Source organism: Felis catus, chromosome B4 (genome assembly GCF_018350175.1).
Source record: "Felis catus isolate Fca126 chromosome B4, F.catus_Fca126_mat1.0, whole genome shotgun sequence".
Taxonomy (NCBI): domain Eukaryota; kingdom Metazoa; phylum Chordata; class Mammalia; order Carnivora; family Felidae; genus Felis; species Felis catus.
In genome coordinates, this window is record NC_058374.1 from 44,952,130 (window position 1) to 45,024,218 (window position 72,089).

Below are 72,089 nucleotides of genomic sequence, written 5' to 3' on the forward strand. Positions count from 1 at the left end.
CCCAGCATATGCCACTTCTACACTCTGCTTCTCCTGCCTAAGCCCCTGCTGAAACTTGTCATTCTAGGGTCTGTGTCTCTGTTATATTCCCTTCACCAACCAGAGCCACAGTTGTGTGTCCCTGAGACCCTGGTACAGTTTGCATAGAGTATCTGCCCATGTCTCTATCCTGGACCCCAGTGCCCCAGCCACAGCAAACGAACTTGTGCGCCATGACCCAGGCACAATGGTAGGTCCATCGGTGCCTAATCTTGGACAACGGCTCCAACACTGCTTTGAGGCCTCTGAGGTCAATGTGTCACATCAGACACCAAAAAGGATCCTTTCAGCAAGATCTTCTTCTCACGATTAAGACAAGAGAGAATAGGATGCTATTTTTTTTCAATTTTTTAATATTGATCTATTATTGAGAGAGAGAGACAGAAAGACAGAGTGAGAGTGGGAGAGGGGCCGAGAGAGAAGGAGATAGAATCTGAAGCAGGCTCCAGTCTCTGAGCTGTCAGCACAGAGCCTGATGCAGGGCTCCCACTCACGAACCGTGAGATCATGACCTGAGCTGAAGTCAGACGCCTAACCAACTTAGCCACCCACGTACCCCTGGGATGATATTTTTAAAGTGAGCAAAGAGGGGCGCCTGGGTGGCTCAGTCGGTTAAGTGGCCGACTTCAGCCCAGGTCACGATCTCGCGGTCCGTGAGTTCGAGCCCCGCGTCGGGCTCTGGGGTGATGGCTCAGAGCCCGGGGCTTGCTTCCGATTCTGTGTCTCCCTCTCTCTCTGCCCCTCCCCCGTTCATGCTCTGTCTCTCTCTGTCTCAAAAATAAATAAAGGTTAAAATTTTGTTTTAAAAAATAAAGTGAGCAAAGGGAAAGAAAAAAACCCAAAAACCTGTCAACCAGAAATACCTTACTCAGGCAGCATGATCTCCAATAGCCAAATTATAGAAAGAGCCCAAATGCCCATCATCCCATGAATGGATAAAGATATGGTATTTTTCAGAGTTAAAAATACCATAGTAGTAGGGGGGACCTTGGGCTTGTCTCATGCCTCAAGCACAGCTAGATCAACATCAAATCACTCTGAAGGCCTCGGAAATTGATCACAAGGCAATCGATAAGACAACAAGCTGCACAATTCAAGGTAGAGAATGTGGCAGGTACGCGAAGCAGGGGAACTGGGGGGAGAGAAAATCAGCGTTGCTGCAGAGGGTCAGAGCCCTTTACACAGAGAAGAGTAAGAGAGAAGGAGGGAGAGAGCAATGCATTGGGTTCATCTAAGAAAAGCACTCTCCCCAAACCACTGGTAGGAGAATTATGAGGAACTGACTCTTCCAAGTTTTTGCGAAGAGTTAAGCTGAAATTTTGAGTTTTTGGAAGTCTGTGCCATTTGCCGGAGTAGGGTCGGGGCCCGGGGGTGGCATTGCTCCTGGGTAGAAGAAAAGGAGGCCCGGAATGTACCGTGAACAGGGTGGGGTGGCCATCCCTTGGGTTGCACGGGGAGACTTATCCTCTCCAAGGATAAAAGACCCAGCTGGCGCCTCTGAGTGGGCATTCAACAGCAGGGCACAGAGGTACAGGAAAAGGACGGGTGAAGTGGTCGCAGCTTCTTTCCTGTGCCTCACCATAAACTCCAGGCGCCTGCCCAGCCATGCAACTGCTTTTCGGGAACAGACCGGCGCCAGGGGCAGTGCTGTGAGGTTCTCCCCTGGAGGAGGGGAATGGGTTCTATGCCCTGCCGCATCCTTTAAGATCTGGAGTTTTGAACCCCAGTCATACACCAAAGATAAAACACGGGAGAACTGTGGCACCACAGTGTGTGGAAGGACTGGGCACAGAAGGGTCGAGGGCAGGGATCTGACAGAAGCCTGGGACACGGGAGGGGAGATGGTTTGCTTGCCCGTGAGGGCTGTCTGAACAGTGGCTCCGCTAGCCGGGGATGACAGAGCTGGGTGATGCCTTTTTCCCCCACCCACCAGCATGGCCAAACTTCAGACAGCAATCCAGCATCTCCAGGAGAGGCTAGCACCCTTACACCAAACCCACCCCCTGCACCCTACAGGGACATCTTTAGGAGGACAGGTCTGACTGTAAGCCAGAGCAGTTGACCTCTTCCCTAGGGGTTTCGGTGGACCCCCTAACCCAAGCGCACTTTACCGAGTAATTCTCCTGGCTTATTATGAGTACATATAAAACTTTGGGCATCTTATTATGCATGTATTTAGATATGTATTTGGGGAGAAAATTGGGAGGGGTTCTACATCAGAAATACATTAGGCAGCTCCTCTCTGACTTTTCTCCATTCTCCATGGTAAGAGATGCGTAGGTGTGGATGCGCCAACATTGAAAGGAAAAGGGCACTTGAGCCTCTTCTTTCCCTGTAGGTTCCCCAAATCTAGCAGCTGAACAGGTTTGCTCGCCAAGCCTTGACAATGTTTTTCAAAATTTCTTCAATTCCCAACGAGACAGTGTGAGGTGTTGGTAGTGGGTGAGGAGACTGGGCTTTTGGCCAACGAGACAGAACAGGAAATGCAACCTGATTTCAAAAATGGAAACACATGTCCCCCCAAAATTACTCATTTAGTGTCCATAGATGAAGTCTATGAAATTTCTCAAAAACCATTTCTTGGATGTTTTATTATTTATATTTGAGAGAAAGAGAGACAGAGCACAAGCAGGGAAGGGGCAGAGAAAGAGGGAGACACAGAATCCAAAGCAGGCTCCGGGCTCTGAGCTGTCAGCACAGAGCCTGACGCGGGCCTCGAACTCACGAACCATGAGATCATGACCTGTGCCGAAGCCGGACGCCCAACCGGCTGAGACACCCAGGTGCCCTTCTCAAAAACCATTTTCAAACTGGAAATATCTTTGATATATATGATCAAACTCCTAAGTCAGATTATATTTCTAATACCCAGCTAAACAAATATATTGTAACAATAGAGCTTTGGATGAATGGAAGGAAGAAGACAGTTTTAGAGGTTGGGTTTTCTTAGAAATCGGCCTTTATGAAATATTTGGAAAAGCAAAATATAAAGGGATCACATATAGGAAGAACCTCTTGTGGCTTGGCTATATTTTAAGGATATTTAGGCATTATGTAATTTATTCCTCAGCCCTTGGCGTTGGCTACATATACAGTTATCATGTCACAGGTGATGGAACTGAAGCATCAAGTTTTTAAGTAAAAATGACCAAGATTTAGTGAATACTTAGGTGTCAAAAGGTGCTTTTCAAATAATCTTCAAGCAACTCTATGAATAAGATACTATTTGCGTCATATTTTATGGGAGAGGCAAGCGCGACAGATCAGTTTTCTGACTCACACGACTAAGAGTGTGCATTCAGAATTACATTGAAATGACCTGGTTTCATTGCTGATGTTTTTAAACTTTATACCTTACTGCTTATTCCACATTTGTAAGTTGATCAAGGCCCCTGGTGAAAGCATCTGCATGCTGATGTTTCCCGTTATATAGAACCACCTTACAAGAATTTTTGGTACAGAGGAAAGAAAAATCTAGATGGAAGTTAGGAACGTTCTATTTTTTTTTTTTTATTTCTCATGTTTATTTTTTACAAACAAAGATATCTATCTCATGAAACACAATGAGAAAAATATTCCTATGGTTATTATGGTAAATTGGGTTGTTTTTCAGTGAACTTACGTTTCCTCTAACTGACCACTTTGAAAACAGTATACTTTGCAGACAATTAATGACAGGTTTGACCATAGGGCTCGTTTTCACAATATAGTGTGAGTGGGAAAGTGATACCTTCTGAGCTCAGAGTGCAGGCATTAAGAAGCACATTTCTGCTGGCCCCTCTGACAGCTGCTAATCTCTGCTCTAAAAGGTCGTATACCACGTAGCCCACTGTTCTAAGAATAAACAATACAAAAGGATCTGAGCTGCATCTGTGGTTTGCAGTCAAGTCCATGCAACCCAAGCTCATCAACTAAAACGCAGCCAAACCACAAATGGGTGAACGAGACATAAAGGCTTATTTTTAGATGCCAATGAAATTTGGGTTGTTTGTAACACAAGTTTAGCAATTAGTACATCTGCCACTTACCTATTATATGAAGTTAACTTTGAATATCCATCTATTTCCTCTGTATGAACATGGGAAATAAATATAAAGAATGTGTCTATATTCAAGAGATCAAAGCATATGAAATGCGAATTTATTTTGCGACTTTGAGTTTTATCTCTCTTCCTCTTGTCACTGAATTACAGCAGAAAAATCTCTGAATCACGATCAAATTACTAAAGTTTGTCCTGTGATCTGGCAACAATTAGCTGTTTTACCCACACAAATATCTGTACATTTTTAATTCTTGTTTTCTTCACCATTTACCATTTTATTTTTCATGCCAAAGTATGTATGTATGTATTTATTTATTTATTTATTTATTTATTTACTGGGAGAATGGAAACAAAGCAAGGGCAGAGAGAGGGGGACAGAGGATCCAAAGCGGGCTCTGTGCTGACAGCACAGAGCCCGACGCGGGGCTCAAACTCGCGAACTGTGAGATCATGACCTGAGCCGAAGTTGGACGTTCAACTGACTGAGCCACCCAGGTGCCCCTGCCAAAGTATATTTTTAAATTTGCTGGCACAGAACGACAGAGTGAGGACACAGATAATTTAATAAAACAAGATACCTTCCAAAATATCTGAAATCCTGGTGAGGAAAACAGTAGACAAGAAGAAGTACCAAAGGACACTGGTTGTTATTCCCTGAAAAAGCAACCTCTCCCCAAAAATGAATCTAATCTTTGATTAGTGCTGCACTAAAACGGATTCAGAAGGTACAGCTTGGTTCCATTCTCTGAGGAAGTGGGCAGATCTGAATGGCTCTTAGACGGCAACCCTGGGATTGTTGCATGATACCCCGAGTGCCTGGTTATCAATTTAGTACTCTCAGCTCCAAATCTATCCCTCAGTGGTCTTTTCTCAGATAACGGTGCAAGATCCTACCAATTTTCTCTCTTGTCATCTCACAGGAGGTTGACTTCTGTTGGTAAAGGGCCATCGAGAGACACTGCAGCAGAAAGGGCTCTTCTTCCTGGTTCCTTGGTGTTTTCTCTCCTTTGGCCACTACGGCTTAGTTGCCAGCTGCCTGTTTGCAGGAAGTCCTGTGTATTCAGCCTCCACGAGTGTCTGTGGCCCGTGCCAGTTAAAGTCTCCTCTTCCAGCCTCTACCCGCTAACACTCTGGCAGGGGGTTCTTCCTGCCGGCCAGTCTCAGACCGAGATCCTTCCTCGCCAAGTTCAGCCAGGGGACCGTGGAGCTGCTCTGCCCCGGGCCAATCCGGTGAGCATGTCGGCCATGAAGCTGTGTGCACCCACATTGTCCTCGATGACATCTAAATCCCATCTTCAGAGAGCGGACCTGGCTTCCCAGTGATCCCTCCTTTCGGTACTTTCCTTTAAGCCTAAGGTATTCTTATAACTTTGTTTCATCCCCTCATGCTAGGCTTTCCCATATAGTTAATAATTCTTTATATCAAACTTCTCCTGGTTTCTGTCTCCTACCTCAACACTGACTGATAACCTTGCCACTCTGGGTCGTTCAACCTTCACATGCAGCCCCTTTAGTGCTAGAACAAATCAATTAATTTGGAAATATGAGTGGGCTTTTTCACCCTACCAAGGGCTTTATCATAATAATGCTTGATATTATCACTTATAATGTAGATGTAATTTATTTTAATAAATAACAAAAGTTTAAGAAATGGGTGATATATTCCTGAGTATATATTTTTTATGTTAATATAAATAAAGATTTAAAAATAATTCTGCAACCCTAAGGGTAAAACCTCAGGTACTCTTTGGACCTTGGGGGATTATGATATATCAGTGAAGATTAATCCTTGGTAACAAGTAAAGCATTCTAATGAGTGATGTTGATGATGGGAGACGGCATGCATATGTGCATACTGGACGGTTATGGGAAATCTCTGTACCATTCTCTTAATCTTGCCGTGAACCCAAAACTGTTGTAAAAAATAAAATCTTAAAAAAATAACTCTAAGAAAATAATCATATGGCTTGAAGAAATGAGAAATATGCTCTTTATAGATGGTGAAGCAGCATTATATCAGATTTAGGTAGGTTGAAGTGCCTGGTGCTTACAAATATATGTTTTTATTTCTAAGCAGGATTCAATTAAAATTTTTTTGGCCTGAACGTATAAAAATGTACAATGGTGGTCCCACTCTGAAGATACTGACAACCTGAAATATAGAAAATAATATCTAATTAATCTTGGTAATACATAATTTTAAATCTTAATGAACATGCAATCCATTTGGACTAAGAGTTACGTATCTAAATCTGAATATTTTCCATATTATTTTTCTATGGAAACACTTCAACAATGGTGTTTCTAAAGTTGTTCCATTAAGGGGCGCCTGGGTGGCTCAGTCAGTTAAGCATCCGACTTCAGCTCAGGTCATGATCTCACACTCCGTGAGTTCGAGCCCCCCGTTGGGCTCTGTGCTGACAGTTCGGAGCCTGGAGCCTGCTTCAGATTCTGTGTCTCCCTCTCTCTGACCCTCCCCTGTTCACGCTCTGTCTTTCTTTGTCTCAAAAATAAATAAACATTAAAAAAAATAAATAGGGGCGCCTGGGTGGCGCAGTCGGTTAAGCGTCCGACTTCAGCCAGGTCACGATCTCGCGGTCTGTGAGTTCGAGCCCCGCATCAGGCTGTGGGCTGATGGCTCAGAGCCTGGAGCCTGTTTCTGATTCTGTGTCTCCCTCTCTCTCTGCCCCTCCCCCGTTCATGCTCTGTCTCTCTCTGTCCCAAAAATAAATAAACATTAAAAAAAATTAAATAAATAAATAAATAAATAAATAAAGTTGTTCCATTAAAGCTGTTTTTTTTTCCCCTATGACAAATTCTTTGAGGCATAAAATAAAGGAGTTGTGAAGAAACTTACGGTTTGGAAAGGAAAGTTAAGCCTTTGGGCCACAGCCATGAACTATTATTTCTTGTCTGGGAGACTCTACACCATGAAGAACGAATGAAGAAGTCCAACATATACTATGAGAAAACAAATTTTATTAGAAGTCACATCAAAGCTCTTATACTCATGTGAACTTTGTAGTAACAAGTCAAGCTCATTCTTTGTGACTTTATAGAATCTTTCAAATTGTAATACAGTGCTACGCACTGAACCCATTGTAAAGATATCTTAGTAGGACTAAGTGAAGAAGACACACTGCCATGGATAATAATTTAGGGTTCTGACAATTGCCCTGAGGTTAATAATAATAACTTGTGAAATATTTATTATTTTAAAAACTCCTGGAGATTCAAGTAAGAAGTACCTTTGTAATCTTCTTGCCTAGGACTGCTCCCATGCCTCTCCACCTACCCACCCTAGTGCAGTGATCAAAAAGAATTGTACTATTGGGGCGCCTGGGTGGTTCAGTCAGTTGAGCATCCGGCTTCAGCTCAGGTCATGTTCTCCCGGTCCATGAGTTCGAGCCCCGCGTCAGGCTCTGTGCTGACAACTCGGAGCCTGGAGCCTGCTTCTTGTTCTCTGTCTCCCTCTCTCTGCCCCTCCCCTGTTCATGCCCTGCCTCTCTCTCGCCCTCTCAAAAATAAATAAGCATTAAAAAAATTTTAATAAAAAAAAAGAATTGTACTATTTATGGGGCACCCGGGTGACTCAGTGGGTTGAGCGTCTGACTTCGCCTCAGGTCACGATCTCACGGTTCATGAGCTCGAGCCCCGCGTTGAGCTCTGTGCTGACAGCTCAGAGCCTGGAGCCTGCTTCAGATTCTGTATCTCCCTCTGACCTTTCCCTACTCGAGCTCTCTTAAAAATAAACATTTAAAAAAATTTTTTTAAAGAATTGTACTATTTACAATTTGGGAAGACTGAAAAAATCATGATGCAGTTGCCTCAAGGGCAGACATGAGTAAGAGTGGGGAAGGGGATGAAATAACCATTGCTTTTTCAGCTCAAAGTGGTGAGTTTGCTTGATAATGAATGAGGGATACTCACACTTTCCTTTATCTGAGCTCAAGTCCCCCAGTAAGTAAAATGGGAAGATATTGAAGGGAAAAGTACAACAGAAGAGATGATATTAGCTCTCTACACACTTTTAGCTGATGGGGAAAATGCTCCCACATGTAGAGGAGACCCAGATAAAAGCGAAAGCTGAGACTTGAGAATTGACAGTAAAGTTATGAGCACTCCCCTCCCACACACACCCCCCACCTCTCCCCACACACGTACACATACACCTGCACATCCATCACATGGCAGAGGGTGGAAGCCTTACTGATTTGCAGTATTTGAACACAACCTTTAAAAAATTAGTGGTTGACATCTAAGCTGCAAAATCACAAGGGCAATCCCTAGGAAAATAGGCTGTAAGTAAATAAATAAATAAACAAAAAAAAAAACCAAACGATAAGAATTAGGAAAAACTGATTTTGCAGTAAAAGCTATGCAAGCTCCAAAAATAAGAAATCTAAGAAAAATGAAATACAATGCATGTTTACTAAACTACATTATCAGAAATGTGTACCTAAAAAACTTTTAAAACACGCAAAGAAACCGGAAAATGTCTTCCATACTAAAGTCAATAGAAACTTTTCCTGGGAAAGATGTTAGAATTACTGAAAAAAAAGTATTTTAAAGTAACATTTATGAATATTTGTAAGTTATAAAGGAAATTATGTTCAAATAATTAAATGAAAATATGGCAGCAACATAACAACTAGGAAATATCAGTAGAAAAATGAAATTATGTGAAAAAAAAAACACAGAGAAATTCTGAGTTTATAAATACCTGAAATGAAAAATTCACTCAATTGGCTCTCTAGAAAATTGGAGATGCAAAAGAAAAACTTGATGAAACTGAAGAAGGGGTAACAGAATTTATTCATCCCATAGAATGAGAGAGAAAAAATAACAGAGTTCAGAGATCTTCAATAATCAGAAAACCAGCATGGGTCTGAATAAAATCAAAGGCGGATAAAAGAAGCAGAAGAAAACAAACAAACAAACAAACAAACAAACAAACAGAAAAGCAATATTAACACACAGTGAAAGAATAACTTCTTAAATAGCATTTTAAAAATATTTGTAGAACCCAGTGGCTCAGCAAACTACTAACAGAATGAGCACAAGAAAGCCACATCTCACGACATGATAATGGAATGACCATTAAGTGACCATTAAGTGTCACTTGCGAACACAGACAAAAAAGCCTGAGGGAACAGGGTGGATTATGAGGTGACTTAAGTCAGTGTGAAAATCAGGGAATGGGTGGCATATCTCCCACCTCCAGCAGACTTAAACCACATTATCTACCACAAAATCCACAGATTAGATCCAGATCTGATCTGTGTTCAGATTAGAGGGGGAATGACACCAGCAACAGAAAACAATAGGAAGCCCCAGGCCCTTCATCCCCCATGGAAACAATAACTTAAAAATACATCCAGACACAAACCCATGTGTAGTCAGGCTAATCATTTTTGATAAGGGTGAGAAGACCATTCAGTATGGAAAGGGTAGTATCGTTCACACATGGTGCCAGGAAACTGACTACCCACACACAAAAGAACGAAGGTGGATGCTTAGGTTTATGCCCCATAATAAAGTTCATTCAACATGGACTAAACATCATCGGGACACCTGGGTGGCTCAGTCAGTTTAAGCATCTGACCCCAGCTCTGGTCATGATCTCGTGGTTCATGAGTTCGAACCCACATCGGGCTCCACACTGACAGTGCAAGAGCCTGCTTGGGATTCTCTCTCCCTCTCTGCCTGCCCCTCCCCCAATTTTGTGGGCACTCTCTCTCCCACACACACAAAAGAAATAAATAAACTTTTTTAAAAAATCGGGCTAAACACAAGGCACCTGCTTGGCTCAATCGGTTAAGCATCTGACTTCAGCTCAGGTCATGATCTCACAGTTCGTGAATTTGAGCCCCATGTGGGGCTCTGTGCTGACAGCTCAGAGCCTGGAGCTCGCTTCAGATTCTGTGTCTCCTTCTCTTTTTGCCCCTCCCCTGCTCACACTCTGTCTCTCTCAAAAATAAATAAACATTAAAAAAATTTTAATAATTTTTTTAAAAATGGACTAAACACACAAACATAAGATGTAAAACTGTCAAATTCCTTGGAGAAAACATGGGGGGAAGTACATAAAATTTTATTTGGCAATGACTTCTTGGATATGACACCAAAAGCACAGACTACCAAGGAAAAGACCATTGTAGACAAATGGGCTACATCAAATTAAAACATTTCTTTGCATCAAAGGACATGATCCACAAAATGAAAGATAGAGTGGAAAAATGCTTGCAAATCATATATCAAAACAAAGATTTATATCCAAAATATATAAGGAATACAATGTCACTAATAAAAACAAAAACCCAATAACCCAAATAAGAAATGGGTAGGGGTGCCTGGGTGGCTCAGTCGGTTGGGCATCCGACTTTGGCTCAGGTAACGATCTCACGGTCCGTGAGTTCGAGCCCCGCATCGGGCTCTGGGCTGATGGCTCGGAGCCTGGAGCCTGTTTCCGATTCTGTGTCTCCCTCTCTCTCTGACCCTCCCCCGTTCATGCTCTGTCTCTCTCTGTCTCAAAAATAAATAAAACGTTAAAATTTTTTTTTAAAAGAAATGGGTAAAGGAATTGAATAGACATTAGAAAATACACAAATGGTCCAAAAGCATATGTAAAGGTGTTCAATATCACTGATTGTCAGAAAAATTCAAATCAAAACCATAATGAGATATCACCTCATACTTACTAGGATGGATACTATTTAGGAAAAAAGGAGGCGGAAAAAGAGGACCCTGGCACATTGTCATTGGGAAAGCAAATTGGTCAGTTATTATGTAAAACAGTATAAAACTCCCTCCAAAAATTAAAAATAGAATTGCCCTATGAATCAGCAATCCCACGTGTAGGAAATTTTCTAAAAGAATTGAAAACAAGATCTCGAAGAGATACCTGCACACCCATCTCACTGCAGCATTATTCACAAAAGTCAACCAGTAGAAGCAGCCCAAATGTCCACTGATGGAAGAAAGGAGAAAAAAAAAACAGTATACACAGAACGGTGTAATATTATTATTCAGCCTTAAAAAGGAAGGAAATCCTATCACATGCTACAACATGGTTGAAATTCCAGGACATCATGCTGAGTGAAATAAGCCAGTCACACACACACACAAGAATACGATTCCACTTCTAGGAAGTATCTAAAGCAGTCAAACTGATGGAAACAGCAAGTAGAATGGTGATTGCTAAGGGTTCGGGGGAAAGTAGAGAAGTTCATTCTGTCCACTGAGTATGGAGTTCCAGTTTTGCAAGGTGAAAGTTCTAGAGATCTGTTGGACAACGATGTGAATACAGTTAGCACTCATGAACTGTCTGCTTAGAGTTGGGTAAGATGCATGAAACTGTTAAAGTGTAGTGGATAAGATGTGAGACATTGTGTGATTCCAACTATATGATGTCCTGGAAAAAAAATAAATAAAACTATGGAAACAGTAAAAAGATCAGTGGTTGCCAGAGCTGAGCAAGAAGGGAAGGATTGATAATAGGTGAAGGACAGAGGATTTTTAGGGCAGTGAGCCCATATTATATAAATATGTAATGGATGATAAAAGTCTTTACACATCTCTCCAGTCTCATAAAATGTACATAATCAAGAGTAAACCTTAATTTAAACTATGGTCTTTCGGTGATAAAGATGTGTCAATGTACTTTCATCGGTTGTAGCAAGTGTAACCCTAAGGTGGGAGATATTAACAATGGGAGAGTCTATGCATGTGTAGACAGTAGGCATGTATAGAAAACCTGTGTGCCTTCTCTCAGCTTTGATATGACCCTAAAATTTCTCTCAGAAATAAAGTTTATTTTTTATATAAATGGGTAATATGGTAAATTTTCTATTATTTTTTTACCACAATTAAAAATAAAATAAAAAGCAAACAGAAAGAGGGGATCTTGAAAGCAGCAAGGAAAAAACTACTAATTTCATTTAATTATAACTAATAATATGATTAATAGAGAAGTTCTCACCAGAAACCATGAAGAATAAAAACAGGGAAGTTCAAAACCAAAGAGCTGAATGTGCTGAAGAAAACAAAAAAACAAGACACAAACCAAAACCCCTCAAAAAAAAAAAAACCCACAACAAAGCAAAACATGACAAAGAAAGCTTGTCACACAAACGTTCCAAATTCAGCAAAACAGTCTTTCAAAACAGAAGGTGCATGACGACCTAACAGAGTTTCTTAGCAGACCTGTTCTCCGTAAATGTTTTTCAAGCTAAAAGTAGATGACAAGGGATGGTGTCCACAAGAAGGAAAAAAAGATCAAAAGAAATGGTAAATATGTGGGTAAATTTAAAAGTCTCTGTGTGTGTTTGCTTCTCTCAATTTTTTAAGAGGTAAGATTATTTAAAGCCACAATTATAACCCTGTATGGTTGGGTCTATACCATATATGGATACAACCTTGTGCTGGTAATTGAGCACATCAGAGAGGAAAGAAAACCTTATTTTGTTAGCACTTGTTGATTTCTGCGGTGCACAGTCACTGCGAAAGGTTCAAGTCACCAATGTGAAATCATGAGCACGGTGTTGAAAAAGATATGCATAATTAGTGGTCAGAAACCAGTATTAGCTGGCTTCAGCACTGTTTCAGAAGTACATACAGGTTTCCGTCCCTATCTGAAAGTAGAGCGCTTTTATGAAATCATCCGTAAGCTGAAATGGCGTAAATTGAATAAGCTATTATCATTAATGCATATGTAAAATTTTCAAGCATTCCCAGACTGCCACCTTGTCCCTGTGTGCCACCCTGCCTCTGTGCCCAAGCATCCCTGAACCTCATAATCCCAGAACTTGTGTCACTGAGGCATTTGCTTCACCAGCCAGAGTCACAGTGACTATCTCTCCCCTGAGATGTAATTACAGTATCCCTCGGATATCGGCACATGCCTCCATTGTAGCCATCAGTTCCAGAGTGACAGCAAGTGAAACTGCCCAGGACCCTACACCGTGGAAGTTCCATTTGCACTTGTTCCTAGCACTATGGCTCCAATACTGCTTGGAGGGGTTTGAGTGCCAGCATGCCAAGAAGGGTCACCTCAGCCAAACCTTCTCCCATGTACAAGCCCAGAGAGGGTAGAATGTTTTCTTTTTATTCTTTCTTCTTTTTACTTGCAGTACAGCTAACATACTATAGTGTTTTATTAGTTTCAGGTATGTAATAAAGTGATTAAACATCTCTATATGTTTCTCATTGCTCATCATAAGTATAGTCTTAATCCCGTTTACTTACTTCCCTTCTGGTAAGTTCTCCATAGTGAGAGTTTGTTTTTGGTTTGTCTCTTTTTTTCCTGGTTCACATGTTTTGCTTCTTAAATTCCACATATATGTGAAATCATACGGTCTTTGTCTTTCTCTGACTGTCTTATTTCACTTTGCATTATGCTCTTTAGATGCTTCCAAGCTTTTCCAAATAACAAGATTCATTACTTTTTATGCCTGAGAAATATTCCATTGCAATAAACACATTGCAATGGTGTCTATACCTTTTCAAATTAATGTTTTTATATTCTGTGGATAAATATTCAGTAGTGGAATTACAGATCATAGGAGACTTCTATTTTTAATTTTTTAAGGAATATCAATACTGTTTCCACAGTAGGCTGCATCAGTTTTCATTCACAGTCATGCACAAGCGTTCCTTTTTCTCCACATCCTTGCCCACACTTGCTGTTTCTTGTGTTTTTTTTTTATTTTAGCCATTTTGACAGATGTGACATGATATCTCATAGTAGTTATGATTTGCATCTCCTTGATGATCGGTGCTGTCGAGCATCTTTTCATGTATCTGTTGGCCATCTGTGTTTCTTCTTCGGAGAAATGTCTGTTCATGTCTTCTACCCATACTTTAATTGGAGTATTTGGAGGGTTTTATTGGTTTTTTGCCTTTTGTTTGTTTGCTTTTTTTTTTTTTTTTGGTGTTGAGTTGTATATGTTCTTCATGTATTTTGGATACTAACCAACTCTTTGTTGGATATGTCATTTGCAAATATCTCCTCCCATATAATATGCTGTGTTTTAATTTGGTTATTTCCTTTGTTATGCAGAAGCTTTTTTATTTTGATTTAATCCAAATAGTTTACTTTGCTTCGGAAAGCATACCTACAAAAATGATGCTGTGGACAATATCAGTGAAATTACTGCCTCTGCTCTCTTCTAGGATTTTTATGGTTTCAGCTCTCACATGTAGGTCCTCAATCCATTTTGAGTTTATTTTTCTGTATGGTGCAAGAAAGTGGTCCAATTTCATTGTTTTTTTTTTTATTTTAATTTTATTTTTTATTTTTTTTTAATTTACATCCACATTAGTTAGCGTTGTTTTGCATGTAGCTGTCCAGTTTTCCCAGCACTATTTGTTTAGGAGACTTTTTCCCATTGCATATTCTTGCCTCTTTTGTCAAAGATGAATTGACCATATACTTCTGGGTTTCTTTCTGGGCTCTCTATTCTGTTCCATTGATCTCTGCATCTATTTTTGTGCCAGTATCACACTATTTTGATTATGACAGCTTTGTAGTGCATCTTGAAATTTGGAATTGTGATACCTCCAGTGATGCTCTTCTTTTTCAAGATTGCTTTGGTTATTGGGCATCTTTTGTGGTTCCATACAAATTTTAGGATCCTTTGTTCTGGTTCTGTGAAAAAATGCTGTTGGTATTTTTATATGGATTACATTAAATCTGTAGATTTCTCTGGATAGCATGCACATTTTAATAATATTTGTTCTTCCAATTCATGAGCATAGAATGACTTTCCATTTGTGTTGTCTTTCATTTCCTTCATCAATGATTTACAGTTTCAGAGTACATGTCTTTTACCTTCTTGGTTTAACTTATTCCTAGGTAATTTTTCGTGCACTTTCAAATGAGATTGTTTCCTTTTTTTAAATTTTTTTTCTATGTTTATTTATTATGGAGAGACAGAGTGAGACAGAGCATGAGCATGGGAAGGGCAGAGAGAGGAGACACAGAATTTGAAGGAGACTTGAGGCTCTGAGCTCAGAGCCGGACGCGGGGCTTGAACCCACCCACTGCAAGATCATGACCTGAGCCGAAGTTGGATGCCCAACTGACTGAGATTGCTTTCTTAATTTTTCTTTCTGCTACTTCATTGTTGGTGTATAGAAATGCAACAGATTTCTGTATATTGATTTTTGTGTCCTGCCATTTTACTGAATCCACGTATCAGGTCTAACAATTTTTTGGTGGAGTCTCATGGGTTTTCTAAATAGAGGTATGATGTCATCTGCAAATAGTTAAAATTTTACTTCTTCCTTACCAATTGGGTATCTTTTATTTCTTTGTGTTGTCTGATTGCCTTGGCTAGGATTTCCAGTACTATTTTGAATAAGATTGTGAGAGTGGGCAACCTTTTCTTATTCCTGACCTTAGGGGAAAAGCTTTTAGTTTTTCACCATTGAGGATGATGCCCGCTGTGGATTTTCATATATGGCCTTTATTATATTGAGGTATGTTCCCTGTAAACCTACTTTGTTAAGGATTTTTAACAAAAATGGATGTCGTACTTGTCAAATGGTTTTTCTCCAGCTGTTAAAGTGATGATATGGGTTTTATTTTTTCTCTTGTTGATGTAATGCATCACACTGATTGATTTACAAATACTGAATATTTGCATTCCAGCAATAAATTCCACTTGATTAGTGTGAATAATTTTTTAGTGTATTGTTGGATCCAGTTTGCTAATATTTTATTGAGGATTTTTGCATCTGGGTTCATCAGAGATAATAGGCTATAGTTCTGGGTTTTGTTTTTGTTGTTGTTGTTGTTGTTGTTGTTGTTGTTGTTGTTTTTCTAGTGTCTTTATCTGGTTTTGGTGTCAGGGTAATGCTAGCCTCATAGAATGAATCTGGAAGCTCTCCTTCCACTTCTATTTTTTAGGATGGTTAGAGAAGAATAAGCATTAACTCTTCTTTAAGTGTTTGGTAAATTCACCTGTGAAGCCATCTGGTCCTGGAAGTCTTTTGTTACTGTTCAATTTCATTGTTGGTAATCAGTCTGTTCAATTTTCTATTTCTTCATGTTCAGTTTTGGGAGGTTATATGTTTGTTTCTAGGAATTCATCCATTATTTTTAGCTTGTCCAGTTTGTTGGCATATAATGTTCTTTTACAATCCTTTGTATTTCTGTGGTGTCAGTTGTTATTTCTCCTCTTTTTTGTAATTTTATTTGATTCCTCTCTCTCTCTCTCTCTCTCTCAATGAATCTGGTTAGAAGATTATCAGTTTTTTTTTTAATCTTTTCAAAGAACCAGCTCTGGATTTCATTGATCTGTTCTATTCTTTGTTTACTTTCTATATCATTTATTTCTGCTCTAATCTTTATTATTTACATTCCTCTTCTGGCTTTTCCTTTGTTTGTGTTTCTTTTTCTAGCTCCTTAAGTGTAAGTTTCCGATGTTTATTTGTGGTTTTTCTTCTTCTTGATGTAGGCCTGTATTGCAATAAACTTTCCTGTTAAAGAGCTTTTGCTGTATCCCAAACACTTTACACTGTTGTGTTTTCAGTTTCATTCGCCTCTATTTATTTTTTTTATTTCCTCTTTGATTTCTTGGTTGTCCCATTTACTGTTTAGTAGCATGAAATTTAACTTTCATGTATTTGTGTTCATTCCATATTTTTTTCTTGTGGCCGATTTCTAATTTTATAGCATTGTGGTCAGAAAAGATGCATGGTATGACTTCAGTGTTTTTCAGTTTGCTGAGTCTTGCTTTGTGGCCTGTTCTGGAGAATGGTCCATCTGCACCTGAAAAGAATGTGTGTTCTGCTCTTTTAGGGTGGAATGTTCTGAATATATCTGTTAAATCCATCTGTTCCCAGTGTGTCATTCAAAGCCACTGTTTCCTTGTTGATATTCTGTTTGGATGATGTATGCATTGGTATAAGTGGGGTGTTAAAGTCCCTTACTATTAGTGTATTTCTATCAGTTACTTCCTTGTAGTTTGCTACTAATTTCTTTATGTATTGGGGTGCTTCCCTGTTGGTTGCATAAATATTTATAATTGTTTTATCTTTTTGTTGGATGATTATAGAGTGTGATTCTTTGTCTCTTGTTACAATCTGTTTTAAAGTCTATCTTGTCTGAAATGAGTATTGCTACCCTGGCTTTCTTTTAGCTTCCATTTGCGTGATAAATGCTTTTCCATCCTTTCACTTTCATTTTCATGTGTTTTTAGCTCTGAAGTGAGTGTCTTGAAGGCACAGATACATGGGTCTTGCTTTTTTATCCGTTCCATCACCCTGTGTCTTTTTTTTTTTTTTTAATTTTTTTTTTCAACGTTTATTTATTTTTGGGACAGAGAGAGACAGAGCATGAACGGGGGAGGGGCAGAGAGAGAGGGAGACACAGAATCGGAAACAGGCTCCAGGCGCTGAGCCATCAGCCCAGAGCCCGACGCGGGGCTCGAACTCACGGACCGCGAGATCGTGACCTGGCTGAAGTCGGACGCTCAACCGACTGCGCCACCCAGGCGCCCCTACCCTGTGTCTTTTGATGGAGCATTTAGTTCATTTACATTCAACGTACTTATTGACAGGTATGTAATCATTGCCATTTTGTTACCTATTTTATGGTTGTTTTTGCCATTCTATTCCGTTCCTTTCTTCTCTTGCTCTTTTCTCTCATGGTTTCCTAGCTTTCTTTAATGACATATTTGGATTCCTTTATCTTTATTCTTACATATCTATTACTGGTTTTTGGTTTCTGGTTACCATTAGGTTTATGTTAACATCTTCTGCATATTATAGCAGTCTATGTGATGTTGATAGTCTCTTTTGAACCCATTCTTACTGCTCTCCCACCACACATTTTAGGTGTATGGTGTCATACTTTATATCCTTTTATTTTGTGAATCCCTTGCCAGATTTTTATAGATATACTTAATTTGAGTGCTTTTGTGCTTCCTGTTTGTCTTAGTCCTCCTTGTGGTCTTACCTTTCCACTCAAAAAGTCCTTGTTAACATTTCTTGAAGGGATGGTTTAGTGGTCGTAAATTCCTTTAACTTTTGTTTATCTGGGAAACTCTATCTCTCCTTCTGTTCTGAATGATAGCCTTGTTGGAAAAAGTATTCCTCATTGCAGATTTTTTCTTTCACTCAGCACCCTACATGTATCATGCGGTTCCCTTCTGGCCAGCAAAGTTTCTGGTGAAAAAGCAGCCAATAGCCTTATGGTGTCTCTGTTGTATGTAACTGTTTTCCTTTCTCGTGATGCTTTCAAGATTCTCTCTTGATCCCTACTTTTTGTCACTTTAATTGCTATGCGTCTTGGTGTAGATCTCCTTAAGGTAACTTACTTCACCTATTATTTCTTCAAATAAATATTCTACCACCTTTTCTCTCTCTTCTCCTTCTAGGATCTCTATAAAGCAAATGTTATTACATTTGATGGTGTCTCCAAACTTCCTTGTTCTATTTTCATTTATTGTTATTTTCTTTCTCAGGGTCAGTTGGATTGCTTTCCACTACTCTGTACTCCAGGTTGCTGATGTGTTCTACTTCCTTTAGTGAACTATTTACTCCTTCGGTTTACTTTTAATTTCAGTTATTGTGTATTTTTTCTTTCTCCGTTGAGGGTCTCGACGAGGTCTTCCACTCTTTTCTCAAATTCAGTGAGTATCTTTATGGCCATTGCTTTAAATTCTCTATCAAACATACTACTTATCAATGTTTTGTTTACATATTTTGCTGTGATTTTGTCCTATTCTTTCACTGAAACATTCTTCTCTCTCCACATTTTGCCTAACTCTGTGCCCATTTCTGTGTGTTAGGAAAGGCAGCTACATCCCTACTCTTGAAAGTAGCAGCTTTATGAAGAAGAGTTCCTGTAGAGCCCTGCTATGCAATGTCACTTGTTCAGAAGAACCTGGCATTACAGGGGTGTCTCCTGTGTGTTGTGCGAGCCCCACTGTTGTGCCTGAGCTGCTATTGCTTTCACTCCAGTCATCTGCAATGATTCTCTGAGTCTGTTGGGAGCAGAGTTTGGTTCTAGTGTTATTAGTGGGAGATCCTGGGGCTTCCATGAGCTTGAGTTGAGTCAGACCAGGCATTTGCCAAAGATTCGGTAGCACAGAATGGCAGGGCATCATCCCTATGTTGTTCCATGAGAAGTTTTGTGAGCAGTGCATGCAGTCAGACTAGATATCAGACCCCAGCCCTCTACTGGGCCACATTTGGACCTGGATGTGTGGTACATTCCCTTGTCTCCCAGGGCAGGAAACCTCTGGAGTGGTGCTGGCCCCTGTTGTGGCTGCTTGCCTACTACCAGGCTTGTGGCACCACTTTGGATAGGCTCTGGCCAAGGGCATATTGAAAGGGACAGATTCAAAGGAGAATGTGAGGCAAGGAACATGGTATTAACAAGGCTTACTCAGGTCTGCTGTGGGAAGAGACCTGGGGAGGCGCTTGGCAGAATAGGTGTGTTTGCAGGGTAGCACAGAAGTAACATACGGTGTTATCAAGTTGGGTGGAGATCATCGGCAAAGCACTGATTCTCACAGGTGTCTTGGTCACTATGCTAGAGAGCAAGAGAGGGAGATGGCACCAGACAGCTCCTTTGTTCTTGGAAAAGAATATCCTAAAGATCCCTGCCCTCCAGCACACGCTCTGAGATTAGTAAATATATCTCTTTCTTGTATATCCCAGGTGTTTTTCAATTCATGTTTTTGTTGTGCTGTCTTTTTAAGGGTGAAGAATAAGTGTTCTATGCTCTCTGGGCTCTCCCAGAGCTACAACTACTCGGTTTTAAAGTTTCAGGTGTTCACATTAATCAAAGAAAGATTCAGAACAACACAGTCCTCTCAATAGGAGCAGAAAAGCATGAGACAAAAGGCAGCACTCTTCCTCGAGGAAAACTCTCAATGAAGTAAGAATAAAAAGGACATACCTCAAGGCCATAAAGGTCATATATGAGAGACCCACAGCTAATATCATCCTCAGTGGGGAAAAACCGAGAGCCTTCCCCCCAAAGTCAGGAATACAACGGGGATGTCTACTATCACCACCACTGTTCAACGTAGTGTTGGAAGTCCTAACCTCAGTGACCAGACAACAAGAAGAAATAAAAGCCATCCAAATCAGCAAGGAAGAAGTCAAACCTTCACTCTTTATAGACAACAGGATACTCTGTGTGGAAAACCCAAAGACTCAACCCAAAACCTGCAAGAACAGATTCAGGAATTCAGCAAAGTCGCAGGTTGTAAAAATCAATGCACAGAAATCAGTTGCACTTCTATACACCCTTAATGAAGCAGCAGAGAGAGAAATCAAGGAATTGATCCCATTTATAATTGCCCCGAAAACCATAAAATATCTAGGAATAAACCTAACGAAAGAGGTAAAAGATCTGTATGCTGAAAACTGTAGAAAGTTTATGAAAGAAATTGAAGAAGACACAAAGAAATGGAAAAATATTCCATGCAAATGGATTAGGAAAACAAATATTGTTAAAATGTCGATAATACCCAAAGCAATCTGCATATTCAATGCAATCCCTATCAAAATAACACCAGCATTCTTCACAGAGCTAGAACAAACAGTTCTAAAATTTGTATGGAACCACAAAAGACCCCAAGTAGCCCAAGTAATACTGAAAAAGAAAACCAAAGCTGGAGGCACCACAATTCCACACTTCAAGCTGAATTACAAAGCTGTAATTATCAAGATGGTATGGTACTGGCACAAAAACAGACACTGAGATCAATGAAACAGAATAGAGAACCCAGAAATGGACCCACAAATGTACGGCCGACTAATCTTTGACAAAGAAGGAAAGAATATCCAATGGAAAAAAGTCTCTTCAGCAAATGGTTTTGGGAAAACTGGATAACGACATGCAGAAGAATGAATCTGGACCACTTTCTTACACCATACATAAAAATAAACACAAAATAAATGAAAGAACTAAATGTAAGACAAGAAACCATCAAAACCCTAGAGGAGAAAACAGACAGCAACCTCTTTGACCTCACCCACAGCAATTTCCTACTATACATGTCCCCAGAGGCAAGGGAACCAAGAGCAAAAATGAACTATTGGGACCTCATCAAAATAAAAACTTCTGCACAGCAAAGGAAACCATCAACAAAACTAAAAGGAAACTGGTAGAATGGGAGAAAATATTTGCAAATGACATATCAGATAAAGGGCTAGTATCCAAAATTTATAAAGAACTTACCAAATTCAACACCTCCCCAAAACAAGTAATCCAGTGAAGAAATGGGCAAAAGACATGAACAGACACTTTTCCAAAGAAGACATCCATATGGCAAACAGACACATGAAAAGATACTCAACATCACTCATCATCAGGGAAATACAAATCAAAACCACAATGAGATACCACCTCACGCTTGTCAGAATGGCTAGAATTAACAACTCAGGAAACGATAGCTGTTGGCGAGTATGCAAAGAAAGGGGACCCCTTCAGCACTGCTGGTGGCAGGCACTCTGGAAAACAGTATGGAGTTTCCTCAAAAAACAAAAACAAAAACAAAAACAAAAACAAAAAATAGAGCTACGCTATGACCCCGCAATTTCACTAGTAGGTATCTATCCAAAGGATACAAAAATGCTGATATTATATATATATATATATATATATATATATATATATATATATATTTCACTAAAAGTTAACTAACTTGGATTTAAATAAAGTCTTAAAAAATAAATAAATTTCCAGGTGTTAAGCCAGGTTGATTATAAGAACTCACAAAATAAGACCCCTCTGGTTTTTGAAGCCAAATGTAATGGAAATTCATCTTCTCTGAGTGTGTTCCCCATGTCTGGGGTGCTTTGTGTGAGGGACTTTTCTTCTCCTCTCTCCACACTCATGGCATCCGTTCTTCTCATGCATGGTCCTGAGGGTCTGCCTAGCTTGTGACTGGATCTTTGGACTTTCTACGCTCTTGGATGTGTCCTCTTTTCTACATTCAGCTGTTCAGAGTCTGTTCTGTAAGTCTTTGGGTCATTTTCTAGGTTATTTACAGTTATTTGGGTGTTATCTAGTTTTGTCCATGAGATGAGGTGAGTTTAGGACCTTCTTACTCTGCCTCTTCCCCAGAATTTGGGATACTATTTTCAAAGTGATCAAAGGCAAAAAATAACTCTCAACCAAGAATACCTTACTCAGCAAAGCTATCATTCCACAATACAGTAGAGATAAAGAACTTCCCATCATCCCAGGGGATGGTGGATTGGATCAGTTTCTACTCTGGCCGTAGGTGGCAGTCACAGGATTACAGCAACATGACTCCCCTGGTGATCTGTTAAAGCCATGCATCATAAGTACTAGACCTCTATCCCACAGAAATGCTAAAGGGAATTCTTCAAACTGAAACAGCAGCCAAAAAAATCATAACATAAAAATGTATGAAAGTATGCAATCACTGGTACAGACAAAAGGAAAATGATCCTTGACAGTGGTCCAGGCAATAATGTCTAGAATATGTCACCACAAGCACAGGCACCAAAAAATAAAATAAAAAGTGAGGCTACATTGAAATAAAGAGCTTTTGCACGGCAAAGGGAACAATCAATAAGCTGAAAATACAATGTATTGAATGAGAGAATGTAATTGCAAACCATACATCTGACAAGGGGCTAATTTCCAACATATAAAAAGAACCTTTCCAACAGTATAACAAAAAAGAAACTAATCCAATTTTTAAAATGGGGAATGGATCTGAGTAGACGTTTTTCTGTAGACATATAAATGGCCAGTAGGTACATGAAAAGGTGCCCAACAAATGACTCATCGGGGAAATACAAATCAGTGAGCATAAAGTAATGAGATAATCACCTCACATCTGTTCAGATGACTTTTTTCACAAAGAGAAAAGATATTGGTAGAATGTGAAGAATGGGAAAAATTCAGGTGGGAGTGTAAATTGGTGCAGCCACAATGGAAAATAGTATAGTGGTTTTTCAAAAAATTAAAAATAGAACTATCAAATGATCTAGTAATCTCACTCTTGGTATATATTAAAAGGAACTGAAATAAGCATTTCAAAGGGATCTCTGTACAGCCATGCTCAATACAACATTACTTACAGTAGCCAAGATATGAAAACAAACGAAGTGTCTTCCAACAGATAAATGGTTATGAAGATATGATATGTATAATGACATGATATAGATATAGATTAGATAGAGATATAGATGGATATGGAAGTTAATTAAAGTCATAGAAGGAAGGAAGAAATGATAAACATATATTTAGTTGAAAGTTGATGCTAAAATATGAATAGTAGAACTCATGGTAGCCTCAAATGGAACAATACCCCAAATTCCAAGGGCATCATCAATAGAATGGATAAATACGTTGTAGCAGAATCAGACAATAGAACAGCAAGGAAGTGTCGAGAAATTACAAATTCATGCAATTATAGGGATGGGTCTCACGAGTTCAGCTTTACCTGAAAAAGCCAAATATAAAGTATACACATAGCATGATTTCATTTATATAATGTGCTCTTTAATGAAGAAAAGGACATGAAAGGGGTATTTTGCAGTGCTGGTAAAATTCATTTCCTCATTCCATGTGACAGTGACACTTGAAAATTCTGCCATCTGTTGGCATGGATGACATGTGTTTTCATCTGTATGTATATAATACTTCAGTAAAATTATAAGAGAATATTATGAAAATATGCAAATACGTTTAAAAATTCTGTCAAACATTTAAAGAAGAGTTGATGCTTATTTTTCTCAAATTATTCCAAAAAATATGAATGGAAGGAACACTTCCAAACTCATTCTATGAGGCCAGCATTACCCTGATTCTAAAACCGGACAAACACCACACCAATAAAGAGAACTATGGACTGATATCCTAGATGAACATGAATGTAAAAATTCTCAACAAACTACTAGCCTATTGAATCCAATAGAACATTAGAATAATCATTTACTATGATCAGGTGAGATGTATTCCTGGACTATAATGGTGGTACATTATTTGTAAATCAATCAATGTGATACAGCACATTAATAAAAGAAAGGCTAAGAACCTTATGATCCTTCCAATAGATGCAGAAAAAGCATTTGACAAAATACAACATCCAGCCATGATGACTCAACATAATAACCATCAACAAAGCAGGGATAGAGGGAATATGCCTCAACATAATAAAGGCCATATACAAAAAACCCACAGCTGATATTATCGTCAGTGGGGAAAAACTGGGAGCTCTTCCTCTACAGTCAGGAATAAGACAGGGATGTCCACTCTCACCATTGTTATTTAACATAGTACTGGAAGTCCTAGCCTCAGCAATCGGACAACAAAAAGAAGTAAGAAGGATCCAAATCAGCAAGAGAGAAGTCAAATTTTCACTACTTCTAGATGACATGATACCCTATACAGAAAACCCAAAAGACCCCACCAAAAAGTTGCTGGAACTAACACATGAATTCAGTAAGTTGCAGGATACAAAATCAATGTACAGAATTCTGTTGCATTTCTATACACCAAAACTAAAGCATCAGAAAGAGAAATTAAAGAATCAATCCCATATAAAATTGCACCCCAAACCATAAGACACTTAGGAATAAACATAACCAACCAGGTGAAAGCTCTGTACTTAAAAACTCTGAAACAGTAATGAAAGAAATTAGAAGGTGACACAAATAAATGAAAAAAACATTCCATGATCATGGATTGGGAAAAAAAAATATTGTTAAAATGTCTATACTGTCCAAAGCAATATACACATTTAATACAATCTTTATCAAAATACCAATAGCAGTTTTGAAAGAGGTAGACCAATCTTAAAATTTGTATGGAACCACAAAAGACCCCGAATAGCCAAATCAATCTTGAAAAAGAAAGGCAAAGCTGGAGGCATCACAATTTTGGTCTTTAAGATGTATTACAAAGCCATAGCGATGAAGACAGTATGGCATTGGCACAAAAATAGACAGATCAATAGAACAGAATAGAAAACTCAGAAATGACCCACAACTATACGATCAACTAATCTTTGATAAAGCAGGAAAAAATATCCAATGGAAAGAGGATGGTCTCGTCAACAAATGGTGTTGAGAAAACTGGACAGAAACATGCAAAAAAAAAAAAAACAGGATGAGTTTCTTACACCATATAAAAAAAAAATAAATTCAAAATGGATAGAAGGTCTAACTGTGAGACAGGAAACTATCAAAATCCTAGGGGAGAACACAGTCAATAACCTCTTTCACATCAGTCATAGCAACTTCTTATTAGATATATCTCCTGAGGCATAGGAAACAAAATCAAAAATGGACTATTGGGACTTCATCAAGATAAAAAAGCTTCTCCATAGAGAAGGAAGCAATCAACCAAACTAAAAGTCAATCTTTGGAATAAGAGAAGATATTTGCAAATTATATCTGATAAAGCCTGAGTATCCAAAATCTATAGAGAACTTATAAAACTGAACACCCAAAAAACAAATAATCAAGTGAAAAAATGGGCAGAAAACATGAATAGACGTTTTTTCACAGAAGACATACAGATGGCTAGCTAATAGACACATGAAAAAATGCTCAACATCACTCACCATCGGGGAATATTACAATGAGATATCACCTCACACCAGGTAGAACAGCTAAAATGAACCACACAGGAAACAACAAATGTTAGTGTGGATGCATAGAAAGGGGAATGCTCTAGCACTGTTGGTGGGAATGCAAACTGGTGAAGACACTCTGGAAAACAATATGGAGGTTCCTGAAAAAGTTAAAAAGATAACTACCCTACGATCCAGCAATTCCATCTCTAAGTATTTACCCAAAGGTTAAAAAATACAGATATGAAGGAATACATGCAACCCAGTGTTTATAGCAGCATTATCAACAATAGCCAAATTATGGAAAGTGCCCAAGTGTCTGTCAACTGATGAATGGATAAAGAAGAGGTGTTACATATATATAATGGAATACTACTCAGCCAAAACATAAAAAATGAATGAATTTTTGCCGTTTGTAATGATGTGGATGGAGCTAGAGAGTATTATGCTAAGTCATACTGAGAAAGACACTTACCATATACTGTATGCTTTTACGCATGTGGAATTTAAGAAACAAAACAGATGAATTTAGGGGAGAAAGAGGAGAGACAAACTAGAAAACAGACTCTTAAATAGAGAGAACAGAGTGATGATTACTGGAGGGGCGTGGCGGAGGAGATAGGTTAAATGGGTGATGGGTATTAAGGAGGGTACTTGTGATGAGCACTGCATATTGTAAGTGATGAATCACTAAATTCTACATCTGAATCTAATATTACACTATATGTTAACTAACTGAAATTTAATAAATTGCAAAAAAAATATGACTTCTCTGTTGCAGAAGACATTTGATAAAACTAATATTCTTATTTGAAAAAATAACTTTTAAAAACATAAAAATAAGAGAAAATACCACTCAAATATCTAGAGTAGTCAAGACAACAAAACAAAATTAATATATATGTATTTCTAAAAAAATAGCTTTTTAAACAGGAAATTGAAATAAAAATACATAACTAGGGGCGCCTGGGTGGCTCAGTTGGTTAAGCGTCCGACTTCGGCTGGGGTCATGATCTCACAGTTTGTGGGTTCGAGCCCCGCATCAGGCTCTGTGCTAACAGCTCAGAGCCTGGAGCCTGTTTCAGATTCTGTGTCTCCTCCTCTCTTGGCCCGCCCCCCCCCCACCTATGCTCATGCTCTGCCTCTCTCTGTCTCTCAATAATAAATAAATGTTAAAAAAATTAAAAATAATACATAACTAGATTAATGAAACAGATTAGAAGGTGAAAATTTATACCCACACATATAGGGAATGCAGATTTCAACAAAGATGTATAGTCATTCACTGGAGAAAGTATAATCTTGTCAACAAATGCTGTGGAAATAACTGACTATCAAATAATATTAATAATTACATGCGCTAAACTCCATACAAAAATGCTCCAAACTGATTGTAAACCTAAGTGTAAACTATACACTTCTTTTAGTTTTTAGATGGACTTTTTAGACAGAACTCCAGAAACATGATCCAAAGAAGAACAAATTGATGAAGTATACTTCATCAAAATAAATGACTTCTGCTTTTTGAAGACAAAGAAAAATCACAGACTTGAAGGACATAACTGCAAATCATACATCTAATAAAAGACTTGCCGCCAGGTTACGTAAAGAATTCTCAAAATGCAAATAGCAAAAATTAAATATAATCAAATATTTCATGAACTACATCACCAAGAAACATAGAAGATTGGCAAATGAGTACAGGAAAAGATGCTCAAAACTGTTTGTCTTAGGAACATTCAAATTAAAACCACCACAGACCAGACTTCCTGTTTTGGAAAAATATAGAGGATAGACTTTTCCTTATTCATCCCACTAAATATAGCTAGAACCCCTGGACATTATACATAATAAGACAACATAAGAAGATTTATAAAGGTAATGAGAAAGCTGGCAGATCCCAGCCCTGGAAAACCGAGGAATGACAGGGAGGTCAGCTCCCTGGAATTTCTCTTCACCTCACATATCCCAGACTGGTGCCTGAGAGGCCAGCAAACCACAGACACAACAGGTACACACAAAAATCCCCCCAATATTTTTTCTCTCCAGTCAAAATAACGGGGAAAAGGCATGCTGGAAAGACAGAAAAGTTGTTGATACTCACTGCATTATTCCAATCCAAAACCATTGACTATCCAATAAAAATATAACTCAGGCTTGCAGGGGAAATCAAGAGATTCTCCAATAAAGGAAAACTAAGAAAATGTACCACCACCACCAGATCCGCTCTGAAAGAACTGCTAAAGGGAATTATCTTAACAGAAGTTAAATGATAAAAGGAGTCCTGGATCATCCGGAAAGAAAGAGGGAACAAAAGAAAGAATAAAACTACCATTAGGCTTAATGGACGGACTTTCCTTCATCTCCTGTATTTTCTAAATTGCTTGATATTTGAAGCAAACTTATCAGTTGAAGCAAAATTATAACATCCATGTGATTCTCAACATAAATAGAGAAATATTTAAGACAATTCTATTGTAAATGGGACACAGCAGAGGGACATAAAGAAAAGTAAGGCTCTACATTTTACTTAAGCTGCTGTGGGTTGTGATAGACTGTGTAGTTGTGATATATGTATATATAATTTTATAAAGATATATAATAGATTACTATCTTATAAAGCATATTAGAGCTTATATACTACATATATAGCTCTCTCTATAAAAATTAAGTGTAAAGAAAAGAATCTACTTTGCTATAAATTTTGTTCCATCAATTACGTAGTGATGTAGAAAAGTATAACCTTCACTTTTATCTCGCAGCATCACAAATACAGCATCGCAAATGGATCATAAACCTTAGTTAAAAGTTAATTAATAAATCAACAAATCCTAGAAAGTCATATAGGAAATTATATTCATGAACTCTAACTAATTTCTGAAATGGGTCCCAAACAAGCACCAATGCCCAAAATGATAAATTGAATTATAGTGACATTAATAAATTTTGGTCATTAAAAGGGTAAACATGCAAGTCACAAGAGTCAAAGATCCATTTGCATCTTAAAACTCAAAAAAGAGCTCTTATCTAAAATATGACAAGGACTTCTAAAAAGGGAAAAGAAGACACCGTCTAGGAGAAATGGACAAGAGTCACACTTGAGCACTTCTCACTAACACAAAAGAAACGATCTTAATGAGTTACAGCACCAAAAATGGTACTGTTATGAAACATTCAGAGCTTATTATATTAATTTTGTCAGACTACTGTGTTTTGGATCAAGAACCCATTTGGTACAACATGTATTCACACAATAAGCTAGAAAAATGTTGGAATAATCTAATAAATTGAAATACACACATACCTGTGAAGGTGAAATTTCATTCTAATGCTTAGAGGAAAATGTGTTATGATTACTCATAAATACCATGATAGTGTTATATTTCTACATTATTATTTTATTGTGATAAATATAATATTGACATGCCTAAATATATTGTATACTATATAGTTATGCCTCATATATATTATTTTAATTACAAAGTAATACGTAAAAAAGATACAGTAAAGGCTTTTCTTTTTTTAAGGTTTTATTTTTATGTAATCCCTATACACAGTGTAGGTCTTGGACTTAGCAACCCCAAAATCAAGAGTCGCATGCTCTACTGACTGAGTCAACTAGGTGCCCCAAAAAGGCTTTCCATAAAATAATTCTTCATAGTGCCCTCACCATATATTAAAAGTAAACTAAAGTTGTATCTGAGAATAGATTTTAAAATATCATATTCTGTCGCGACTAGTGTGACAAACACCGAGGTCAGGGTCCTGAGGGTAGGGGAAAGCAAGAAAAAAGAGAGAAGAGAAAGTTTGGGAACAGGAGGGTCCCCTGGGCTGATGACCCAAGTGACGGCTTCATTGTTGCTGTACACAATCTTTTATAATATAAGACTCTTATGGATCAGGTCATTCTAAGAATAATCAGGTTTCACATAATCGCTGCCAACCAAAACATTTAGTTCTGTGTATCTTGTGCATTTTCTAGACGGGTCACAAGACCTTGTTGGTAAGATTGCTAGCAAAACACAGTTCCCATGTTTGTTTCTATCTGACTCGGGGTAGAAGAAGGGAGGTAGCATTACTGCCAACACCTGCAGACCACAGGCTTCAGGAATTAACTTTCTCAGCCTTGACAAGGCTTTCGTATGCCCTTGAAAGTGGGGGAATGGGAGGGGGAACCACCGGGTTGGCTAAGTCAACAGGGAACGTTGCTCGACCCGGTCTCAGCCTGGCGCCGGGCCAGCCCCCCACATGAATGGGAGGGGGAACCACCGGGTTGGCTGAGTCAACAGGGATCATTGCTCGACCTGGTCTCAGCCTGGCACCGGGGCCCGGCCCCCCACAATATTCATATAAGACAGCAGTGAAAATTCACAAACTATAGACAAATGCGATAGCATAGATGGATTACACATACATGAGGGCGAAGGGAAACACACATAAAAATTCATACCGCATGATTCCATTGACATAAAGTCCAAAAATAAGCGAAGATATTTCATAATATTGAAATTGGCAGGGCTGACAAAGGCCTGATGTGTGGTAAAATTAAATAGCAAAGTTTATTTCTGCCAAAAGAGCATTTATAGAAGCACAATTTTCTATGAAAAGCAAGAAGTGGAAATTATCAAGTGTACCTTAAAATATAAAAATATAAATAAAATATCATAGGGTCAAACTAGGTAATATTAACAGACTTTAAAATAAACTATAAATATGTACAAAGCTATGAATGAACTCTACAAATATTATATTAACTGACAAGCTATTAATAAAATCTGGAATATTTAAAATCTTACCATTTCTTCTTCATCATCTATGTAGAGCAGGTTAGAATTCTTAGAAGCACAGGACATCAAACTTTCGTTCCATGATTTTCTCTCAGTGCTAATGTAATAGCAATTGTTGGAATACACAAACCACTCTTTTGGACAACCACAGTGATGTGCTGGAGAAAGATTATGAGATATTACCCAAAAGCATTTTGAACACTAACAAATTCTAGGAAATTTACATACTTGTATATGGATACACATGCGTACATATTTATGCACCCTCGCAGACCCATATAAATAAAACAAAATATGCTCACGTACACACAGAAAGAATGGTCAGCTTCTCATTCCCTAACTTATGTGTCCATATAAAGGAAACACACAAAAATATCCATCTCAGCATGGCCTGAGATCACTGAACAAAGCCACTTTTTTAGAATAGTAAAATGATTTATCTCTCATCATGTTATACCAGAAGAAAATTTGAGGAAATTGGTAACAATGGGTATGGCAATTTTAAATGAGTATCTCTTCATATTGTTGCCTAAGAAGTAATACTCTCGTATAATCATCATTTCTGAACGATTATTACCCAGTTTTGTAATTAATTTTCCTCCAAAAACTCCAGTACCATTGTTGCCCAGCCAAAGGTAGAGATAAAATAGAAACTATGTTAATATTGGAATTTTGAAAATCACTTTGTACCTTTCTGGATCTTTGTTGTCAGGGACAAATTTTTCTGCTCTGGTATTTCAGTAGCTGAAAAAATTAAATGAAGCCTCATAAAAATTTAATATTAAACCAATACATCGTAATGATTTGAGTTTCTCAATTTAAAATTTCTGTATTGTTAGAAAACTGTAATAAAATTTATATTACTAAGCAATATTAATAAAGTAATGATTAGGGAGAAAATATTTCAAAATCCTACAAAACCAAACCTCACCATCTCTTACAGTATTTGGCATAATCGATCTCAAGAATTAATTTGTATTTCTCAACAACATTTCTCCTAGATCATCTCTTTGAATAATGACATCTGAACACATGTGTAATGCTGTCTGCAATTATTCTTTTATATTTTTGGCAAATTCAGAATAACCATTGCACATTTAGAGCACATATGCATTCAAATGAAAATTCTATTCCATAATAGTAGGAGACATTTTGAGGCACTGACAGTCATTAAAATGAAAAGTTCCCAAATAGTCATTCAAACACTTACGGGTAACAACTACTATTGTTACCACAGTGGACATCAAGACAAGGCAGATGATTCCCAGGATCCTAGCAATGAGCTTCCCTGGAAATAATAGTAAATATTTAGAAGAGAAATGAAAACACTGAGAAAGGATGGAAGGAAATAATTATTTAGGAAAGTTACATATAAGAAAACTACAGATGCACAGGGAGTCACAAATAAACACTTGGACCCCAAGCCCATATCTATCATCGTAATCTTTTCCCAGAATATACGATTGCATTTTAAGTAAAGGGAATACTCCATGAGCTTTTGGTCAAAGACTACAAATTACAATAGCTGAGTAAAGTTAGTCTTTAGATTTCAGTTAGAATACCATTATCCAACTCTGAGCTCTGATATTCACAAATGAAAACTATGAGATCATTCCTGGCTCATTCTCTACACCCCTGCACCTTAACTGCACATCCTAGAACAGTTATACTGTGTGTATATTAAATGTTTTACCTTTGCAGTGATAATTCTTGTCATTCCCTTGAAGATCCTGAGAAGCATTTTGAAGATTTAATTCTGCATAGAGCAGTTCCTGCTCAGTTACTGAAATGGAACTTTTAGTGCCCTTGGGTTTCATTTGCTGTCTCTTTGAGTCTTTCATCAGATTAAGTTCTGCATAAGTGACTTCTTGGCTGTTCATGTCTGCAGCTGAGTCGTGACAGGCACAGTGCTGTATGAAACTGTACTGAAGGTCTTGATAAATAGTGTATGTAATGTAAGGACAAGATTGCTCACACGGGGTGGAGTGCGGGGTAAGTGATACTACTCTTTTGCAGTTGAACAATGTGAAATCTGGTACTAATTTCCTAAGAGCTTTAAAGGAGTGTGTCATGATAGAATAAATGGGTTTTACTCTGATATTCTATGTTTGACACAGTAGTATTGGTTGGAAAAACGTAAAGCAATAGATTAGTGAAGAAGAAAGGAATTCATGAATAACACTGTCCTCATTAATATAAGGCCAGATTCCACAGAAACATTTCAACACTATTAGAATAACTGGGTTAAAACTAAAATGCTATATTAGAAAGAAAATGTTGCACCAATGTTTTTGACAAGTTTTAAATCCATTATTGGTTAAAAGTTGAGTATTCTGATTGGGGAATTGAGTTTTAACACATATAGAACTATCTTGTAATAAATTACTTTTATTTGGTGACATACTTATTTATTAAAAGGTGATATGTTATTATCAAATGATCTTTTATTTTGGGTTATTGTGGAGTTCTGAGAAATTATTAAATTTTAACAGAAAAAACATATATGTTCAAAACTGTTAATGTGACACACTAAACTTATCCAAAACTTGAACAATACTGAAAACAAAATTTTAAAAAATGACTTTCTTAAAGAACTTTTTTAACACCAGAAACTGCCATTAATTGTAATATGTGTAACCATAAAATGATAAAATTACAGAAGTATAGATCATTTGTGGAAGAACTGTTTTGGTACAAACTTCCAGAAAGATTTGTGAATGTTAAAAGTTGTGAGGGTAGTCTTAGTTGTGTAAGCAAGTGTAATAAATAGAAGTTAAATGTAAATTAATAGTTCAGCCAATGAGCTCTGTAGTCAGTGAGATCTGGACCTACTTCTGTCTCTCAAATTTACAAAGTATGACCTTTAAAAAGTTACTTTGTGTCTAACTACCTAGTTTACTAATGTAAACTTGGAGCAAAATATGTAAAAATATAACACATATAAAGCATTCACTATTCAATCTGGCTTTTATAAACTCTCAATATTAATTATTTTAATTATTTTTAACACCATAGTCACATTATAACTACTGATTTGTTAGAGCATAAAACATTATGCATTACACAGTAGTGCCTTTCAGTATGGATTCTTTTTTTTTTTTTTTGAGTTTTGGTTAATTTTTAAAAGGTCTTTTGATTGTTTACAGTTAAGTTTAAATTAGCATTTTACGGAAGGTAGCTCATCCTGCTTTTTATGAAAACCAAACTGCTTTCATTTACCTAAGTGTGTAATGTTTGACTCTCACGATGCGATGAATTCACTTTAAGAATCTATTTTTAAAAGCTGGGCTAAATATCAAATCATACATGTAATTATACCCATACTGATGACAAATTCAAAATTAAGTGTTTCTTGCCACGATGCTTCTGGGATTTCACTCGACATTATATTAATTTACAAACCCAAGTATATGTGTCTGTGTGTGTACTTGATTACTTCTCCACAGGCAAGATTAAATATTTTAAAAAACTCTCCAATGTATTTCATATTCATTCTTGTTTGTTACCCTGAATTGTTGGAATACAGATACCAATGTTCTCTGTGATTTCATTGTATATTAGCTGTGCCTCAGATGCATCCCACCAGCATTTATAATCTCCCACTCACTGGGGTGACGGAGTAAAGAGACAGGACAGTAGTGACACATGCCTTCTGTGGCCCAGACACTCATGCATCTTCCAGAGGGAACCAGGTTACTCTTGTAAACAGATGATATCTGTGGTTTTCACAGCCTGTTGGCGCTGTGTGACCTCAGAAGGGGACAATAATGGAAAAAGTAGATTTCTCATCAATGTGTCACTTCAAATTTGAACAGGAAATTCTTACCCTTGGGCTATTTTGAAGCCCATTTATATTATCACACGCCTCCAGAATGCAGAGACTTGCAGCCTGTAGTGTGTCGTTTAATTTGTCCATTGGCAAATGCCCTTGAGAAATGTTTAGGTTCCACAAGATATTGGGATCAGAAACTTGACCACCCAGGCTGTTCACTTGCTTCCATCTGAATCACAAACACTGAGGACTTAGGCCTTGTGAGAAATACCTTAGATGTTTATGTTTTAGACAAAGTTGCTAAATATTACATACTTCTTTCTCTTATGCCCTTGCTATGTCATTTCTATTATACTGAAAATATTCTAAAACCATCATCCCCATAACAAGTATTTAATGTTATTTGACACTAATTCTGAAGACTTGCTATATTTTCGGCTTTCTTGTCACTGTCACAAAGTCATTAATTTCCAAACTTTTCTTCTCAATTTTTCTGCCCTAAGTTTTAAGATACCTTCATTCAATTTTGTCATGCATAAATGAGTTATTAGGTTTCTGTGGAAAACGAGAAATTTCTGGAAAGGAGAAAATATCAAACAATATTGAACAATAACACCATGGCAGAAATTGAAACATTAAATAATTATTCATATTATTCATTGATTCATCCTCTCATGATAACTAGTTGTCTGTATTTTAATCAATATATTTGTTCTCATTGACAAAAGCCTGAGTCTAAGTCCTTAGGGGAAAAATGAAGGTAATTTTTAAAAATTCAGTGAGGGCAGGAAAAGTACTTTTTAAAAAATGTTCATTTATTTATTTTTGAGAGAGCGACAGAGACAGCACAAGCAGGTAGAGACAGAGAGGTAGAGAGAGAAGACCAAGCAGGCTCTGTGCTTTCTGCACCAAGCCTGACACGGGGCTTGAACTCATGAAACATCACATCATGGGGGCACCTGGGTGGCTCAGTCAGTTGAGTGTCCGACTTCGGCTCGGGACACGATCTCACAGTTCGTGATTTCAAGCCCCACATCAGGCTCTGTGCTGACAACCCAGAGCCTGGAACTTGCTTCAGATTCGGTGTCTTCCTCTCTCTCTTCCCCTTCCCTGCACACACTCTGTCTCTCAACAATAAATAAATGTTAAAAAAAAAAAGTGACATCATGACCCGAGCTGAAATCAAGAGTTGGCCGCTTAACCAACTGAGCCACCCGGGTGCCCCCAAAAAGTACTTGTAAAATGCAATTTCAAGGATTTTTACATGTAGGTTTCTACTGGTCTGTAGTTTTTCCTTTGCAACAGTGGGGGATAATTTTATCTGTTAATGATGCATAGTTGACATACAATATTGTATTAGTTCCAGTGTGTAACACAGTGAGTCAAACTCTACACAGAATGAAATGTTCACCCTTATAAATCTTATGACCATTTGTCAGCACACTAAGTTATAAAAATATTATTGACTATATTCCCTACGCTGTAATTAATACCCCGGTGACTTACTTATTTTTTAAGTGTTTATTTAAATTCCAGTTAGTTAACAAACAGTGTAACATCAGTTTTAGGTGTACAATATAGGGATTCAACACTTCCGTGCAACACCCGGTGCTCATCACAAGTGCACTCCTTAATCCCCATCATCTATTTAACCCATCCTCCCACACGTCTCCCCTCTGGCAACCATCAGTTTGTTCTCCATAGTTGAGAGCCTGTTTCTTGCTTTGCCCCTCTCCCCACCCTCTTCCCTTTACTATTTGTTTTATTTAATTTCCACCTATGAGTGAAATCATATGGTATTTGTCTTTCTCTGGCTGACTTATTTTGCTTAGCATAATACACTGTAGCTCCATCAACATTGTTGCAAATGGCAAGATTTCATTCTTTTTGATTGAATGATATTCCATCGTGTGTGCCTGTGTGTGCATACGTGTGTGTGTGTGTGTGTGTGTGTGTGTGTGTACTCAACCGTCTGAGCCACCCAGGAACTTATCATAAAGAAAAGATAAAGGACTCAAATAAATAAAATCACAAATGAGAAAGCAGAAATAACAACTGACAGCACAGAAATACAATTATAAGAGATTATGAAAAACTATGAACCAACAAATCGGACAACCTGGAAGAAATGGATAAATTCCTAGAAACATATAAACTCCTAGAACTGAATCAGGAAGAAATAGAAAACTTGAACAGATGGGTAACCAGCAACAAAAATCATCAGTAATCAAAAAACTCCCAACAAACAAAATTCTAGGGCCAGATGGACTCACAGGTGAACTCTATCAAATATTTAAAGAGGAGTTAATACCTATTATTCTCAAAGTATAAGACATTTCTTCCCTCCTTCCTCCCTCCCTCCCTCCTCCCTCCCTCCCTCCCTCCTTCCTCCCTCCCTCCTTCCTTCCTTCCTTCCTTCCTTCCTTCCTTCCTTCCTCTCTCTCTCTGTCTCTGTCTCTCTCTTTCTTTCAACACAAACTCCACCAGAATTGAGACCCTGAAGAACTCTCTAGTCAGAGGTGTGGGCAGGGGTTTGTGCTGGTCTTTAGGGGAGGGGTCCACCACTCTGGGACTGACATAAACTTGACTGAAAAGGCCAGTCCTGCCAGGACACAGGGGTGATGGGCTTGGTGTAAACAGTTTAGGCAGCCAGTGTTTCACTGCAATGCTTCCTGCAGGTGGGTGGGTGTTTATGCTAGATACAGGAGAGGGAAATGGCATAGGACCCCTCCTTTTTGCCAGGAGAGGCATTTCAGTCAACACTGCCTCTCAGGGGTGTGCTCCGGTAAGAGTGAATAATCACCCCCGCGTGTGCCCCGGGTGTTCTTCAGGTTGCTATTTCCATGCCATCTGCCCCCATGTTGTTTGCTTGCCTTCTCTCCAGGAGCAGGGCGGTGCCTTCAGGGCTCTATCCTAGTCAAGCTCACGGACCCTTAAAACTCCAGACATTAAGCCCTATAGTTGCAAAAACTCATGAAAGTCAGCCTCTTGTTTTCCAAGCCATGGCTTTGGGGAAAGGTTCTCTTTGTGTTCCTGTGTGCACCTCTCTCTCACCCTGATCCGTGACCATGGCTCCCTTCCCTCCACAGCACTCGTGATCCTTTTCTTCCCTAAACCACATCTCTGCACTTCCTTCTTTCTTTGATGTGGCCTCTTCTGTCCCTTTAGTTGTTGAGTTTGTTCTGTCAGTTTTTAGGTCACTTGCTGGGATATTTAGGATGATCTGATAGTTATCTAGTTGTGTTTTTGGAACAAGACAAGCCTAAGTTCCTTTTATTCTGCCACCAACTTCCTCCATCCTCCTGTGACTTATTTATTTTTAACTGAGTGCTTGTACCACTTAATTCCTTTCACTTATATCACCCATCACTCCTCTCCCCTCCCCTGTGGCAGTTAGCACTTTGGTCTCTATATGTATGAGTTGGTTTCTCGTTTCTGTTTTTGTTTTGTTTTGTTTTGTTTTGCTTTGCTTTCCTTTTTCTATTCCATATATATGTAAAATCACACAGTGTTTGTCTTTCTTGGTCTGACATATCCTGGGTATTTTAAATAATGCCACAGTAAAAATAGGGTGCCTACAACTCCTCAATTAATGGTTTCATTTTATTCAGAAAAACACCTGGAAGTGGAATTTTTGTATCTTAAAGGGTTTTTACTTTTAATTTTTTGAGTAACCTCCATATTCTTTTCTCTTCTGGCTACAGTAATTTACATTTCCACCAGCAACACATGAGGGATCTTTGTCTACATCCTCACCCGCACTTGTTATTTATTGTCATTTTGATTCTATCTATTTTAACAAGTGTGAGGTGATATCTCATTGTGGTTCTGAATTGCATTTCCCTGATGATTAGAGATGTGGACTATCTTTTAATGTGTCTGTTGACCACTATACATCTTCTTTGAAAGAATGTGTATTCAGTTCCTCTGCCCATCTTTTAATTGTTTGGGGGTTTTGGGGGGGGGTTGAGTTGTAAGAAATCTTTGTGTATTTTGAATATTAATCCCTTGTGGATATATCATTTGCAAGTATCATGTGCCACCAGTAGGTTGTGCTTTTTTGTTTATGATTTCCTTTGCTGTGTGAAAGATTTTTAATTTTATATATATATATATATATATATATATATATATATATATATCCCCACTTGTTTATTTTTGTATTTGTTGCCTTTGCCTGAGAAGACAGATCCAAAAAATCTATGTACCTATGTACAAGACCTATGTACAAGAATTTACTGGGTTTTCCTTTTTTGTGTTTTATGGCTTCAAGTCTTTAAGCTTTGAGTTTATTTTTATATACAGTGTAAAAAAGTTGTCCAGATTCTTTTTGTTTGTTTGTTTGCATGTAGTTGTCCAATTTTTTCAACACCATTTATTGAAGATGGTCTTTAACCCGTTGTATATTTTTGCATCCTTTGTCATATTAATTTACCATAGAAGTACATGTTTCTTTCTGGGCTTTCCATTGTGTTCCATTGATTTATATAAGTCTATTGTTGTGCCAGTACCATATTATTTTGATTATTATAGCTTTTTAATATAGTTTGAAATGTAAGAAAATAATATCTTCAGTTTTGTTTTTATTTCTAAAGATGGCTTCGGATATTGAGTCTTTTGCAGTTCCAAACAATTTTAGGATAATTTATTCTAGTTCTTTGAAAAATTCTATTGGCATTTTGATAAAGATTGCATTGAATCTGTAGGTTGTTTTGGGAGTATGGATATAGTCACAATATTAATTCATCCTGCCATAAATATAGTATATCTTCCCATTTATTTATGTCATCTTCTAATTTCTTTTATCAATGTCTTATTTCAGATATAAGGCTTTATTGGGCTTACTTAAATTTATTCCTAGGTATTTTATTCTTGTAGATGCAATTATAAATGGCATTGTTTTCTTAATTTCACTTTTTGATAGTTTGTTATTAGTGTGTAGAAATGCAACAGATTTCTACATTCAAATTTTGTATCTTGCAACTTAACTGATTTATTAGTTCTAATAGTTATTTAGTAGAGTCTTTAGATTTTTCTATCTACAGTATCATGCCATCTACAAATGGTGACAGTTTTACTTTTTCCTTATAAATTTGGATGTCTTTTATTTTATTTTATTTTTTTTGTTTTTTCAGATTATTGTGGCTAGGACCTATAGTACTGTGTTGAATAAAAAATGAGAAGAATAGGTATCTTGTCTTTGTCTTGGTTTTAAAGCAAAAGTTTCTGGCATTTCACTGTTGAGAATGATGTTAGTTGTGGGCTTGTAATATATGGCCTTTATTATGTGGATGTACATTCCCTCTCTATACACTTGCTTTGTAGTTTTTATCATAAACAGATGTTGAATTTTTTCAAGTGCTTTATCTTAATCATATGATCATATGATTTTAATCTTTCATGTAGTTAACGTGATGTATCAAGTTGATTGATTTGCAGTTATCGAACCATCCTTGCATACATGTAATAAATCCCACCTGATCATGGTGTGTGATCCTTTTAATGTGTTGTTTAATTCAGTTTGCTAATATGTTGGTGAGGATTTTTGCATGTTCACTGGGAATATGAGCATATTATATTTTTGAATTTTGTGTCTTTATCTAGTTTTGATATCAGGGAAACGTTGGCCACATAGAATGAATTTGGAAGCTTTCCTTTGTTTTCAATTTTAGAACTAATTTGAGAAGAATAGGTATTAATTCTTCATTAAAAGTTTGGTAGAATTCACCTGTGAAACCATCTGGTCCTGGATATGTGTTTGTTGGGAGTCATTTGATTAGTAATTCAATTTCTTTACTATTAATTGTTTTTCAGATTTTATTTTTCTTCCTGATTCTGTTCTGAAAGATTGTATATTTCTGGAAAGTTATCTTCTTCTTCTAGGTTATCCAGTTTGTTGGCATATAATTGTTCACCCTAAGTCTCTCATGATATTCTGTATTTGTCAGGTGTCTGTTGTAATTTATCCCTTTCATTTTTGTGAATGTATTTATTTGGGCCCTCACTCTTTTTTTCTTGATGATTCTAGCTAAAGATTTTCCATTTTTCTATATTTTTCCAAAGAAGTAGCTCTTAGTTTCCTTGATCATCTCTGTGGTGTTTATAGTCTATGTTTCAATTATTTCCATTCTCATCTTCTTCATATATTACTTTTTCATATATTTCCTTCTAGTATATTTAACAGATATGTGTGTATGTACATATATAAACAGATAGATGTCTTTTCCTAATTCCCTTAGATATAAAGATAGACTGTTTATTTTAGATTTTTTCTTGTTTATTGAGATAGGCCTGTATCATTGTTAACTTTTCTCTTTAAACTGATTTAGATGTGTCTCAGAGATTTTGAGACATTATTATTTAATTTCCATTTTTCTCCAGGAATTTTTCATTTTCTCATTGATTTCTTCGTCGAACCATTTTTTGGTTAGTAACATGTTGTTTAGCCTCCACATGTTTGAGTTTTGGCAAATTTTTTTCTTGTAATTGATTTCTCGATTCATACCTTGCTGCTCAGAAAAGATGCATGATATGATTTCAGTATTCTTTAATTTAATGAGACTTGTTCTGTGACCTGACATGAAATCTATTCTGCAAAATGTTCCAAGTGCACTTAAAAAGAATGTGCACTCTGCTGATTTGGGATTTAATGTTCTGTACATATGTATTAAGTTCATCTAGTCTAATGTGCCTCTCTTTCCTTATTGATTTTCTGTTTTGATAGTCTACCTACTGATTCAAGAGAGGTGTTAAAGTCTCCTACTATTACTTCATTACTGTCAATTTCTCTCCTGTGTCTCTTAATATTTGCTTTGTTTGTTTAGGTACTCCTATGTTGACTGCATATATATTTACAATTGTTCTATCCTCCGGTTGGATTTTTCCCTTTATCATTATGAAATGCCCTTCTTCCTTTCTTGTTACAGTTTTGTTTAAAATCTATTTTGTCTGATATAAGTACTGCTACCCTACCTTTCTTTTTATTTCCATGTGAAATGGGATATTTTTTTCCATCTTTTCTCTGTTAGTCAGTATGTGTCTTTAGGTCTGAAATGAGTTTCTTGTAGAGGGCATATAGATGGGTTTTGTTTCTTATCCAGTCAGTCACTATTCAGCCTTTGATTGAAGCATTTAGTTCATTTACATTTAAAGTAATTATTGATAGGTATGAACTTACTGCCATTTTGTTAATTGTTTCCTGGTTGTTTTGTACTTTTTTTCTGTTTTTGTTTGTTTGTTTGTTTGCTTGTTTATTTTTTGGTTTGAGGGTGTGTTGTGTTTTGCTTTCTTCTCTTGTGTTTTGATGACTTTCTTTAGTGTTATGTTCTGACTCCTTTCTGTATTTTGTGTGTGTGACTATAGTAAGATTTTGGTTTGTGGTTCCAGTAAGGTTCATAGATATAACACATGTACATAACAGTCTATTTTAAGTTAATAGTTGCTTAGGTTCAAACACATTCGGTAAGCATTACATTTTTACTACCCTCCCCCAACATATTTTATGCTTTTGACACAATGTATTACTTCTTTTTACATTGTGTATCATTTAACCAATTATATTTAGTTGATATTTCCACTTTGGTCTTTTAATTGTCATATTAGCTTTATAAGTGGTTGATCCATGACCTTTAATATATGCTTGGTTTTTGCCAGTGAGATTTCTTCTTTTATAATTTTCACACTTCTATTTGTGACTTTTTCTTTTTCCTTAAAAAGTTTTTTTTAACATTCTTGTAAGTCCAGTTTAGATGTCATGAACTCTTTTAACTTTTGTTGGTCTGTGAAACCTTTTATTTCTCAAATCTGAATAATCTTGCCAGTGGAGAATTCTTGGTTTAGGCTTTTCCTTTTCAGCATTTTGAGTATACAATGCCAATTCTTTCTGACCTATAAAGTTTCTGCTGAAAATTGAGCTGACAGTTTTATGGGGCTTCTCCTGTATATAACTAGTTAATTTTCTCTTTCAGCTTTTAAGATTCTCTATATTTAATTTTTGCCATTTTAGTTAGTATGTGTCTTGTTGTGGACCACTTTGCATTCATCTTGTTTGGAGTTTTCTGTGCTTCTTAGACCCAGATGTCTGTTTGCCTCCCCAAGTCAGTATAGTTTTCTGCTATTATTTATTCAAGTAAGTGCTTTTGCTTTTTCTATTTTCTTCTTCTGGGATTCTTGCAATGCAAATATTAGTAAACTTGATGTTGTCCAGAATTTTCTTATTCTCATTTTTAAAAATTCTTCTGCTTCTATGATTTCCACTACCCCATCTTCCAGATCACTGATCCCTTCTTCTACATCACCTAATTTTCTGTTGATTCCTTCTAGTGTATTTTTAAGTTTTAGTTATCATACACTTCAGTTCTGATTGATTTTTTTATATGTTCCATTTGTTTTTTGAAATTTGACTGTGCTCATCCTTTCTTCTCCAGAGCTTGGTGAGCATCTCTTTCACCATTACTTTGAACTTCTTATCAGGTAGATTGTTTACCTCTATTTCATTTTGATCTTTTTCTGAGATTTTGTCTTGTTCTTTCATTTGAAACATGTATTAAAGTAACTGAATTCATTATATAAACCTTCATACAAAAAAATCTGTAAACTCAGATGGCATTAGTAGTGAATAATGACACTTAAAAATATAACATAATCATATTGTTGCAGCCACTATGGAAAACAATATGCAGTTCCTCAAAAAATTAAAGATAGAAATGCCATAACACCCAGAAATTCTACTTCTGGTTATTTATCCAAAAAAAGTGAAAACCTTTATTCTAAAGATATAAGCACCTGTATGTTTATTGTGGCATAATTTACAATAGCCTAAATATGGAGGTAGCATAGATGTCTATAATAGATGAATAAAGAAAATGTTATATATATATGTATAAAGATTATTATATTATTATATTATATATAATATGCTATATGTATTATATATGTAAAGATTATTATATTTGTAAATATATATTATATATATGTAAAGATTATTATATTATATAATAATCTTATGTAAAGATTATTATAATTATTATATTATACATGTAATCTTTACATATATATAATCTTTACATATATATAATCTTTATATATATATAATCTTTACATATATATATAACCTTTACATATATATATAAAACCTTTACATATATATATAACCTTTATATATATATGTGTATATATATATATATATATATATATATAAAATCTTGCCATTTACAACAACATCAATACACCTAGAGGATATTATGCTAAGTGAAATATGTCAGAGTAAGACAAACACACCATACATTTTACTTAGATGTGGAATCTAAAATAAAACAGTTGTACAACCAAAAAGAAATCAGAAATGCACAGAACAAGCTGGTGGTTGCTTGGTGGGGGTGGATAGGACAAAATAGGTAAAGAAGATTAAGGGGTACAAAAATTCCAGTTACAAAATAAATAAATCACAGGGATGAAAAGTACAGCATAGAGAATATAGTCAATAATGTTGTAATAACTTTGTATGGTGACAGAGAGTAACTACACTTATCATCGTGAGCATTGAGTAATATACAGAATTGTCAAATCACTATATCAAACACCTGAAACTAATATATGTCAACTATACTTCAATTAAATATTTATATATATTACATGTATATTATATTTATATATAATATAGATATGTATATGTAGTGTACATATGTACATTTTATATGTAATATAAATTTATATGTAATATAAATATATGTAACATGTAATCATATGCATGTGATAATATATATGTAATAATATATGTAATAATAATATATATAGTAATCTGAAATACATATGTTTATGTAATATAATATGTATGTAATACATGTAATATATTACATATACATATGTATATGTAATATATGTATATGTAATATATTACATATACATATGTATATGTAATATACATATGCATATTATATATGTAATATAAATTTATATGTAATATAAATATAATATATATGTAATATATGTGATAATATATATGGAATGATATGTGGAATAATAATATATAATAATATGTAATAATGTATGTAGTATATATATTATAGCAGTACTCTTGCACAAAGAAAGTTGAGGATTTACCTATATGGATATAAAATCTTTCAGGCACTAGGGAAAGAGATATGCTTCCCAATACAGCCTTGATAACAAAACATAGCTATCAATGAAAACTCAGTCTAATCTCTTTGTGAATGGGTGAAGAAAAAATTCTTATATACACTATTATATCTCACAAGACAGATTTTTGCTGTTATGTTTTCCTTGTACTTCATATAAAAATAGTGAATATTCATTGTGAATATTCGTTTCTTGGCTGACGTGTTAATTAGGAATATATTACTAAATTTAAAACTATATAAGGATCTTCAGATTTTTGGTTACTGACTTCTATTTTAAGTAAACTATAGTTAGAGAATTTTCTGTGAAGCTGGAAATGGCACATTTCTATGTAAATGTGACTAGTTTAGTATAATATATGCACTGAGTTTTTAAAAAAGAACAATACAGAATTATCCTTGTGGTTTTATTTCAGAAGTGTAAGATGACTTTAATATTTTAAAGAATAATTTAATTACTTTATAAGTACTATACAGAGAAAACATCATTCCAATTGATGGAAAAATAATATAAATGTAACCAATTATAAAATCTGTTAGAAAAAAAGGAATATTATGGAATTGCTTTAACATGAGAAAAGTGTGATTTAAACAAAAAAAGAAACCTTAAAACAAACCTCATACTTGAAGATAAAATATTGAAATATTAACCCCTAACATAAGGAATGCTGCATATAGAACATTTACTGTATCTTCTATTCAACATTGGAAATAAAACCCTAGCCTGTGAAAATAAGTCAAGAAAAAAATACATAATTACACCTGGAAAGAAGAAATAAAACTGTGATTATTTACAGCTGAAATAGCTTGTGTATATAAAACATCCAGAAGAACATTTATTTGAAATGGTAGAATTAATACATAAAATCAGTAAAGTCATTCTATATAATACCAACATGTAAACTTCAATTGTATTTCTATTTACAATAGCAAAAGCTTCTAAAAATTTAAAAATAAGGATGCCATTTACAAAAGCATAACTGAAATACTCATATTTTTGTAAGACTTCAGTATAGAAACATATAAACTATAATAGGAAGAAATTAAAGAAAACCTATTTAATGAAGGATCTAACACGATACAAATCAGAAGAGGCAATATTGTAAAAATGACTAATCTTTACAGATTAAAGATTAAATGCAAACACAATTTCAGGAGTTTATTTTTAACAGCTTTATTGAGGTTTCATTTACACAGCATAACATTCATCCATTTGAAGTGATTAATCAATGAATTTTAATATATTCACACGGCTTGCAAACATCAGCACTATCCAACTCTAGAAAATTTCATCACCCCAGAAGGAAACACTGTACTGATTAACAGTTGTTTCCTATCCTACCTCCCCTTAACCCTTGGAAATCACTAATCCTACCAGAGAAAGGTAGGACCAGCGAAAGACATCCCATGATAAAAATACTAGACCCAGGAAACCTTTGTATTCTTGTGGGCATTAAGACTCACATCCTCACTCCCAAGACACATCAGTAGAATGTATTTTAAAATGTTATATTCACACAGTTTAGAAGTAAGAGTTAACACACTATAGATAAGTGGGATAATATTGGTGAATTCCAAGAAATAGCATACGGGAATGAAAAGAGGAACAAAAATGCATGCTGCGTGACTCCATGTATATGAAGTTCAAAACCAAACCAAGAGACAAAAAGTCAGGACAGTGTTTGAAAAGGAAGGAGGAGGAATGATAAGAGAATACAAAGAAGCAGGAGCAGGGCTGCTGGAGAGGGGAAGTCCTGTTCATGATCTGATGCATAATTACATGCTTCAATTCACTTTTGCATCAGTCTGCGTAATCATGTTTAGTTTCTTTGATGTCTGGTCAATTAAATAGCAAAGTTTATTTTAGACAAAAAAAAAATTACAGAAGCATGGTTTTCTATAAAAAGGAAGAACTGGAAATTATCAAACATGCATCAATAGTAAAAAATATATACATAAAATATCATGAAGTCAAATAATGGAATATTAATAGGCTTTTAAATAATAAACTGCAAATATACACCAAAAATAGAATATGGACTGAAACAAGTTTTTAACAAATGCTGGAAACATTTGAAATCTTACTATTATCTCTTCATCATCGATGTAGAGCAGGTTAGAGCTCTTAGAAGCACAGGCCTTCAAACTCTCATTCCATGTGTGTTGTGTTTTTTTTCTTCAAAATTAAAGTAATAAAAATTGTTGGGACATGTTAACCACTCCTTTGGACAATAACTACAATGATACACTGAGGAAAGATTATAAATTATTATCCAAAACAGTTTGAATTTTTGAAATGAAAACTAATTTCCCTATTTGTAATAGTTATAAACATCACATGTACATAACATAGCTATGCACACTCATAAGCTGGTAATATACGACAAAACACATTCACACACACTCACAGAGAAGGGTTAGTCTCTTACCCCCTACTTTATGTGTCCATATAAAGGAAACAAACAAAAATACCCATCTATTCTTGTCCTGAAAGTCATTGAACAAAACCACATTTTTAGAATAGTAACTTTTTTATCACTTATAATGGGAAGGAAGAAATTTGAGCCAATTGGCAACAATGGATATAATAATTTTAAATGAATATTTCTTCACATTGTTAGTGAAGAAGAAATAGTTTTCTCCAATCAGTATTTATGAACATGGATTGCCCAATTTTATAATTTACATTCCCTCAAAAAATATCATTTTGTCTACCCTAAGATGAACACAAAATATAAACTTTACTAATATCAGAACTTCGAAAATCATTGTATATGTTTATAGATCCTTGTTACCAGGGAAGAATTATTCAGCTCTGGTATTACAGTACCTAAAAAAATTAAAGTAATCCTCATAAAAATGAATACTGATCTAAATAGATCTTAATAATTTTAGTTTCTTAGTTTGATATTTGATGTATTGTTTTAGATTAGAATGATCTGAAATAAAATAGATATTTCAAAGAAAAATTAATAAAGAAATGAAGATGTGGAGGGAAAATATTTCAAAAGCCCAAAGGACCAAACTTCACCATCCCTTACAATATAGTTTTTAGCCAATCTCAGAAATTAATTTGTATTTTTCACAAAGGTCTTTCAGTCCCCTAAAGCATGTCTTTGAGTCATTATATATATATATATATACATATATATATATGTATATATATATATATAATATTCTCATATATATGTTTGAGTCATTATATATATATATAATATTCTCATATATATGATTTTCTCAATGGTCATTCTGTTATTATACCTAGGAAAAATTCAGAATAATTTTAGTGCAAAAAAATACATTAAAAGGTAAGTTCTATTGCGTAATATTGTGAAATATTTAGAGGCACTGACAATCATTAAAGTGAAAAGTTCCTTTATCATCTTTCAAAAATGACTTACAGGGAATAACAGCTATCAGTTACCCACAGTGGCTATCAAGATAAGGCGGATGATTCCTAGGATCCCAGCGATGATGGGATCCTAGGATCTTCAGAGATGATGGTAAATCTGCAGGAAGAAAAATCAAACAGTGAGAAAAGATGGATGAACACAATTGTTTAGAAAAAGAACCCATATGCAAAAGACATCATATATATAAACTTGGACTCCAAACTCATATCCACCATTGTAATCTTCTCTTAAAATATGCCATTGCATAATGCTCCATGAGATGTTGGTAAAGATGAGGAAGTATAACAACGCCTGAACAAAGTTAGTCCTCAGATTTCAATCAGAATACCGTATTCCAACTTTAAGTTGTGATCCTCTCAAATGAAAAATATGTGAACTTATTCTCTATGCTTACCCCATAACTTGGCACCCCAACTGCACATGCTAGAATAGTTATACTCTTGTGTCTATTAAATGGTTTACCTTTGCAGTGTTAGTTCTTATCATTCCCTTGAAGATCCTGAGAAGCATTGTGAAGGTTTAGTTCTGCATAGGTTATTTCCTGCTCAGTTACCAAAATGGAAGTTTTAGTGCCCTTAGGTTTTATTTGCTGCCTCCTTGAGTATTTAGCCACATTCAATTCTGCATAAGTTACTCTTTGGTTATTCATCTCTACAGCTAAGCAAAGCCAGGGACTGTGGTCCAAGATAAGAGTACTTGACAATAAATGGTACATCTAATGCAGAGATACCTAGTTCTATAAAACTGGGGGTGGGGGTGGGGGTGGCAGGTGAGAATTAGTGTTCATTTTGAAACTGAAAAATCTAAAGATCTAGTTCTAAATTTCTTAAAGAAACAGACTTTTCCTTATTCATCCCACTAAATATAGCTAGAACTCCTGGGCATTATATATAATAAGACAACATGAGAAGATTCAGAAAGGTAATGAGAAAGTTGGCAGATCCCAGCCCTCAAGACCTGAGGAATGACACGGAGGTGAGCTCCCTGGAATTTCTCTTCACCTCACATATCCCTTAAAGAAGAAAAAATACATTTATGATGCTGTATTGTTAAAAAAAAATGTGTGTAAGTGGACATATCTAGTTCAAACCCATGTTTTCCAAGGGCCAACTGTACAAGTAATTGTAATAATCCAGATAATATAATTTAATAATTCAATCAATGGGCTCTCAGTCAAAAAGATTTGGAATTAAGTCTGGCCTTGAAACATATAATGTGTGACCTTTGAAAAGTTACTTAGTATCTAGGATCTTAGTTTACTAATCTAAAATGGTAATAAGAACGTGTAAAATATAATGCTTATAACACTTAGCACTCAACTGGAATTGAGTGCTAAACAACTGTGTTCATCCATCTTTTCTCAGTGTTTGATTTTTCTTCCTGCAGATTTGATAAGCTCTCAATAAATATTAGCTATTTTAATTATTAGTTACAAGTCCATGTTATTATTTCAGATTCATATCAAATTCTATAAAATGGTTTATTAAGTAGAATCTCTTTAACCAGGATGATACACTTTGTTTGCAATGTTTGTTCATTTTTTTTTAAGTTCTTTGTCTATTATTAAGCTTAAATTAGCATTTTACAGAAGCAACACATCCTGATTTTTATTAAAAAAATCAAGGTGCTTTTATTCAATCCACATAAGTGTATAAGGAATTAAGTTTGGCCTTTATCATGCAGCAAACTTCTTTGCAAGAATTTATTTATAAAGGTTGAACGAGATATAATTCAACATATTAGTATGTAAAAAACACCTTGTACTGATTATAAAATCCAAAATTGAATGCTCCTTATGATGTTTGTGGGTTTCACTTTAAATGATATTGATTTACAAACCCAAATATGAGTGTGTATATGTATTCAGCTAATTTTCTACAGGCAATAACTTGAATATTTTAAGAAATATTTTTATACTTTACAGATATTTTTATGCTGAATTATTGAAAGAAAAACACCAATATTCTCCATAATTTGATTATATATTAGTTGTGCCTCCTGTGCACCCCATCTAGCATTTGTAATCTCCCCCTGAATGAGGTGGCTAGTAGAGAGAAAAGAAGATAATGACCATCCCATCTGTTGGCCAGAAAGCCGTGGATCCTTTTGGGGGAAGGCCAGGTTACTCTCATAGAGGCCTGCTATAGCGGGGATATAAAAGGAGACACTTGACAACCCAAATCCAGGACAAGAATACATATTTTCTGTGACCTTCACAGATTGCCCTGGAAAATCCCAGAGTGAAGCAAGCATGGAAAAAAAGAGATTTCCCATCAATGCGTCAATTAAGATTTGAACAGGAAATTCTCACATCTGGGCTATTTGAAGTCCGTTTATCTTGTCACACACTTTCAGAATGCAGGACACTTGGGGCTCTGACTGAAAGGGCAAATGGGCCTCTAAGTGAGTCATTCAGATTCTCCATTTTTAAATGCGTCTGAAAAAATATCTTCATTAACGTACAAGATTTGGAAGGATGGTGGGGTTGTTTCTATCTCAGTCACAAACCCTGCAAGCTTAGAGTTTATCTCAAGTTTAGCTTTCGGAACTAGGTTGCTGAATCTTGGCATTGCATATATCTTTTTCTCATATCCACATTATTGCATTTCTATCATCACAGAAAATTTTCTAAAAATCAGTCTCATCATCAACAGGTATTTAATGATATTTGTTACTACTTATTCTGAGGAGTTATTACATTCCCACCCATATTATACCTAGCACAAAATCAAACGTTCCCCACATAACATCTCTAGCCCTCCGCCCCAGTTCCTGCATTCAGTTTCATTCTTTTTAAATAAATAATTTAATCTGCAGATTTCCTCTGGTAAAAATAAATGTCCATTGGCGAGATTTCACATAAATAATATTAAACTATATCACCATGCCAGAGGTTGAAATATCAAATATAACTAGTCATTATATCATTCATTAATTCATCACCCAATTATGACTAACAACTTATAACTTATACCAAACGTTTCCTCCAGACCGATGAGAGGTACAAGAAGTAAAAGCACGAGACTTAATCAAATGTGTGTTGTTTGATATGCATTAATTGATTCACTAAACATAATTATGAAGATATTATAAGGTACCCAGATCTCTGTTATACAATGAGGAGAGACAATCGCTGGAATACAGTGGTTTGACATGAGGAAAAAAATGGAAATAATTACAATAGTGTAAGAGCAATGACAGGGATGTGCAACTTGAAAGAGAACCACAAAATCAAATTCTGGTGTGGGTTGACCTAGGGAGGAGGTTAAGAACAATTTGATTTTGAGAGAGATATCTGATTTGAGTCCTAAAGAAGTATTACGTGTTAATGACATAACTTAGGGGAAAAGCAGACCAGAGAAAACCACATGAAATCACAAATAAACAATTATGGTCCTCATGGCAGCATTCAATGTTAGGAGGGCAGTGAGAGGAAATGAAGTTGGAGAGAGAGCAGGGATAAAGAACAACCCTGTATCTCTTTAAGCAGCTTCGTTATGATCCATAGGCAATGGAAGCTTATTGGGTTGCATATATCACCTGATATTGACTGATTTAGAGTTTTAAATATGCAACTGCCTGTTATAGAGAAAGGAAACCGGCCTTTAAGAAATGCTAGGAAGAGGGGCACCTGGGTGGCTCAGTCGGTTAAGCGGCTGACAGGCTCAGGTCATGATCTTGCGGTCCGTGAGTTCGAGCCCCAAGTCGGGCTCTGTGCTGACAGCTCAGAGCCTGGAGCCTGTTTCGGATTCTGTGTCTCCCTCTCTCTCTGACCCTCCCCTGTTCATGCTCTGTCTCTCTCTGTCTCAAAAATAAATAAACGTTAAAAAAAAAAAAAAAGAAAGAAATGCTAGGAAGATGTGAGAGAGTTACAAGGCACCAGAGGCAATTCAAGAGATGCATGATAAGAGTTTTAATAAGAGACATCATGATGGGAATATAAAACGTACCAAATAATAATTATAATTAATAATAATATTTATAAAAATAGATTTTGGAGTGATGCAGTACAGGGTTTAATAAATGACTGAACTTTAGGAGGTGACAAGGAAAGAGGATAGGGAAAATCAAGAAACACACAAGCATTTCTTGGGAACTGATTTAGTAATGGAGGTAGAGATTACTTAACATTTGCACATGTTTAACATGAGGTGCCCATCCCCAGAGTTTGGGAATTCATCCTACAAAAACCTGGAGTCTTAAAAAGGTAAAGGACAGCTTTCAAATGACTAGTGTGGACCCACACTGTTGTCTAGAAAACAAATTGTCTGAGTCCCTGACAAAGATGTTGAATCGAGCCTTCTTGACTCCAGCCTGGGATCTATCTGTTCAGAAGGCCTGCTTTTAAAGAAACGAGACAAACCTATATGGCTTCCTGTTTGCTAAGTCTGACTTAGACCAGATACAAAGGTTCTAAGTTAGCAATCTTTTGCTAAATACATCAGTATAAATTAAATTAACTAACACATCAATTTTCGCATTATTTTCATATAAGCCCCATTTTAAACCTTGCTAAGATCTCTGCAGTATTTCCTGAAGAAAAATGACAAACAGAAAATTCCACAAAAGGTCTTTGAAAGCTGACCATTCAGATGAGTAAGCATATAGTTAGGTCTACAAGTCTAAGTTCTGTAACAAAATGTATTTCAATAATTACATTTTTTTCTTTTTCAAATAAGCATTAGCAAATAAATTTCCCAATAAGACTAGATTTAATTGAAATATCAATAGAGCTCCAATTGAATTATAATTCATGAGTTAAACTTCCCACTTTACTAGGTCCTAGTACAATCATTCAAAGGTAAGCAACAATTTACCCTTCATTATGAGAGTGTAGGGTGCTTTGCAATTTTTTTCTGGATTTATAATGGCATATACCATTCCATTATGCTTCATCTTTTATTATTAGTTCTTTAAAACAGCAAAGACTTTTCCCAAATTCCCCAAGTTTACACACACCAAAGAATTGAAATGCCAATTTATATAATCTTGAGTCAGGATTTTTCTAGAATTTAGCAAGATTTGAAACTACACCTTCAAGAAAACCTTGCCTGTGAGAGCTTTTAGGAATTTCGTCTTGTATTTCCTTTTCCTTTCTCAGCGAATCTGTAGTTGATCTTGTATCTGGTATGCCAAAGACGCTCACTTCTGTTAGACTAAAGGGTTTTGATAAACCCATTTTCCAAAAATGAAAAGAACTAATACAAAGAACTAAAAAACAAAAAACTAAACATCAAACACATCATTTAAATACAAAAACTTAGTAAATAGCGTTTTTATATATTAATCCCCCACAGATCCTACCTTTACGTAGCAAATTCCAAATTGTAAGACATACTTCTCTGGTTCTATAATGCAAAAGCTAATTAGCAATACAAATTACTTTTGGAACATATCACTTTCAACCAGGAAAAAAAAGAAAAAGAAAAAGAAATTAGTCTTTTTAATACTGTTTTCATACTACCAAAACCAGTAAGAAAACATATAAAATTTTATACATACAGGAAAACCCACAACACGTGCACACATAGATCTTATATGTTTAATTAAATGGTATTTATTTATTTATTTATTTATTTATTATTTATTTATTTATTCTCAAGTTGGCTAATATACAGTGTGGTCTTGGCTTCAGGAGTAGGACCCAGTGATTCATGTCTCACATGTAACACTTGGCGCTCATTCCAAAAAGTGCCCTCCTTAATGCCTGTCACCCACTTAACCCACCCCTCCACCCCCATCAACCCTCAGTGTGCTCTCCGCATGTAAGAGTCTCTTATGGTTTACTTTCCTCCCTGTTTTTATCTTATTTGTCCTCTTCCCCTATGTTCATCTATTAAGTTTCTCAAATTCCACATAGGAGTGAAATCCTATAGTATCTTTCTTTCTCTAACTGACTTGTTTCACTTAAAATAATACCCTCCAGTTCCATCCACATTGTTGCAAATGGCAAGATTTGATTCTTTTTCATTGCTGAGTAGTATTCCAGTGTGTGTGTGTGTGTGTGTGTGTGTGTGTGTGTGTGTGTGTGTGTATACCACATCTTCTTAATCCATTCATCAGTTGATGGACATTTTGACTCTTTCTATAATTTGCCTACTGCTATACACATTTCATGTGCTCCTTTGAATCAGCATTTTTGTATCCTTTGGATAAATTCCTAGCAGTGTAGTTGCTGGATCATAGGGTAGTTCTAGTTGTAATTTTTCGAGGAACCGCACACTGTTTTCCAGAGTGGTTGCACCAGTTTGCATTCCTACCAACAATGCAATAGGATCCCCCTTTCTCCACATCCTCACCAACATCTGTTGTTTCCTGAGTTTTTAATTTTTGGCCATCTGACTGGTGTCATTAATTTTTTTTAAGAAAACAACATTCCTCAGAGGAATAAGATATTCAATGTTTTCAACAGGTTTGTAAAGCCACCTTTGGTCACTGACTCACAAGTGTATTTAAATTTCTTTCTGGCAAATCCAGTTTGTGATTCCAAATTTCATGTTTATTTTATTGTCCTTATAAATGAAATCAATGATCAAACATTAATTCATGGATTTAATATTATGTTTAATAAGTGATTGAATTTTGACACCAGCCCTATCGACACAATCCCTAAACTTTCTGATCCCCTCCACATATGTACGCATGGCCAAATTTTGTATGCTCATAAAAATGGAAGGTTAGCCTTCCTCTTTTATAATATATTTGTGAATATCTTTAGTTCCATCCCATTTTCTCTGCTAGTGTCTTATCGACTCCATTGCCCTGAAACTTCCTCATTTCGCTCTTAGTAGGATTTCTGTTGTCAAGAAATATATTTACAGAAACAGCTTCACCTCGGACCTTTCCATTATGCAATCCACGCATCATTCAGGCCATTATTTCAACTGCATAGTCAGTAAACAGCCCCTCTGACAATGTTGACCTCCCAGGCTGAGCCACACGTCCCTGAAAGCCACAGAGTTTCTACCATATCACAGCTTTGGCAGTGCTAGTGCTTGCTCTGTACCTACAGGTGTGAGCAGGCATGCTGTGGCACACACCCACCAACTCACGCTCAGAGTGATTTCTCTATCTACTCTTCTGTTATACATATATTCAGCTTTTGCATACACTCGACTCTATTGGTCACATTTCACTTCTAAGTGCTTCTGAGTACAGGAGTTACACCCCCTCTTTTCAATGCCTCTTATGCCCTGAGAATCCACAAGTATCTTATCCTTGTGCTGTTGTTACTTGACAGAGCCTATGAAAAACATCGAGACAGAAAACAGAGTATCTTTGAACATGCGGTGTCTTGTCTGAAATACTCTTTACTCCCTTCCATGTGGTCAAATCTTCAATATCACAGAAAGTTAGTTGCAGAATACTTTTCCACAGCCTGCCTTTGTGTGACGTATGCTGCTAACACAGCCTGGACTCACCTTAACCCATATCTTATCACACTACACCATGGTGTCTATGCCTTATTTTCCCAAAGACCACAAGTGTCTTGATGAGCTATGCTTACTTATCTTTGCAACATAGGACTAACACAGTAATAAGCTGCATATACTAACGTACTAAATGTTAATTCAGTGAATAAGTAAGTGGGGTAGAATTTATGCTACTTCCTAGAACTTCTACTTACTCTCTATCACAGGTATTAAAGCACAAAATAATGCTTAAGGGATAACCAAGGTAAGTATCTTTTTTTTTTTTTTACTTTTCTAAGAGTCATAATTTTTTTTTCAATGTTTTTATTTATTTTTGGGACAGAGAGAGACAGAGCATGAACGGGGGAGGGGCAGAGAGAGAGGGAGACACAGAATCGGAAACAGGCTCCAGGCTCTGAGCCATCAGCCCAGAGCCTGACGCGGGGCTCGAACTCACGGACCGCGAGATCGTGACCTGGCTGAAGTCGGACGCTTAACCGACTGCGCCACCCAGGCGCCCCTAAGAGTCATAATTTTTAAAGTGAATGAAGAAAAGGAGCACCAGGTGATGTATGGAAGTGTTATCACTATATTGTACACCTGCAACTAATATTATACTGTATGTTGACCAGCTGGAATTTAAATAAAAAAGCTTTTAAAAAAGAGAGAAGTGTGTGTGGAAGATATAAAATACAAGCAATTAGAATCCAGTATTTTTTAAATAAACACAATGGAAAAACTTTAATGGTTAATAGAGTTGGATTTCCATCTTTTCTACTTTTTTTATTTAAAAAAATTTTTTTAATCTTCTATTTATTTTTGAGACAGAGAGAGACAGAGCATGAACGGGGAAGGGTCAGAGAGAGGGAGACACAGAATCTGAAACAGGCTCCAGGCTCTGAGCTGTCAGCACAGAGCCTGACACGGGGCTCGAACTCGCAGACCGCAAGATCATGACCTGAGCCAAAGTCGGACGCTCAACCGACTGAGCCACCCAGGCGCCCCTGTCTTTTCTACCCTTACCGGCAGCCCTCCTCAACACTAGACTCAACCATCTGCAATTCAAACTAAAAACTGCTCGTTTTAAATTACAGTCACATTAGTGAATTCGGTTAACAAGTATTAAAATGGTAATTATTTTTTTATTTAATTATTTTCTTTGTCTTTTGGGAATCTTTGATTGTTCTTTTGGCATCAATGTTACAAAAAACCCAATAAAATTCAACCATCGCACTTCTATACTCGGTTAGATTTGGAAATTTCTTCTTCTAAGAAATAATTTTCTTATGACAGCAAGTATAGGTCTACACGCCTATTATCTTTTGCAGGGGGTAAGTTGCAATTAAACTGAATTTTGTTAAAAGCATAGATAGTCACAGCCATCTAAGAAAAAAACTAAAGATTGCTTAGTTGTCAAAGCAAAAGAAACAGAACACCTATCAGCTGTAACTTTATTGAAAATTCTTTCAGGAATCAAAACTACAATTACTTCCTCAAACTTCAGAGCCACATTCTTACGTCTTACTTTTATTTTCTAAGTTGATGTAATCTTCACCATCTGATTTGGGACTTTTTCTATTTTATCGGTCCGTTTTTCCCGAAGTCAATTTTTCTGAAGTCTATGATCATCAGAGGTAGTACTTCTGTTAACATTTTATAAAGGGCTCAGCCAGCATCAATTACATGACAAAGTATCCAGACGTAAGGGATATTGTGAAAACACACATGAAAAGAAGAAACTAGGTAGAGTTTAATGGTCAGAAGAATGCAAATGTGTCCTTTGATATGATAGATATAAATAAAAACTGGGAAGTGAAAATTTATTGGGGTTAGAAGTTATCCAACATTGTTTGTTTTCTGAAAAACTTTACATGAAGATAAAAAGTGAGTGTAATAAATATTTATTCGGGACACTGATACTGAAAGAGAATAAAATAAAGGATGCTATGAGGAAGAAGCTTGTAGCGATAAACTCTGTTATTTATATGATAAAATTCCCTATAATAATACATGAATAACAATGGGAGAAGGGAGAATTGTGGCACTTTTTCTATGTTAGTTTGCTCCTAAAGTTGTGAATTTTTTATTCAATTGTGTAATTTTTGTTTGTTAGGGTGTTTAAATCAGGTTAGAGTGTTGTATTACGGTTTTCTTATGTTTCATGTTTGGTTTTTGTGGGAGAATTTTCATCAGCTTAAATGTTTGAATTCTCATTTTCTATGTTCTTCCTGTAATATCTGAAAATACGTGACACACACTTTTTAAAGAGTGGAGTGGTAGTTGGTTGATTTTTTGGGTTCCTAGGTCAAGAGTGGCCTCTTCTGTCAAGAGAATGCAATGCAGCACCTTCAATGAATGGATCTGGGAGACAGAAAAGGGTTTTTGTGGGTTTTTTTTAAATGTTTCTTTTTGAGAGAGAGAGAAAGAGAGAGCACAAGCAGGGGAGGGACAGAGAGTGAGAGAATCTGAAGCAGGCTCTATGCTGATAGCTCAGAGTCTGACAGAGGGCTCGAACCCATGGACTGCGAGATCATGACCTGAGCCAAAGTCAGACGCTAAACCAACTGAGCCACCCAGGTGCCCCTGTTTTGTTTTTTAAATGTCATTTTGTCTAACATATTATAACACCCTCCCCGCTTCACGTGCATTTATCTGCTTCTTTTTTGAATCAGCTAACTAGGGTTACAAAATGCATTTTTATTACCAACAACCATTGACGACTTCTCTCTACCCAAACAAGCATGAACTCACTGGCTTTATGTTCAACTTCAGTTAATTTTCTAGAAGGGAATCTAGGAGGAAGTAAAGAATCCCTTTTACTTATACATCTGGTGGAATCTCATCTCATCGGAATTCAAATACAGATTGAAACAGGTATTATTTCGCCATTGTTGCAAAATGTAAGAGAAAACACCTAAAAAATTTGGTCCCTGTCCAGCATTTATTTCAGTGACAGAAAATAACAAAAACACTTGCCAGTATTACCAAGCAGAGGGTTTTAAAGTTACACATTAATCTCTTTTTCTTTTATTACTTCTTCTTGACCAGAAAGTGTCATTCTAGCATTATGTGTCCTATCCAGTTTTTAGTCCTCCATTGTTTCTCTATATCCATTGCTATGTAGTTCTTTTAAATGTTTAAAGAAAGATTAAAAACTACACTATTGTGAGATTCTTATCAAGATTCTTATCATTGTTAGAATATCATTTTATGCCCCTGTCTGTTCCTTCACAATATTTCCCCGGCGCCTCAGAAAGTATATACAGCTGTCACACACACACCCCCCCCCCCAACCCCCATCTGTGGTTTCAGTTGTCCAAGGTCAACTGCAGCCTGGAAGCAGATGATCCTCCATCTGACATTGTCAGAAGTAGCCTAACACTAAGTCACAGTGCCTACCTCAATCACCTCACTTCATCTCGTCACATAGGCATTTTCCCCATCTCACATCAGCACAAGAATGAGGGGCTCCTGGGTGGCTCAGCTGCTTAGGTGTCCAACTCTTGATTTCAGCTCAGGTCATGATCTCAAGGTCATGAGATCTAGCCCTGCATCAGATTCTATGTTGAGCATGAAGTCTGCTTGGGATTCTCTGTCTCTGTCTCTGCCCTCCCATACTCATGCTTTCTCTCTCTCAAAATAAGTAAAAACAACAACAAAAAAAAACAAACATAAACACACACACACAAACAAAAGAAAGAAGGATGAGTACCCTACAAGATATTTTGAGAGAGACCACATTCACATAACTTTTTTTTTTTAATTTTTTTTCAACGTTTTTTATTTATTTTTGGGACAGAGAGAGACAGAGCATGAACGGGGGAGGGGCAGAGAGAGAGGGAGACACAGAATCGGAAACAGGCTCCAGGCTCTGAGCCATCAGCCCAGAGCCCGACGCGGGGCTCGAACTCACGGACCGCGAGATCGTGACCTGGCTGAAGTCGGACGCTTAACCGACTGCGCCACCCAGGCGCCCCTCACATAACTTTTATTATAGTATATTATTATAATTTTTCCATTTTATTATTAGTTATTGTAATTAATCTCTTACTGTGTCTAACTTATAAATTGAACTTAAGGGGCGCCTCCGACTTCAGCCAGGTCACGATCTCGCGGTCCGTCAGTTCGAGCCCCGCGTCGGGCTCTGGGCTGATGGCTCGGAGCCTGGAGCTTGTGTCCGATTCTGTGTCTCCCTCTCTCTCTGCTCCTCCCCCGTTCATGCTCTGTCTCTCTCTGTCCCAAAAATAAATAAACGTTGAAAAAAAAATTTTTTTAATTGAACTTAATTAGTGGTAGTATATATAGAGAAAACAGGATATATAGGATTTTGTACTTATCCCCCACAGATAAGGGTGAATTGTACATGACTTTGAGATTTTCATTATTTTTTATGGATGTACAAGACATATTTAGATGTTAAGAGTATTAACTCATGTCTATCATGTAGCTTATAAGTATATTTTTCAGTTTATCTTTGTCTTCCTTTTTTAAAACTTAATTTTTGTCAGGGTTTAATTATAAACCATCACAAATTTCCTGAAAAGATTTTGCTTTAAAAAGTCTTTCACATTTTTTTGCTTTAAAAAAAAAAAGCCTTTTTTTGCTCTGAAAAGTCCTTCATATTCTGATTCTGTTACTGCATTTTCATTGTTTTTTTCAGTTTATATTTCTCATTTTATTTTCCTTTTTGGGTATATGTTGGTATATAGCGTGAAGGGAATACGCAATTCTATAATTTTCCAAATTATACAATTATTATAAAACAAACTGTCTTTTCTTAGATTATTTGAAATGTCACTTGAAAAAGAGAGGGAAACAAACCACAAGACACTCTTAACGATGAATAACAAACTGAGGGTTGATGGAGGAAGATGGTAGGAGATGGGCTAGATGGGTGATAGGTATTAAGGAGGGCACCTGTTGGGATGAACACTGGGTGTTGTATGTAAATGACGAATCAACTGAATTCTACTCCTGAAACCAATATTGCACTGTAAGTTAACTAAAATTTAAAGTAAAAAAGAAAAAAAGAAAAAGAAAAGAAAAAAAGCAATGTCATTTGAATGAGAACGACTATTCATATTTTTATAAGTTTGTGTGTTATTTTAAAATATGGCAGTAAAAGCTTAACTCGGTAAAATTTTCACTTATTATTATTCATAAAAAGTTCTCTTACTTATTTCACTTTCATCCAGATAGACTCTACACCAAACTCCTAAGTAGTTTAATATTAAATGAATATTTAAGGAATGAAAGCCAAGTGCTGGGACTTGTCTACGTAAAACCCTTATCTTTTCCTTAACTTCTTGGTAACATGACAAAGGAGTCTAGGAAAGGTTCTCTAACAACATAATTAAGATGGGCTCACTCAGTCAGCAAGAGACTGCATGAGGATATAAAATCACACTTTTCAATGCATTTTTTTCATGTTTCCTCACATTCTGCTATGGGTGTGCATAATCAATTATCAGAAGACTTCCTGAGTGATAAGAAATATTTCAATCGCTTTGATGTAGTGCATTTCATTACCTATTAAGAGTTAGGTAAGTATTCTCAGCCCTCATTAAACTAAAACTTACGAAAACTGCTTCATAGCCCCCGCTCGAGTCTTAATCCATCAATAACTACAACACTGGCTCTCTAGCTTCGATTTTGGCTCCCTATTTATCTCCCTTTCTTAACTGAAAGCTCACATAGGAATAAAAAAATGTTTCTTGCATATTAAACGTTCACTTTTAGTGGGATGATTTTAATTAGTCAATCTGTTCTATCTCCAGAGCCATAAGTTCTAGGATTTTTTATCCTTTAGCACAGAACATGAATGTTCTAGGGCTTAGAAAAATAAAATAAAAATGATAAAAGAAAGGCAAAGAGTTTAGCACCATTGAGACACCTTCAATTTGTTCAAAACAAAGAGCAAATTAAATATAGTGTTATGCTTACATTACAGTAAGTATTAGATGTAAGGAATATAGTGGGGAAAGCATAATAATGTAAGAGATAATAAATTTAATTTTAACCACCTTTACTCAGCATTTAATGCCAGACATGTTCCAAGCTCTTAGATGATGCTAATGGTGGATACATGATAGATGAAAGATAAGTAGATACAAAGACGATAGATGATAGATAGATAGATAGAAAACTATAGGTGAGAGAGAGAGAGGGATAATAGATTGAATGGTATGGGTTTTCCTTGGCAAATGATACACAAAAATATCGAGAATTTCACTGTTCCACAAAGCCCACCACTACCATTTTAGCTTCAATTTCACATTGAGATTGGCCATTTTTGAAGAATCTTATATGTCCCTAAAAGTATTTTTTATTTTAAGTGTGTGTCTAGTCCCCACAGCACTAGGCTTTTTTGCATTCCCTTCTTCCTGACTGAGAGCCCTCAATCAATGTTTTTGAGGAAGTAACTGAGAAGATCCCTGAAGTGCTGTTACTTGTTTAGTGACAATCAGCTAGTTCAGTATGATAGCCTCAGTTCCCAGACATCTTCCATATTTCCTTGTAAAGCGAAGGTAAACAAAATGGAGTCTGAGAGGATCTACTCATTGACTTGGGTCTTCTTTTTGAAGTTACAATTTTCTAGTTTCCATGAGTTTACCTTCCACATAACCAACGTGTAGAGAAGAGCAACCTTATTATTCACTAATATATATTCATAGATCCTTAAAAGTAGAGGCCAAATATATAACATGGGTTATAAAATTATTCCTTGAGTTCACCTGAATATAACTGGGTTAATATAAAAAAAATCCTTGGGCAATCTATGTCTTAATTTCATGGCATTTATTCGTTAATTTTTTTGGCTTTCTTTCTTTCTTTCATATACAATCAAGAACTAATTTTACTGTGTGAATTGCAGCTATGATCTTTGCTGTAAGAGAAAAATGAGAAACAGAAATGAAAGCTGTATATTTGGCTTAATCACGTAGGAGTAAATAAGACAGTTTGAATCATCTACAAGATACCATGATAGGCACTGAGTTAAACCAAGGTCTCAGACATATTCATTTAATATTTCTTCAATTAAACAAAAGCAAGCACAAGTCCAGAATTGAGGACAAATGTGACCATGCTGTTACAACTATTTCTTTCTCTAAAATTCCAAGGGAAGACAAACTAAGTGTTGCAAATGTTTTTCAGTTAAAATATTTAGTCAGCCATACTGACATGCAAACTATAATTTCCACCTAAAATAGCCATTTTTTGTTCACATACTTTGCAACGTCATTGATATTGTCTCCTTACCAAAGCCTTGAAGCTATTTAAGCCCTGAACTATCTCACAACAGAAAAATAAAGACACCACTGTGACCATATTGGTTTAGAAGTCTGCTGACTAGAGAGGATGTTGGGTGACCAATAAGTCAATCTACCCCAAACCCATCACCTTCTCAAGGTATTGCCCAATCAATCTCTCCTTATATTTAAACATCCTGGGGGGGGGGGGGACGGGGAAGACTTATCTAAACCTCCTTTCTCCATCTCATAAGCCACTATAACCTAACTTTTGTTCTTTTTAAAAGCATTTTTTTTAGTGTAGTTGACATACAATGCTGCATTAGTGCCGGGTATTTGATAGAGTGATTCCACAAGTCTATACAACATACTGTGCTCACCATAAGTGGAGCCACAAGCTCTCACCGTACGATGCTATTTCAACACCATATTCCTTATGCTGTGCCTTTCATCCCTGTAACTTACTCATTCCATAGCTGGAAGCTTGTATCTCCCACTCTCCTTACACCATTTTGCTCATCTCCCCAACTCCCCCCCCCCCCCCCCCCCCCCCCCCCCCCGCTCTGGCAACCATCAATTTGTTCTGTGTGTTTACGGCTCTGTTTCTGCTTTTTGTTTATTTATTCTTTTGTTTTGTTTTGGTGTTTGTTTTGGGGGGGCTTTTTTTAGATTCCACGTATCAGTGAAACCATATCTTTCACTCAGTCTGACCTACTTCACTTACAAGCCATTAAAAAAAAAAAAATGAGATCATGCCATTTGCAACAACGTGGGTGGACCTAACTTTTGTTCTTTTACCGTCTCATTAAAACTGGTAAAGCCAAGATCACAAATCGTATCCCTGCGGCTAAATCCAATGGATATTCTTTAGCATTCGCCATATTTATCATTCCATCATTCTTGAAATACTGTATTCCAAAAGTTCCTAAGATATCAATTTTCCTCCTTCTTTCCTTCTACAGGACTATATAACAATGCATTCTTCTGTGGCTCCATTTATCCATATGCCTCATTTCGTTTTATAATTTTTTTTTAATTTTTTTTTCAACGTTTATTTATTTTGGGGACAGAGAGAGACAGAGCATGAACGGGTGAGGGGCAGAGAGAGAGGGAGACACAGAATCGGAAACAGACTCCAGGCTCTGAGCCATGAGCCCAGAGCCTGACGCGGGGCTCGAACTCACGGACCCCAAGATGGTGACCTGGCTGAAGTCGGACGCCTAACCGACTGCGCCACCCAGGCGCCCCCATATGCCTCATTTCGATATTGCTGCTGCTCGGATCTTCTTCTCCAGCAGGATCCTCCTTTACTAACCTTTACTAATGAAAGGAGATTGTCAGCTATATTTTGCTGACTTTGTATTTTTGTATCGTATATAAATTTGTATTACACCTGCACAACGTGTCAGCAAAATAGTTATCAGTTGCACAAGCAGATAGCCGGGTGTGATCTTGACATCTCGTCACAGAGAAATGAAAGTGACATATGACAGTTATAGTGGCTTTTATTTTGGTCTCCAACTGATTGAAACGTGATTGCTTTTCACTCCATTCCAAGTGTGCAAACTATGTAAATATAGGCAAAATGATGTTTCTATGCTCACGAATTTTTCATACCCACTCTCCCCCTTGTTGCTGTGTTCTATTTTCAGTAACACTGTTGCTGAATGGGTTTTTTTAATGGTTATAAGAAGAGTCGATTGTAAGTTTCTTTATCAGAACGTTTAATGTATCACTGGCTGGGACTAGAGAAATGAAATGCAGAAGAGAAAATGTCTTTTGATTTACGGCTAAGTCGGTATAAGTCTCTCACAATCCCCCAACATTCCTTCTTCTATCTTTTCCACAGACATTTTTGGAACAATGAAACACCTTGGTAGGCCCTAGGAAGAACTACATCATCATATGTTCTCTTAATTCCATGCTATCGGTTGTGTGTGTGTGTTTAGTTACTTTCTCTCTGGTCCATTCACAGACTGAGAGGCATTAACAGCAACATGAATCTGAATTTGTAGGAGAGGACTTTTCAATAGTGTTTTTTTTTCTCATTCCCTTCTATTTCATTTGGGAGTATTTTTTAGAAGCTATTTTTACAGGTGAAAATAAAGTACAATTGCAGAACTAATTTTATGAGAATTTTTGTTTAAGCCACGTTTGCTCTATTGTTGAGTTAAAAGGAGAAGTTTATAAAACGGAAGGGTCTGAGCATTCTATTCTCATTAAACCAACTGGACTCTGATTTTAGAGCATGTTACCAGCTGGGTATTTCAGATATACCAAATTTATTATACCAAAAATTTGTCATTCTGGAATTCCAGAAACCTTTTATTCCTCCTGTATTCCCCACTGAGTGGAGTTATCAGCCAACTAGATGTCCAGCCATATCACTGGACTTAGTCCATGATTCTAATCACCCGATTCAAATAGGAAAAAAAAAAGAGCCCCTCTTTATTCCATCTCCTTTCAGTCAAAAGTTGAGTGATTACTTAGTGACTATTCCTTTCTGTGTGCTGTTTTCTTGAGTATTCCTTTCTGTGTGCTGTTTTCTCTGTTGAAAACTTCTTAGGCATAACATTGACTTCTGGCAAATTCTAACTCAATCCTTCAGATCTGAATTCTTAATGTTTATTTATTTATTTATTTATTTATTTATTTATTTAATATATGAAATTTGTTGTCAAATTGGTTTCCATACAACACCCAGTGCTCATCCCAAAAAATGCCCTCTTCAATGCCCATCGCCTACCCTCCCCTCCCTTCCACCCCCCATCAACCCTCAGTTTGTTCTCAGTTTTTAAGAGTCTCTTATGCTTTGGCTCTGAATTCTTTATTCTCTCATGAATCCTGTGCTGTGCCCTGATTCCCCTCTCAGGAATGTTGATGCATGACATCTCTGAGATTTCCACCCAGAAGAATTGCCCTCAGCTAAAGACATCTGCCTCGCCGGGGATCACTACCCTTCCTACTGGATAGCTACATCCCTTGTCTGGGTGATACGAGAGAGATAAAGACCTGGCACTCACCCCCCACTGGGGATTATTCTGAAGGACCTTCCCAGCTTCAGAGATTCCCATGAAGTTGGCTAAATCTTGAAGTTGGTTGTGAGTTCACTGCAGCTCATTGGATCCAATACTGTCTTTTTTTCCCACAGAGTGCTGGTCCCAAGAGCATTTTTGATACAATAACCTCTGTCTCAGACACTATTTCTCTTGGAAACTGATTTGCAACATATTCAAAAAGCAATCTGAGACTTCTGCTACATATCAAGATGTAATTCTAGAAATCCACTGGAATTGCTCTTCTGGTTCGGCCTTAAATCTGAGTTGTGTCCCTTACATATACTCCCCAAAGAACATGTTCTTTAGCTGTCACTGCAATTCTACCACAAAACTATAGTTTATATACGATATATATATATATATATATCGGGTATATATATATCGGGTATATATATCGGGTATATATATATATATATATAGGGTATATATATCGGGTGTATATATATATATATATATATATATATCGGGTATATATATCGGGTATATATATATATATATATATATATATATACTGTGTGTGTATATGTATATATATATGCCTGTATAGTCTTCTGAATTCCAGAATATTTTGTATGAATATGGAGTCGTTAATTTTTTTTATTCACTATTTTCCAAGGCTTCTAGTATAATCTTACCTGCCATTAGATGAGCAGGTATATGAGACGATACATATGCTAGTGTGTTTGGGAGCACGGACTCTGACATTAAGGTGTCAGAGTTCAAATTCCAGCTCTGTCACTGACAAGTTCCACGACTTTGCAAAGCTTCACTTAGCCTCTTCTTTCTTCTATGAAATATATGAAATATTGCCATCTACCTTGTTGGTTTGAGAATAGATTTGATTAACACATACAAATCACTTAGAATGGCACTTGACAAAGAGTGAATTTTAAATATGTGCTTGGTATTATTTTGTTCAGGTTTTTTAAAAAAAAATCTCTATGCTTTCTTGAGGAATATATTTGATTTGTGGCACCTTTCTTTGTGCAGGAAAAATTAGTGAATAATTGTAGGGGCATCTATGCTCTTGTCAGCCAGCATGGATCCTTCCATCTGAAAACTTCCGACCCTTCAAAATATACACTTATAGCTAAGGTGGCCATATTTGAGGGCTTAGTCCTCCCTAGCTAGACCTTATTTATTATATTTTCTAGTAAAAATTAGATAAGAACCTCTCCTATAATAAAAGCTATAAGATGAAGGCCTGAGAGTAGTTGTTGTCAGTGTTTGCAATTATATGGAAGGAATCTATCTTCATGAAAAAAAGGAATAAAACCCACATGGAAAGAGAAAGGCAGAGAAAAGCAGTGCAGGCAGCTGGTAGACTTGAATTCCATAGCTCATTTTCCCTGTGGCTAAGCTCTGTCGCTACCTTTCCTATGGTTTGTTTATTCAAACTCTTCTTCAATTATACATAATAACCAAGTATATTTCCAAAAGTTTTCCCACTTTTCCAAGCCAGATTGAATTCTGTTTCTGTTACTTGTAGAACAGGCAAAAAGAAAGGAAGATCGTAAAGAAAGTGTGTAGAGAATTGGATGGAAAAGGAAGGGAATAGAACAGTGTGGAAGAGGGGCACCTGGGTGGCTCAGTCAGTTAAGTGTCCGACTTTGGCTCAGGTCACGATCTCACGGCTTATAAGTTCGAGCTCCACATGGGGCTCTGTACTGACAGCTCAGAGCCTGAAGCCTGCTTCTGATTCTGTGTCTCCCTCTCTCTCTGCCCTCCCCCCACTTGTGCTCTGACTCTCTCTCTCTCAAAAACAATTTAAAAACATTAAAAAAATTTTACAAAAAAAAAGGAAAGGGTTAAAGACATAAAAAGGAAAATAGATTAAGGAGGTAAAGAAGTTAATCTTATATTATGATGTATATATGTATGAATAGTATGCATTTATATGTATGAATAGTATGCATTTCAATCGCCAACATTTCTACATCGTATCATCATTATTTATAATAAGACTACTTTTAAGTCATATAATGTTCCACTGTTTACAAGAAGCTTAAGATTTTTCTTCTTGTCTATAACAATAGCTAACCCCAATGGAACACTTACTCTGATCTAGCCATTCTTCTAAATGATTCAAACATGCGATCCTGTTTAATCCTTAAACAGCTAGGAGCTACAGCTATTATCATCCCAATCTTATGAATCAGGAAACTGAGACTTACAGATGAAAAACGTGCCAGATGGCAAATATGTAAAGGGTGTAATGGAAGATATTTGAGCCCAGGCCTCCTATCTATCTTACAGCAAAAGCTTTCTTTACCACAGATAAAAAAAAAAAAAAAAGTAGTAAGGATATATATATATAAGATTTGAAAAACATAACACGCCCAAGTTTTAACTGATGTATACAAAACACTGCAAGATTTCAACCCAGTTCTCTCAAGAACTAATGGAACAAACAGACAAAACTCCCAAAAGGTAGACTCAGAATAGCCAACACATTACTGAAGGAGAACAAAGGTGGAGGACCAAGACTGACTTCGAGACTTACGAAAACGCTAATACTCAAGACAATGTGGTTTGGGTGAGGGAACAGACAAAACAGAGAGCCCAGAAGTAGGTCCACGTAAGTACAGCTGACTGATCTTTGAGAAAGGAAAAAAGGCAATTCGAAGGAGAAGGGGTAGTCTTCCCACCACATAATGCTAAACCAACTGGACATCCACGCGCAAACAAAACAAAACAAAAACAAAAACAAAGACAAAGACAAAAAAAAAGACTTTAAACACAGATCTTACACCCATCACAAGAATGAATGAGCTCTAATAGCTATATATTTACATATGAACATATAAGCGATTCTCAGATGTTTTCATTTATTTTATACAAAAGCAAAGATGGATGAGGCAGGCCTTAAGGGAGTTGGAGAACCAGTGAGGATATAGCCGCCAACTGAGACAAAACACACCTATGTCAATAAATCAAATGTCGTCCTAAATGGAATGAATGCTCTTTAATGAAAATTTAAAGCTGAAAAAGATGAGGGAGAAATTAGAGATCCATAAAGGAGACTAAAACTACAGGACCTGGGTGATAGGAAGAAAACCAAGAGAGAGCAGAACCATTCAAAGTAAATAATACTACATCCAAAGATGATGATGATGATGATGACGACGATGACGACAGCAAAGTGTCAAGAAGCAGGAAATAAGTAACATAGAAAAATTCTGTCCATAGGACAAATCATACAAATATTGAAGTAAACTGGATTTATGGATTAAACAGACTGCCTAACACAGAAACATATATAAAAAAAAATCAAAGTCAATGAATGACAAATAGACCATTAGTGCTTTAAACAAAGCAGTCTTGATAAAGAGGAGAAAAAGAAAAGGCAAACAACAATGTTCTGAGTGAGTATTGGAATGTGAGAAAGTACATAATCCGTATAGATTCTTCCCTCAAGTACGTTTACTTTGAAAAGAAACCTATATAAGGTGTGAATTGAAAGGGCTTCTACATGAGTAGAAGCAGATGGGAAGAGATGCACAGGTATGTTCATGTCCATTTTGAAAGAAAGAGATAGAAAGCCAGCAGGGGAGGAGCAGAGAGAGACGGGACAGACTCCCAAGCAGGTTCCGCACCGCAGGGTCAGCACGGAACCTAATGCAAGGCTCAAACCCAAGAACCATGAGATCATGACCTGAGACAAAATCAAGAGTCGGATGCTTCACCAACAGAACTACGCAGGTGCCCCTGGAAAGGAATATATTTGTTTCATTTTTTAAAAATTCACATCCAAGTTAGCATTAGTGCAGTAATTATTTCAGGAGTAGAATCCAGTGATTCATCCCCTACATGTAACACCCAGTGTTCATCCCCACAAGTGTCCTCCTTAATGCCCTTTGCCCATTTAGCCCATCCCCCCCCACCCACAACCCCTCCAGCAATCCTCACTTTGTCCTCTATATTTAAGAGTCACTTATGTTTTGTCCCCGTCCCTGTTTTTATATTATTTTTGCTTCCTTTCCCTTATGTTCATTTGTTTGTATCTTAGATTCCACATATGAGTGATATCATATGATATTTGTCTTTCTTTGACTGACTTATTTCACTTAGCATAATACACTCTAGTTCCGTCCACCTTGTTACAAGTGGCAAGATTTCATTCTTTTTGACTGCTGAGTAATCCTCCATTGTATATATACACCACATCTTCTTTATCCATTCATCTGTCGATAGACATTTGGATAACATATTTTAAATGGAAGTGGTTACCTGTATGTGATGGGAGAGTTAATAGCATAAAAACTTGAAACAATTTGAGGAGTAGTCAGGAGTTGATCCAAAGTCTGCTCAAGAGTAATATTTATTTATTTATTTATTTATTTATTTATTTATGTATTTGTTTAGAGTGAGAGAGAACAGCGTGTACACAAGCAGGATTTGAAATAACTGGGTTTTTATTTAGGTGTTAAGATACTCAGGGCCACGTGGATCTTTTCCTCTTACCCAAATTTGTCCTGCAATTCCTTTCTTTAAATTTTTTTACTATTATTATTATTTTTAATTTGAGAGAGAGAGAGAAAGAGAGTGAGTGAGGGAAGCGGCAGAGGAAGAAAAAGAGAGAATCTTAAGCAGTCTCCACCCTCAGCACAGAGCCCAATGCCAGGCTCGATCCCACGACCCTGAACTGAAATCAAGGGTCAGACACAACCGACTGAGTCACCCGGTCACCCCCAAAAGTAATCTTTAACAGAAAATACTCTTTTCACCGAGAAGAGAAGCAAGGAATTGAAGATAATAGTGAAATTGATATTTAAATCTGCTAGGAAGGCTTCTGTAAGCAATTTGGGAAAATAGGTGACTTCAGAAATTTATTTTATTTTTTTTAATTTTATGTTTTTGTTACTATTAATACTCCTTTGTAGTTTTCACATCCTTTGTATGCTATGTGTTAAATTATTTAATACTTATATTTCCCACTGTATTTGTTCTAAAGGTTTATTTCCATAGGGTCACAACTATAAATGAATAAATAGACTCTGAAATGTAAAAGACAGCCAAAAAGACTAAGTAGTCATGACAAATAATGTTTATTAGTTCATTTATACAATTCTCATGAAATCGAACAGGTTCTGAATTTGTAACTTTTTGGTGCTGCTCTGATATTTCTGCTAAAACTCTAGGCTTTGCCTTCGTCTATCATAAAGTCATTTGACAGTTTCTGCTATGAGATGAAAGGGTTACAAATAACATGAAAAAAACAATAGAACAAAGACAAGCAGGTCTTGCGTCTGGAATGTTATTGAGATGTGACCCTCATAGCTTTTCTCATAACTTTCTTCTGATTTTTAGTGGACAGCCTTCTCACACAGGCATGAAGAGGGTATGGTGCAGTTATCAGTACCAAGAGTGTGTGCCTTTACATACACACATTTTCCCTGGAAATCCAGACTTGGCTCTGGTAAACCCCTGAGAAATTTAGAAAACACAGGTCACCAGCCATACTCATTATGTGTATACTAAATAGCATTACTTAAGAACTACTACGTGAAATTCACCACACTTAGCACTGTCAAGAACTCAAGGCAGTAAAGACACTCTCCCTCTTGCATAAAGACCTCATGCATTTACAGAAGAGATAAGATAGGCATGATGTGACAATTATTTACAAGTGGGAAAATACACACCAGTGTAAAAAGAAAGAGAACGCTCTGGCTGGAAAACTATGGCAATAGCATGAAAGGACATATGACCTGGGATATAAAATTATGGTTTAATACAGATTGGTATGATGGAAACCATTCAGCTATGCATGTACAGCTGCAATTGGAGGAGAGATATTTTGCTTGTAAATACATTACATTGGATAGCCGATATTAGTAATAAAATTTAGAATGTATATATACGTATATATACGTGTGTGTGCGTCTGTGTGTGTGATATTACAGGATGCTTCTCTCTCCTCTAATGTGTACTTCAATTTACAAAATCACCACTGACTTTAATGCCATACAGTAGATGTTATCTAATACTCGGGTTGAGTTTAGTCCCTAACTAAAGTTCTACAGCATTTTAGGTCATTGCCAATAAAACTACCTCTCATCAACTCTACAGCAAAATTGGTTGTCTAATATTGTCTGGAAAAAGGTAAAGTCTGTCTACTGAAACATTAGATGCATATTGCCAACGAAATTAGAAAAAAAAAAAGAATTCTGAACTGTGTAGGAAAAATAAATTGCCGAAATATTTTATACTTTCTTCCAGTCATTAATCACATATATATTGAGTATTCTATGTGCCAAACATTGTACAAGGCTTGAAGTAGAGGAAAACATTCAAGTCCCAAAATTCTAATAACTATAAAGATCAACCAAAGCCATCCCATGTCAGCCTGAGTCTGGTTACTAAAATTATTAAAACATGTTTTTGTTGTCATAATGTTTACAACATTCGTCATTCTCCAGAAGACTGATGAAATTTATTGTGATTGAGGGACTGTGATTTAACTATATAAAGAGATCATGATCACATAAGAAACCTGATATAATAATATCAAAGCCTTCATAAAAAAACAGCATACTTAAGCCAACTTTGAGATGGAAATAGTAAAGCCCTTTATCTTTTATAGTTTTTAACCTGAAAA

General features: G+C 36.3%; 2 protein-coding genes and 1 pseudogene across 3 annotated transcripts in view; all 3 read right to left on the minus strand.

Annotated features, from left to right (window-relative positions):
* Positions 1-4,626: 4,626 nt before the first annotated feature.
* LOC101100897 (NKG2-F type II integral membrane protein-like) lies at positions 4,627-32,400 on the minus strand. Of its 2 annotated transcripts, XM_019834512.2 has the most exons (6): positions 32,140-32,400; positions 31,657-31,734; positions 31,137-31,190; positions 30,456-30,604; positions 6,939-7,042; positions 4,627-6,233 (listed from the first exon to the last, which is right to left on the minus strand). In XM_019834512.2, the coding sequence occupies exons 1-6, from the start codon at positions 32,324-32,326 to the stop codon at positions 6,104-6,106; spliced, it is 702 nt and encodes a 233-aa protein (XP_019690071.2). In that variant the 5' UTR covers positions 32,327-32,400; the 3' UTR covers positions 4,627-6,103. The 2 variants fall into 2 exon arrangements, with proteins under 2 accessions (XP_019690071.2, XP_044917309.1); XM_045061374.1 differs by lacking the exon at positions 31,657-31,734 and having other exon boundaries at positions 32,140-32,398.
* Positions 32,401-47,770: 15,370 nt separating this feature from the next.
* On the minus strand, positions 47,771-48,416 carry LOC123386857 (annotated as a pseudogene).
* Positions 48,417-70,517: 22,101 nt separating this feature from the next.
* LOC102899070 (C-type lectin domain family 9 member A-like) overlaps positions 70,518-72,089 on the minus strand; it is an 11,140-nt gene continuing 9,568 nt past the window's right edge. The window contains exon 8 of the mRNA XM_045062640.1: positions 70,518-70,915. Within this exon, the coding sequence (XP_044918575.1) occupies positions 70,795-70,915 (121 nt within the window). The 3' untranslated portion in view covers positions 70,518-70,794. The remainder of the gene's footprint in view (positions 70,916-72,089) is intronic.

Excerpts from the sequence above, each read along its gene's own strand:
- LOC101100897 (XM_019834512.2), bottom strand. The coding sequence starts at position 32,326 with ATGAACAGCCAAGAAGTCACTTATGCAGAACTTAATCTGATGAAAGAC. Across the intron at positions 30,605-31,136 it reads GACAACAAAGATCCAGAAAG|CACATCACTGTGGTTGTCCA; the intron begins GTACAAAGTGAT and ends ATCTTTCTCCAG. Across the intron at positions 7,043-30,455 it reads TAGATGATGAAGAAGAAATG|TATATGTTGGACTTCTTCAT; the intron begins GTAAGATTTTAA and ends GTTTTCTCATAG.